At 44.7% G+C, this 72,089-nt stretch overlaps 3 protein-coding genes and 1 long non-coding RNA gene across 4 annotated transcripts in view; 1 reads left to right on the plus strand and 3 right to left on the minus strand.

Annotated features, from left to right (window-relative positions):
• The window catches only part of LOC110432616 (translation initiation factor IF-2-like), a 4,917-nt gene extending 4,694 nt beyond the window's left edge, over positions 1-223 (plus strand). The window contains exon 3 of the mRNA XM_021453378.1: positions 10-223. Coding sequence (XP_021309053.1) covers positions 10-223 — 214 coding nt within the window. The remainder of the gene's footprint in view (positions 1-9) is intronic.
• On the minus strand, positions 19,019-22,179 carry LOC110432617. The gene is made up of 4 exons (XM_021453379.1): positions 22,054-22,179; positions 20,516-20,743; positions 20,099-20,248; positions 19,019-20,002 (listed from the first exon to the last, which is right to left on the minus strand). Exons 1-4 carry the CDS (start codon positions 22,177-22,179, stop codon positions 19,532-19,534), a joined length of 975 nt encoding a protein of 324 aa, XP_021309054.1. The 3' UTR covers positions 19,019-19,531.
• Positions 27,031-31,638, minus strand: LOC8054465. Its single transcript, XM_021454929.1, has 2 exons — positions 31,239-31,638; positions 27,031-27,347 (listed from the first exon to the last, which is right to left on the minus strand). The coding sequence occupies exons 1-2, from the start codon at positions 31,597-31,599 to the stop codon at positions 27,193-27,195; spliced, it is 516 nt and encodes a 171-aa protein (XP_021310604.1). The 5' UTR covers positions 31,600-31,638; the 3' UTR covers positions 27,031-27,192.
• Positions 63,432-67,792, minus strand: LOC110433048. Its single transcript, XR_002450424.1, has 7 exons — positions 67,516-67,792; positions 67,351-67,422; positions 67,214-67,259; positions 65,698-67,104; positions 65,479-65,610; positions 65,229-65,402; positions 63,432-64,464 (listed from the first exon to the last, which is right to left on the minus strand). It is a non-coding gene; the product is annotated as an uncharacterized LOC110433048 (long non-coding RNA).

Consider the following 72,089-nt stretch of genomic DNA (forward strand, 5'->3'; position numbering starts at 1 on the left):
TCTGTGCAGCCACCGTCGGCAGGTTCAAACCCGACCAGGTGGCGTTCCTCCTAGGCTTATGCAGGCGGGGGCCTCCGGGTGGGGTAGCGACCCTCCGCCTGCCCAGCAGGTCGGATCTGGGTGGGTGTACAGCAGCGCGCCGCAGATTGGACCGTCTTCGTGGCCTCTGTGGCCAGCTAGGAGCTCTTCACACCACGGTGGCGACGGGTCGCAGGACGCGTGACTAGCTATGTGGTTCTTCTACTTTGCAGGATGTTGGATGTTGGTTTAGCACACCATGTTGGATGTTTGATGTTTGTTTTGCACACTTAGTATTATTTGTTGGATGATGGACTTGTTGAACTCATTTATTATGGTTTATGTGTGCTATATATGTGGATTTGTGTGATATATATGTGGATCTGTGTGATATATGTGAATTCTGATTATATAATCATATTTGTGATACAAAATAAAAAAAACAGGGCTGAAATTTTACTTATTCCAGCTTTGCCACCTGCCAAAAAAAGGCAGTCGGCAAAGAGCCCTTTACCACCTGCCAAAAAATGCAGTCGGCAAAGAGCCTTTGCCACCTGCCAAAAAAAGCAGTCGGCAAAGAGCCCTTTGCCACCTGCCAAAAAAAGCAGTCGGCAAAGAGCCCTTTGCCACAGCCAAAAAATGCAGTCGGCAAAGAGCCCTTTGCCACCTGCCAAAAAAAGCAGTCGGCAAAGAAATTCTATTATAAAAAAAAATAAGAAAAGCCTTCGGCAAAGGGGATGCGCTCCGTCATCTCACGACGACGTACGTTTTCTTTGCCGACTGCCATATTGGCAGGTGGCAAAGGCTTTGCCGACTGCTTTTCTCTTGGCAGGTGGCAAAGGTTTCTTTGCCGACGGATTCTTTGCCACGTGTTCTTTGTCGACTGCCACGTGTAAAACAGTCGGCAAAGCCTTTGCCACCTGTTTTAGGGCCTTTGCCGACTGCTTTTGGCAGTCGGCAACGAACAGAATTCCAGTAGTGTCCCCTGATTAATTATTTTTTGGGGTTTTTTGAATTTTTATTTTGATGAGTGCTTTTCTTTGCCGAGTGTCTTTTTAGCACTCAAAAAAGCCTTTACTGGGTGTCGAAAAAAAGACAATCAGCAAAGGCTCTTTGCTGACGCTTCTTTGCCGAGTGTTACACTCGGCAAAGGGTTTGCCTAATGTTTTGGGGGCTTTGCCGAGTGCCTCAGACACTCGGTAAAGCCGCCGTTTCCAATAGTGTTGGGCTCATAAATGCTGAAGTGAAAAGCCATCTTCAGGTGAGCCATCCAGCTAATCCCCTTATATTCATTCATAACGTGAAGATTGATTGCCCTTGTTTGTTCTGAGGATTTCTGACATGGATTCTCTGATTCTGGTGTTTCATCAGAAATACCGGCTGCACAACTGGAGGTGCCTAGATCCAGCATGGTGAGCCAGCCGATCGTGATTGTGCGATGGCCCCGGAATTCCCTAGGACAGGAGCAAAGCAGCTCGTAGTCTGGATCTCTCCATGGCCCCCTCCACTTCTCCACCTCGGGCATCGTCATCTCGTCGGCAGCCATATTCCGCTGCGAGGAGAAAGATCGGGCGTGCAAGGCCCGATCTCATCTCATCTCCCTTGCACGCCCGAGATCAAACTAATGCTGCGCCTTTGTTGGGTATGTACATAGCTTCTGTTTTGCTGCTTGCTAATCCATGTCTCGGGCAGAGCTACAGTTTTCACCTCTAGAGTATCTTTACCCATATAAGGTGAGCAACACAATCCAGGTGCTCAATTCTGGCAGCGGCAAGGGCCATGTGATACAATTGCCGTGCCATATGTGTGGCCTCACCAAACCTAGAAAAATGTATCCCACACTTCTAATCTGGTGTATATATAGAATAATAATAATAATATTTTACATGAAATTGTTTTACCGAGCAGGGTCCATCGGTGCACCACGCCCCCCACTGACACTGACCATGTTCTCTGCCATGCGCTGCTGCTGGTGTCATTCTTTGTTTGTTGTTTCCTGCCCTAACACCTTCGGTAGTGGATTCGATGTCCTCCATTTCTTCACCGGTGGTTCTTGTTTGCTGCTATTAGACCTGTGGGCAACATTAGCGCTACTATGGTAAGTAGCGATGTTGCAGCGCTAGAAGAAAAATAATTTTAGGAGATACATTCTCAAATTAACAATGATGGGCTTGCATTTTTCTTCTAGTGAGCAAAGAAACTAGAAGTTCACAGCGGAGAGATGTGCACCATCGGAGTGAGCAACACAATGGAGCTACTGCCACCATCGGCAGAGAAAGACACCTCCACCTCCAGCGTGCTCACCAACAGAGATCTCCTTGACAATATCCTTCTCTGCCTCGGATGCCAGAGCAGCCTCGTTAGTGCCGCGCTCAGCAGCAAGTGCTATCTTCACGGCGCCTTCATCCCTGACTTCTACGCATGCCACTCGCCGAGCCCACTCAGGTATACGTTTCCAGCGGCGGCGTCTCTGGCTTGGAGTTCACCACGCTACATGGTGCCTCTAGCACGATTGTGAGTGCTGACTTCAGTTTCAGTAACTTGGTCCCCTTTGAGTTTGGTGGCAAGACCTTCCTATGTGTTGACCTCGCTGTGTGCTCCCCACTGCTGTAACCTAACATGGAAAAGGCCGTGGTGGTCCCACTATCGCTGCAGCCTCCACCGTCTCAGAGTACCGCCATGAGATGCTCCTCCCAGCCAAGCACGGTGATGACGCCTTGTGCTACCGCGTCAACATCTGCACCATGGAGTCAGACAATAAGGTCGCAGTGCAGGTGCGTGTCCTGTGTGGTCCGGATCCTGGGCCATCCACTGCATAGCCAAGGGTCTTCTTGCTAAGTCACCGGTCGAGATCCTGCCAACTAGCAAGATCTACATGGCGATGCAAGTATATATGATACATCCTGAGACAGGCCCTCACTCTGGAGAGATTCTTCATATAAATTATGTCGTACCAAACCTAGGAAAATGTATCCCACACTTTTAGTCAGCTGCATACATAAAAAGTAATAATTTACCACATACTTTTTTTACCATCCAATGCCCATGTCACTGCAAATTGTGTTGGACGTGTTGTTGCCATGCTGCTGGGCCCTGCATCGTCATGCATCTGCCATGTGGTGGCACGTGCCCTCAACCACTTCTCCCTCATCGTTAACAATGAAAAGATAAGTTCAAGCACTAACAGATTTTTTGTTGTGTGTGAACATGCCAGGATGTCGTGTCATTTTGTCAATGCTGGCAAGGTCAGGTAACATCGCCGATGTCATGGCCGCTGCACACTGGGTATTGTCGCGAGCTCAATTCATGAACTCTGAGCGCACGGTGCCCACAAAGATTGGAGCTTTGTGATCGCAGAAGCAAAAGAAGGGGGAGGAGCTCCCTATCCCACAGTGGAAGCGGCACTCTCTTGCCATTCAAGGTTGATTTGGGCTCCGGCACACCGGAGTTCGCGCCACTTTGCTTAAGAATGGATGACAAGGCAGCACATGCTGGGATGCCAGATCTGTTCTTGCTGTCACTGGTGGCTGCTGACACCGCTGCCAAGGATAGCCATCGCCAGGTGGTCGGTTTGCGCAAGTAGAGGCCAGGGCCACCGCCATGGTGCCAGCTGCCCCTGCGCTTGGCCTCCAGTCCCAATCGCAGCAAAGGCGGCTGCAGCAGCAGGCAAGGAAGGTTCAGGACTGCTGGTCATTCATTGCGGCCTTCAATCAACTGAATGGCCACCAATGATGAGCCTTCTTTAGGTACCAAATTCAAAATTTTTCTTGCCAATTTTGGTCCACCAAGATGTCAGAATTATCTAATTCTGCCATGTTAGACACACAGACTTCGAATTTATGAGTTCATTTGTGGCATGCCATGTCTGCAGTTAAGAGTTATGGCAGTCCGCTGCACGTTCCTGAACAAATGGATGCCTTTTGTAGTGAACGACCAAGGCTGGGCAATCAACAGAGTAATATCTTTTGGAAGATACAATAACTCGGCACATATATTTTTATCACTCATGTTCATGAATAACACATCTGCACACAAATCGAGGTACTATGCTTCTTACCTAACATAATTCATTTCTAAAATTACGCGGTGTGGGCTGCATCTAATTTAAGGGCTGGTCAACAGTCCTGATTGCACATCTACACAGTGGGTAGGGCGGTCGGTAGAAAGTAAGTGATGTACAAGAATGTCAGGTGTTGTGGAACTGAGTGGTGACTATCTGTGCAAGTGTGACCAAAATGGTTACATTTACGGTGTCATTCGGTTTGCTTGCGTGAAAAACGATTACACTGCCAGCCAGTCGTGTTGGTTTTAGTTTGTTGGACATTGGATATAGCTGATGCCACGGCCACAGGATGCCACCACTTCAGAAATCTGCTGCTCTTAATTTCAGCTGTAAAGCATCCGTACAACTATTTGGTTTACATTGGCTACTCCAAATCATACTACTACTCAAATGTTCCATTCCCATTACCGATGTTTATCCATTCCCTTTGCATTGCTTTTTTTTTCGAAAACGTGCCGTAGGCTCGTATTGCTTTAAGAAGAAAAGGTTCAAAACACTCCTGAGGAACCGAGAGCGAGATGCACTGGGTTATAACAGGCCACACGAACACAAATCACCGGCTAGAACGGTGCAGCTACAATTGAGTGGCAGAAAGTAGCGGCCAAATTAACACAATGGAGAAAGATCTATAATTTTCAAAACCAAATCTTATTTCTTTGGTCAATAAAGGTTTTCGTTGTATTGAGATATACTCCCACAAAAATAAAATCCAAAACCCCTAAAAACCATTGAATGTCCCAGCATAAAGGAAATTAGTAATTCAGCAAAAAAAAATAAATATACACAAAATTATGACATACCAAACCTAGGGAAATTAATGTATCCCACACTTTTAATCAGGTGGACACACAAAAAAATCATAATCCACAAATTGCTTTTTACCAACCGATGCTCATGTCACTGGAAATTGTGCTGGACATGCATGCTGTGGCTATGTTGCTGGGGCCTGTATTGTTGTCAGCCACGAGGTGGCACACGTCCTTGACCACTTCTCCCTCGTCATTGACAACAAGAAGCAATCTTCTAGCACTAACAAATGTTTTTGTCATGTGTGAACTTGTTAGGATGTCATTGTTGTCGTTGTCGGCGCCGTCGGCGCTGAAGAACATCGTGGATCGCCATGGCTGCCACAAGCAACATATTCCACGTGCTCAACTGTAGCAGCAGGGTTGGAGGGCTTGGCCATGATATCACCGAAGAGTATGTGTGTCCTGCTCAAGCCGCCGCATTTCCTCCTCCTCAGACGGCGCATGCCATACATGGAAACAGCTACACAAGAAGCACTGACGTTGTCTCCACAAACACCATGGCACCATGTGTTCCTGGTGGAGAACAAGGGACGAATGCTCTGCAGCTGATCAAGCACTTACCTGGATAAATAACCGCTTGCCCTGGGCACAGTGCTATGCGGGCATGTCTTCACGAGGCCAGCTGCTGGTGCTCTCTCCAACCATGAGGTCCCCCAGGGGGACAATCTTTGCCACGTAATTGTTCACACCCGTGGCACCAGCGGGAGCAAGTGGTGGCAGTAGCAGCAATGTTGGGGTCCAGAAAGCTCTCACCCTCCAAACCGGTGCTGCAATCGCACATTGGTACAATCTTGGTCTTGGCAATAATCACTACTGGCGAAGGCCACTTTACACTTGGCGAAGGCTTCGCCGAGTGCCGCACTCGGCGAAGAGCACTCGGCGAAGATCTTGTCGGTGAAGAGCTCTTCGCCGAGTGCCAAATTTCGGCACTTGGCGAAGAAATGTTTTATTTTTTTTAAAAAAATATTCTTCGCCAAGTGCCACATGGCAGGAACTTGGCGAAGCCTCTGCCTTCACCAAGTGCCAGCCACGTGGCACTTGGCGAAGCCCCTCAGCCCGTGACTTTTACACTTGGCTTTCCCAGCTTCGCCAAGTGCGGCACTTGGCGAAGAGGCCTTCGCCAAGTGCAGCACTTGGCGAAGCTGGGAAATTTTTTTTTAAAAAAAATGTCCGGGCTATTTCCGCGCAATCCGCTATTAGGACAACGTATCCATCGACAATTACTCATCACATATATCACAATATAGCACATATATCACATATATCGCAATACAACCATCGACATGTCCACAACCACATATCATCCATCACAATCACATAAACACATCGTCCATCCTCGACGAACACCACGTCCAACACATAGTCCATCACATAGTCCATCACAATCCATCAACTAAGTCCAACACATAAACAAGTAAAGGGACGTGCGAGGTACCTACGGCTCCCCCTGGTGAGCAGAGTGTGAATCAGCCCACTGGTCCCACACAGGGTCACCCTGCTGCGGCTGAGTAGAGCCACCCGGCGGCGGACGAGGGAGAGTCGGCCACCCGGCCTGCGGAAGAGGGCCACCGTAGACCCCGGCCTGTGGAGGAGGGCGAGTCGAGTACCCTGGCCAAGTGAACTGCAGAGGGCACCGAGGGGGCCACGTGTACTGCGGAGCAGCGCCAGGGTACACGTACTGTGGAGGAGGGGCACCGTGCAACCCTCCCTGTGGAGAAGGCCCCTGTGGAGAAGGCCCCTCTGGTGGAGTCGGGTTCGAACCCGCTGACTGTGGCTGCACAACGAAGTAGGGAATCCGTTAGTAACTGTGAGATGATCGCAAAAGCTAAAGAAATCAATGACTTTGAAGGTACTCACCGGGGTCCCGAAATACACCACTGGCCCACCACCTGGCGCCTGCGAAGCTGCCTGGGCCTGCGCTGCCTGCGTGGCTGCATGCGCTGCCTCTAGTTGCTGTAGTAACGAGGGAGGGATGGGAGGTATTACCGCACCTGGTATCTGAATCGCCCCAAAGTAGCCAACCATCTCCTCCAAGACCTTTGCAGTGGCAGCTTGTACCTGGGCCTGGATCTGTTCCTGCATGTCACTCTGCATCTGATTCATCTGAGCCTGCAATATCCGACACACAAGGTTTAGACAATGCAAAGGAAATGATCGAATACATAAAGCAATGGACAACGAAAGAAAGTGAAGTCACCTGAAAGGCCGCCACCATCTGCGCCGAGCTCTGCTGCCGAGGTCGTATGGGCACGGAGCTGCTCGTGCTCCTCGACCGAATCGTGGCGAGGTTGTCCACGGAGGACGAGGAGATGGCGCTGTTGGCCATCCAGTACCGGGCGTGCTGCTTCCCTCCTCCCAGCCTCATCACGAGGTCTGTGTCGAGGGGCTAGGCGGTCGGGTCGAAGTCGGCCCCATGGCGCTCGCGAGCCGCCGCCGTGTACTCCGTGAGCTTGGTGTAGGCGTTCTCGTTGGTGTACGCCTCGGGCCCGTGAGCTGGGTCGTACACGTTGTCCGGAGCTGTCGCCTTGCCCCTGTGTGCCAGGGCGTACGCCAAGTACTCGTTGCACTCTCGGTTCTCGTGCGACCGTGACTGCGAGGAAAACACATAGACGATCACAAGTAATGAAAATTGAGCGTTAGAATTAAAAAATGAATAACACAAGTAATATACCCATCTCTCGGCGTACTGGGCGAGGGGCTGTGGGCCCTGGTGGTGTGGCAACCCAGGCATCTTCAAGCGGCACTCCCGACGCTCCATGTGCTTCGCATAGGCCTCCTTTGAGAGCCACTTGTCCACAATGTCCTCCCAGCAGTTGTGGTATGCACCGCACCAGTCCGGACACACCTGCATGCCATCAAAAGTGTTTGATACATCATAAGGTGAATTCAAGTCAACCAATTTGGAATGAAAGAAAACATAACAAATGATTTGTGCTTACGTTAAGGTACTGCTCCTTGGTGAGGTCGGTCCTCTGACACACCATCTCCCTAGCCTCTTGCTTGTCGACCCGTCGATTTTCCACGTCCCCGTAGTGCTTGATGATGCAAGAGAGCCGCGTCTCGTGGTAGAATTCCGAGAGGCGGTTTTTGGCGACCACGTCCAGTACCGCATTCGCCTGGTCCATGTACCCCTCGTCGCACTTGTAGTAGTTCTGCATGCAAACGCGATGTAACCTTTCATTATTTGAAGAAGTATCGACAAGTGCGTAGTATTGACCAAGGCGGTACGATGAAGACTCACCCAGAAGTCTTGCTTGATCTTCTCAGCAACGCTTATGCCGAGCGACTGGTCCTGAGCGGTGTAGAAGGCCTCCCACGAGTACGGCAGCCCGTCCACCCCGGCATGGAAGACTTTGCCAGGGTAGTGTTTCCGAATGAGCAGAGTCATCGTGCCATTGATTTGGCGACCTCGCTCTCCAGACACAACGATCCAGTTCCTGCACAAGTAATTAAGAATAATTGCTAGTATGAGGTTTGAGTTTAAAAATGTCGTACGAACCAATAGTACAAATATACATGGTTACTTACTTGTTGCCGTTGGGTCTGATCACCGGGCGCTGGTGCGGGAGGGGCATAGCCTGGAGCCTAGAGGGCCCGCGCAGGTAGACTTTGCGGGTACCAGAGGAACTGGAACCCCCTCCACCTGTCGTCTCACCGTCGTCCTCGCCCCCCTGCTGGTGGTCGTCGTCCTCGCCCCCCTGCTGGTGGTCGTCGTCCTCGCCCCCTCGCTGGTGGTCGTCGTCCTCGCCCCCCCGCTGGTGGTCGTCGTCCTCGTCCCCCCGCTGGTGGTCGTCGTCCTCGTCACCCGGGGGTGTCATATGAGTAGATGTTGGGTTTCCGAACGTCTGACGTGCAAACTTGCTCCAAACTTTTTCAAATTTTTACCATAGTCTTCCAATACCATATCAAGGCATGTGGAGAAGTTTCGTGGATTTCGGAGTTCATTTGATTTTTTTATAATTAAAAAACCCCGCGTACGCAAGTTGGAAGCGTTGCCCCGCGAGCACGCTCATCGAGATTTGGTGCCAGGACATGGATTTCACCTAATTCCACCCACACAAGCAAGAATAGCAATGTTGTAACCATAGGACACTATTATTCCATGCACCTGCAGTTCAAATCGATTTCGTCGGAAAAAATGGAACGAGTCGCAACTAAATGAAAAAATATAGAAAAAAAACTTCAAAATGCACCAAACCTTGACAAGTTACTAAAGATAGGGTACTAAACCTCCACAAAAAATTTGGGAGCAAAACTCAAAAAAATTTTTTTTTGACTTCGCCAAGTGCTAGGGTTGGCACTTGGCGAAGAGGTCTTCGCCAAGTGCCAGGAACGTGGCACTTGGCGAAGAGGGCTTCCAGGCAATTTCCCAGGGTCCTCTCTTCGCCAAGTGCCACGTGTATGGCACTCGGCGAAGCCTCGTCTTCGCCAAGTGCCGGACGGAGACACTTGGCGAAGCCGACGGCAAGGGATGGGGATGGATGCCGTCAGGCTTCGCCAAGTGCCTTTCTTCGCCGAGTGCTTGGCACTTGGCGAAGAGGCCATTTCGCCAAGTGCGTTTCTTCGCCGAGTGCTTGGCACTTGGCGAAGAAGGAGCACTTGGCGAAGCCTTCTTCGCCAAGTGCTGGCTTCGCCAAGAGCCAGGCACTTGGCGAAGCCTTCTTCACCAAGTGCCCGATTTTTGGCACTCGGCGAACTCTGGGGCACTTGGCGAAGCCTGGGTTTCCTGTAGTGAATGGTACAGGGCGTGAGAAAACACCAAATGCGTGAGGTCGCTTCAGATTACTGTGACCACAACACCTGCCACCTATTCGACTCTTTTACCAGTGGTGTGAGATTCAACAAAGTTTTTCATCCAAGTCCTTGCCTCCGTATTTCTGATATGTGCTCCTGCTACTGTTGAGTCACCATTACCAAATGCTACCGGGAGATAAGACTGCAAACTGTCCGAGAGCCTACAAGGCTCCCTGAGGAGCGCAACTTCCTTGGTGGCCATGAGGTGGCGCACGACCTCAATGCGGATGGCTTCCCTGCGGGCGAGGTGGTCGAAGACGAGCGTAGCACAGAATGTCACCATAATTTTCCACATACACAAAACTTGTTAATAATGTGCTGAGTACATGGGTTTGTAGTTTGGGGGTTAAGTAGGCAACACACAAGACATCAGGGGTTATTTAGACATTCCATTATTTTTGAAACCAAATGAGATTTTCTTGGGTAATAATTTTTTTTCTTGTATTGAGATATACACCCACAATAATACAATCCAAAGCACCTAAAACTCATTTAATGTCCCCCCAAAAAAGAAGTTACTAATAAAACAAAAAGATAAATATATGCGGGGATTTCACATATTATGACATACCAAACCTAGGGAAATGTATCTCAATCAAGTGCACAAATAAGAAAATCATATTCTACCACAAAGTTTTTTACTAACCGATGCTCATGTTGCTGCAAATTGTGCTGGACATGTTGTGGCCATGATGCTGGGCCAGCATTGTTGTCCGCCACGAGGTGGCACATGCCCTAGACTGCTTCTCTCTCATCGTTGACAATAAGAAGCAAAGTTCTGGCACTAACAAATTTATTTGTCATGTATGAACTTGCCAGGATGCCATCTTTATCGTCGTCAATGTCAGCAACACCGGAGAACGTCGCTCACACGACAGCCGCCGCGACCAACACATTCCACATGCTCAATTCTGGCAGCGGCTCTGGGCACCATGGCCATACGATCACCGGGACATATGTGCGGCCTCCCCACTACAGCTCTTTGGTCTTAGCAACCACTTGCACTTCATCATCATCTTCAACAACCATGGAGGCCTCCCTTCGTTGTGGCATCTGAGTGTGAATTGCAGGCTTCTGAAGTTGTTGACAGCAAGGGGGATACAACCTTGCCTGGTGTCCCTTCTTGTTGCAAGCTGGAAACCATGGTCACCTCATTGGTGTATACATCCAACACATCTGTGGTGGCTGACACTCAAGCAGCAGGCAGAATCCAACAAAGCCTGTAGCCATTTTCTGGTCGACGGCGCACCTTACTCAGTGGAACAATTTCCTATAAACTGAAAAGACTTTTGATTAGAATGCAACAATGTAGCCAGCTAATTAATTACAACAGTATTATTTCCGAGTGAATCAACTAAAAGTGAGGTAATTATATCCTGAGACCAGATAATGTATAAGGTATTCAGGAACTTAGATTTGTTGTATGTAATTGAAATAATGGTACAGCTTCATGAACCTATAGTGCAATTTAATACTAAAACTATTTTTTCATTCCTTCAAGAAATAATAATTTAGGACATCAATGCCAAACAAAAGATGGGAAGCAACCATACATGCCCATAACAATGAAAGAAAAATTAATTATATCAGAAAAACGGACAGCGCATTGCCTTTGCCAACAGTGTGTGCCATCCCTGACAATGTCTACCGAGCCAGAACCGGCTTTGCCTCCACGAACGGCATGGTGGCACATGTTACCATTGGAGAACAAGGGACGAACACGCTGCATCTGCTCATGCACTTGGCAGCACCTAGCGGGCCAATCTGACACAGGTCATCTTCTGGCTAGCTTGTGAGCCACCAGAAACAACATCCTGCACCACCCGAGCAAAGTCACTATCGCTGAATGATATGGGGAGATAAGTATGCGCACGTGAGTTCCTACTAGGCTCCACGAGGAGCGTGGCATCGTCGTTGGCCACAAGGCGGCACATGCCATAGAGGCAGATGACTTCCCTGCAGAGATGCGCAAGGTGGTCGAGACCGAGCGCGTGCCATAGTCCAGCGAACCAAGGTGAGCATGGCAAAGAATGAGATCGTAGCTATCCAAGTACACAAAAATTGTATGCGAAACCAGCTCGCTAGGGCACAATGACTAGAATTGGAATATTTAATGTGTTAAATACATTGTTTTGTAGGTTGGGCGTTAAGTAGCCAACACACAATATGTCAGTGGTTATTTCGAGTTTGTCCATTTTGAAAACAAAATCTGATTTCTTTGGGCAATAAATGTTTTGCTTTTATTGGTATACCCCCAAAAAAATACAATAAAAAACCCCTAAAATCATTTAACGCCCTCCTAAAAGATGATACTAATTTAGCAATAAAATAGATATATAAAAGGAATTCATATAAATAATGACATACTAAACCCTAGGAAAATGTATCCCACACTTTTTTTACCGAACAGGGCTCCTATTGTTGCAACACACCCCCACCGATTTCTGCTCGTGCCATTATTCATCTGCTGTTTAGTGTCCTGCCACCCTCTGTTGTGGCCTAGATATCCTTCATTTCTTCACCCATGGCTATTGCTTGCTGCCGTTGGATCCGTGGGTGACGTTATCGCTACTATAGCAAGTGGCGATGTCACAACACTTGAAGAAAAAAAACATTCTAGGAGACACCCTGATTAGCAAATATGGGCTGCCAATTTTCTTCATGTGCAACCAACCAGCAAATTCACAGAAGAGCGATGTGCTCCAACACGATGGAGCTACCGCAGCTGCCAGCAGAGAAAGACAGTCTGCCTCCACCTTGTGCACCATGGAGATCTCCTTTGTCTAGTGCCACACCCACTAGCAAGTGCTGGCTTCATGGTTCCTCCAGGCACTTCTTCCCTAACTTCTGCATACGCCACATACCGAGCGTACTCAGTGTCTTCGTCTCCAATGGCAGCATCACTGGCTCGAAGTTCATCCCACCCACTTAGCGCCCCTGCCATCAGTACAACAGTAAGATGACGAGGGTTTGCAGTGGGGCTGAGGAAGGAAGCTGATGGGATCAATTTTAAGAGTGTTTTGTCATTTTGTCTTCAACAAATTGCCTATATATCAGTGTGTGCAGCTTGAAATTGGGATGTTGTTGCAACTAGAAAAAGCCAACGTAGAGTGCTAGGGCTGTTTTATGGTTCAGCAGACTAGCAATTTTGTTGAAAAAGTATTATACATATAAGGTATTTAAGGGTATATATACTTGGTATTTTTCAAGAATTTTTGGTGGTACAGCTGTACCCCCACGCACCTATATATTATGGATCCGCCCACCTATTGTGGATCCGCCCCTGTACCACTACCTGATGCCTCTAGCCCTAAGTGCTGACTTTGGTTTTAGTGACTTGCTGGCTCGGAACGTTGGGGACTGCAGAAACAGCTTGGTCTTCTTCGAGTCACTCATTTCCTCCTTCTCAGATGACCTCCATGCCACGCTCCTCCCAGCCGACCAGGGTAATGACGCCTTGTGCTACCGTGTCAATGCATGTCCATACCCTGGGAGTCGGACAATAAGCAGGTTGCAGCACTGGTATGTGTCCTGCGGTTCGGCTCCTCGGCCATCCACTACATAGCCACAGGTCTTCTCACAAAGTTTCCTGTCCAGATCCTACTGACTACTGTGCTCGCCGGCAGCAAGGTTTTCTTGGCGACCCAAGCAGGGTAAATCCTAGGATTGGACGTCACCACGGTATGGATAGTCTAATGGGGTTACGTTTGACTTGTGTTGTATGACACTATAGGGTTAGGTGAGCTAAATCCTGATTCTTGTTTATCCCGACCCTCTACAAAAGGAGGTGGCTGCCCTTGTAACTTAGTCACTGAGAGTGGGAGGCAAGACAAAGTAAAAGGCTCAGTGGGGTGTTGGCGGCTTTGGCTGGCACCTTAGGAGGAAGGTTTCATGGTTTCGGGGATGAAACCCCATAACCATGCCTTGGGGATGTAGGCTTAAGCCAAACATCATTACAAAACGTCGAGTCTCTATGCGTTATGTGCGATCTCTCGTGGCCATTTCGCTTAGGTAGATCCAGCCAATCGCTTTTGTGTTTGGTGCTATGTATCACAATAATTTGCGCATAGGGGGAGCTCGTTTTGCGGAGGAGGTGAGCTCAATCGATCCGACCACGATCCTCTCATCTTGTCATCAACGGAGAGGTTGGACAATTGCATCTACGTGTGGTCGCAACAAGATGCTACTACTGGCATTAATGGTTGGGTGAAAAACAAGGTTATGGACCTCTGGATTCCCCACTAGTACCAGATCTATGCTTGTGGTCACGAAAAGTGATTGGCTTTGCAGAGGGTACGGGCATTATTTTCATTAGCACATGTGTAGGAATATTCACCTCAACCTCAAGCCAAGGCAAGTGGCGAAGGTATGTGAAAGAGAGACCTACCATATGATCATACCTTGTATGAGTTTTTATACTCCAAGGTAGTAGTGTTGTACACATCATACTTATAATTGTGTTATATCATAGTGATCCCCCAAAAAAGTTGGACCACACATAAAAAATAGGCATTCACGGAGTGGTGTTTAGAGCAATAAGCTGTTACAATTAGCTAGATGATCGCGACTAAGTATGTAGAAAATTACTGTCAACTATATGTAGCAATAATCCTACGTGATTTCTATATGTTTTCTAGCAATGATTGGTAAATAATCAGTTATGATGTAAGGCCAACCGGAAACTATTATGATGTATAAATTACTCTCAACTATCTTTTTTTGCGAAAGTCACCACAACCACCTTGCCATCAATGGGAACACGTCTACCATTGAAGGCACGACACTGTCAAATCCTGAAATAAATGAAGAAAAATACGAGATTTAAACAAGAAACCTAGATAACTGAGCTAAGGCTTAGTTCATACTCTCAACTATCTTTAATTAATAATTTAATTTTCTTAATGATGGCTTCCTCGCTACCGGATTCTGAGGCACTCGGCAAAGGCTTGCCGAGTGTAACACTCTATAAAAATAGTGTCGGCAAAGTTGTCTTTGCCAAGTGTTTTTCGTTGGGCAAAGGTTGAAATGAAAAAAACACAAAAAATATAGAATTTTTTTTATTTGAGGGAGGGCCCCACCAGCCAGTGCCTGCTCGACTCCCGTGCGTGGCCCATGTCTCAGTATTTTTTGCGCAAAAATTGCCAGCCACGCTAGGCCCAAGTCTTAGTATTTTTCATGCAAAATTTGCGGCTATGCGGCCGGCATGATTCGAACCCGTGACCTCTCACTCGCGCGGTATCTCCTCTAACTAGTGCACCACACAAGTCTTAGTATTTTTCATGCAAAATTTGCGGCTATGCGGCCGGCATGATTCGAACCCGTGACCTCTCACTCGCGCGGTATCTCCTCTAACTAGTGCACCACACAAGTCTTAGTATTTTTCATGCAAAATTTGCGGCTATGCGGCCGGCATGATTCGAACCCGTGACCTCTCACTCGCGCGGTATCTCCTCTAACTAGTGCACCACACAAGTCTTAGTATTTTTCATGCAAAATTTGCGGCTATGCGGCCGGCATGATTCGAACCCGTGACCTCTCACTCGCACGGTATCTCCTCTAACTACTGCACCACACACTCACGTGTGTCTATAAATCATTTGGGTTTCTCACATATTATACTAAACTAAGTGTAAATTGCTTATTAAGGTCTTAAGCGAATACAAATAAAAAGTTGTCTACTATAAAGTTTCATAACTTTTCGAGATCTACACTTTTTTGTTTACAAAATTTAAATTTTAAATTTGAGAAATTCAAACGTAACTTGGCATGACAAGATGATTTCGAATCAAAAAATTAACAACTACAAAGTTTCATAACTTTTCAAGATCTACAAAGTTTATTTTGATTGTGTTCCATCCGATGTTGTTTGAAAAATTCAAAATTTAAAAATTTCAAATTCAAACACAGTTTTGCACGACAAGATGAATTCAAATGAAAAAGTTGCCTACTACAAATTTCTATAACTTCTCAAGACTACAAAGTTTGTTTGGTCACTTGTTCATCCGACATGGTGGTTCTAACATTATTCACAAAATCATATATATATATATATATATAGGAGAGTATACTCTGTAGCTAGCTACAAAATATGTTATTCTGTAGCCACCTCCATTGATGATAATTTTATATACTAATTTACGATAATATGTATACATATTTATGATAGTTGGGTTACTGTAACATATGGGGATATTTATACCGTAATATTATAGTAAACCACTTAGTAGGTTGTTACTATAATCTTGGAAATTAATATAGTAATTATCGTAACTCAAAGTGGCTACAAAATAAGTTATTTTGTAGCCAGCTACAGAGTAATATATATATATATATATACTAGGTATGTAAGATTTGTGAACAAATTTACTTTGACTTTATCATATGAAGAAATAACCAAAATAAACTTTGTAGGTCTTGAGAAGTGTTACAACTTTGTAGTTGAAAAACTTTTTTATTTGAAGTCATTTTGTGATTCAAAATGTGATTTTAAATAACTATTTGCCTAGCGACAAAGAAAAACACTCGGCAAAATATGTCTTTGCCATATGTTTTTTTCCTAGGACTCGGCTGAGACATTCTTTGCGAAGTGTTTTTTTGACACTCGACAAAGAAGCGGCTTTGCTGAGTGTTCTTTTTTTGCACTCAGCAAACCACTTTGCACTCGGCAAAGAGCTGGTTTCCGGTAGTGCCAAGATGCAAATTAACTTGAGGCTCCTTCTTGTTAGCATGTATGTTGCAAAAAGGGTTGTTAACATCTTTCATTTTTGTTGGGCAGCAAAACCCAATTGAAATCAATAGCTCCAATTCATGTGGGTTAAGGTGGATTATTGTGTAGCTAAACAAAGCCTAAGAATTAAAAGAACCAGCTCCCAAAGGATCGATTATATAGCGCGTAATTTCACAATCTCCACACTAGCAATGGAATTAGATCCAATTCGTATGGAATTGAATCGGATCTGGATCTCAACTTTATCACGTTTTAATTCAAATTCAAGGGCGTGTCAAGCATTCTCCATGGCACGCTTGGTCTCCGCCTCTAGCTAGTTGACGGCAGCCACACATTCCAACTCCGTCGTTGTTGTCGCAGCATTAGCGTCCTCTTTGGTGCGTGCTTGTTGTATGGTAGTCAAGCAGGTGTTGGATCTTGATAAGGTATTCCTCTATCTCAATGAAGCGCCTACTGAGTTCAACATTGATGATGTCCTCAAGCTGCTCCTTAGCTACGTGGTGGTGTCGGCATTGCCCATGGATCCAATCTGGTCTATGGATACATGTTCTCACGGTCCTGCTTGATGGGTGGGTTTCTGGTTGTGGCTGTTCTGCCAGCGGCAGCTAGGGTAGGGATGACGGTGTTCTAGTGCAGTAGCAGGGGCTGGGGCGTGTAGCACAGGCGGGAGGGGAGCGGTGGTGGCACGGCAGGAGAGGGTGAGACAGGTGTACAAGAAGAGGAGGGAGAGGAAGATCTGATGCTTTGTTTAGAGGACTTGTTCTTCAAGCAAACTAGAGAAGTCCTAGTAGATTTTGGACATCTTTTTTCCAATAAAACACATCTTATTTAAGCCAGATCATGGCTGGCCTGGCCCCCCTCCTAGGTCTCGTTTGGTGTGACATGCCGGCCCATATTTAGGCCTGTCACACTTGGTAGTACGAACTACTAAGAATATCAGTTTCTGAATACTGTTGGATTGGTGCCGTTCTGATGGTGCAGCAGCATGTCTTAAATTTGTGAAGTGTCACTTTCATGCAATAGGAAATACACTTTTCAAGGAATCATTAGAAACATCGTTGATGAATAAGTTTATTCCTTTTGCATCAAAGTGAACATGTATCTGCTCTTCACTGCTGAATTTTTGTAAGATGCTATGTCATAGCTTATAGTAAATTCGTTGGGAACTTAATTAATAATTTGTCATTTATCCTCCACCTTGGTTTGTGAAATACCTAATTGTTCCTAGGGTCAACATATCACTAGTTGACATTTGTGACCTTGACAATTAGAAGAGAGATGCGTCTAGCTAGTCAGATTTGGGATATATATATATAGGCTCTTACGTACTTTTGAACAAATTAATTGTAATTGGCTCCCATTCACCCCTCCACTGGTCACTGTTTCAGATCTACTGAAGAGAGTCTAGCTGTTACTGTTTCGTCAAAGAGAGAAAAAATTACAGGTTCAATCTGGGAATTGCTTACCCTTAAATAAAATAATACATACGGCTGTTATGTGGGCACCTCCCCCTCTGTTGCTTGGTCAAAATTATAAATAAATGTGATGGAGGTGGCGATGAGTGCGCTTAACAGCATGATTACCAGCAAAACGTTGAGGCAGGTAGCATGGACAGTGAGCATCACAGTTCTCACCGTTGCCACTGTCATCAAAAAGATGCTAAGAATGATGGTGGAGGTGAAGAATAACCCTGCAGTGCTCAATGCTATGTAGGAGTATTTGTTTAGCCCTGACGGGATGTTTTTATTGAGGGTGGTTATCATGGTGATGATGGTGTTGCTGTCCCAGTTGAGGGTAAGAGCCGACAACTTGAACATGAAGTCGAGACGATCTTGATTGACTGAGGCGTCGTCCGTGCTTTGTTGCTGCATCCCAGGCCATAGCTTATGTTGCAGGAGGATTGCCGCAGCAATGGTTACCGGCACAAAGAGAATATAGTATGCATAGACCTTGTCGACTGAGATGAATACGAGCACTGTCAACAGTAGCAGATTGCAGGACGAGACATATACCAAGGCTGTGCTCCACTTTGGTTTCATCCTCCATGAAAACAAGTCGGAAAAAATGGCGACGAAGAAGGCTGCACTACTGGAAAACAGGACTTCGCCAAGTGCCTGGGGCACTTGGCGAAGGCCACTTTACACTTGTGCCGCACTCGGCGAAGGGCACTTGGCGAAGATCTTGTCGGTGAAGCCATCTTCGCCGAGTGCCAAATTTCGGGCACTTGGCGAAGCCCCTGCCTTCGCCAAGTGCCAGCCACGTGGCACTTGGCGAAGTCCCTCAGCCCGTGGCTTTTACACTTGGCTTTCCCAGCTTCGCCAACTTGGCAACGCTTCCAACTTGCCTGCGCGTGGTTTTTTAATTATAAAAAACTCAAATGAACTCGAAAATCCACGAAACTTCTCCACCTGCCTTGATATGGTATGGGAAGGCTATGGTAAAAATTTGAAAAAATTTAGAGTAAGTTTGCACGTCGGACATTCACAAACCCAACATCTCCACGTACGATATGAGGAGATGTTGGGTTTCTAAACTTCCGACGTGCAAACTTGCTCCAAACTTTTTCAAATTTTTATCATAGCCTTCCCATACCATATCAAGGCATGTGGAGAAGTTTCGTGGTTTTCTGAGTTCATTTGATTTTTTTATAATTAAAAAACCCCGTGCACACAAGTTGGAAGCGTTGCCCCGCAAGCACGCTCATCAAGATTTGGTGCCAGGACTTGGATTTGACCTAATTCCACCCACACAAGCAAGAAGAGCAATGTTGTAACCATAGGACACTATTATTGCATGCACCTACAGTTCAAAACGAATTCGTCGGAAAAAATACAACGAGTCGCAACTAAATGAAAAAATATAGAAAAAAAAACTTCAAAATGCACCAAACGTTGACAAGTTACTAAATATATGGTACTAAACCTCCACAAAAAATTTGGGAGCAAAACTCAAAAAAAAAAGTTTTTCACTTCGCCAAGTGCTAGGGATGGCACTTGGCGAAGAGGTCTTCGCCAAGTGCCAGCAACGTGGCACTTGGCGAAGAGGGCTTCCAGGCAATTTCCCATGGTCCTCTCTTCGCCAAGTGCCACGTGTATGGCACTCGGCGAAGCCTCGTCTTCGTCAAGTGCCAGACGGAGGCACTTGGCGAAGCCGATGGCAAGGGATGGGAATGGATGCCGTCAGGCTTCGCCAAGTGCCTTTCTTCGCCGAGTGCTTGGCACTTGGCGAAGAGGCGATTTCGCCAAGTGCGTTTCTTCGCCGAGTGCTTAGCACTTGGCGAAGCCTTCTTCGCCAAATGCTGGCTTCGCCAAGTGCCAGGCACTTGGCGAAGCCTTCTTCGCCAAGTGCCCGATTTTTGGCACTCGGCGAACTCTGGGGCACTTGGCGAAGCCTGGGTTTCCGTAGTGCTGCCACAGCGACGACCTTGACTGCTGTGTTTGCACTGGAGGATGATTCAGAAATGACGAATCCGCTGAATGTTGCAATGGCGAAGCTGATAGCATGTTGTGAGTATTTGGAGAAACGCTTCTGCTGCTCTTCGATCTCATTCTCATCAGCTGGAGTCCAGTTGTCAACAAACGCCTGTCCACTCTGGAAATTAAAACAAAGATCAGCTAGGCAGAGAGTGTGAACAGAAGCTAGCTAGTTGATGCTGATCAAGCACATATATGGGGAACGAGGTCCCACCGTGCAGATGTCATGAACTGCGTTGAAAGCGGCACGAGCTGTTGGTGTTTGCTGCAAACGATTTGCCTCAACACCAATCTCAACTGTAGGAAGTGAGTTATCACTTCCAGACTCATCGCACCATTGCTGATACAGCTCATGCTCCAATACCTGCGTCCAAAACACTTAATGCGTAAGCATCAAAATTTGAGTTCAAAATTTTTTTATTGTATGCACTACCAAAATGATGGAGTTCTCCTATTATTTTTAATTACTAATAAAACACTACCACTAGTCATCGCACCAGAGAATCCTCACTAGGAGATATTTCGTAGAAAAAGTTTATACTAAATTGTGAATACTAAAACACCAGGAGAATCCCACATCATTAGAAAAAAATGAAAATTCTGGTTGTGGTGCTCGTAGAGAAAATTGTACCTCTATATATAGACAACTTGTCCTCCTCCGGCGTCCATGTTCCCTTCCATTCTCAAACTCTAACCTGGTAAGTAGTGCCATTTGCAGGCCCGTCGACTTCGAGCTGTGAACTTCCGAGTCGCGATGCCATGTCTCCTTGTGTTCGGTGGCGCCGTCCTTGATGGGTACGGTTCTGCTCTGGTCTGCCGTTGAACGCACGACTAAAGCTGCTGATGCAGTGAATTGACACTGGGAACTTGCGATCACGAGAAATAAGAGATGGGGCACTTGTATTTATATACGTACAAGCTGATCGAAATGGCAGGGAGTGGGGGTGGGGGGCAGTGATTTGAATTTTTTGTAGAACGACGGTAACAAGCCAAGAAATTGTGGCCCCAAATGAGCTAGAAAGCTCAAGGATATGCACTGGCTCCATGGGATGTCATCTTGCTACACTAAACTACAATATATCCTACTCCGTCTCAAAATACTAATCATTTTAAGATTTCAAATTCTGTCCCACGAATTATTTTACTGTAGAAAATAGACACTCAATGGAGATATGGATGCGTGGGCGCTTGTAAATGTACGAACTTTGGTCTGATGCTCCTTTGAACAAGTCTGACGTTGATTTTTTCTATTATCTAGAAAAATAACAAGTCACAAAAGTCTACCACTAATCTTGCGTCACTATTGTGTTAGGTGGTTGGTTGATGGGGTCAACTTATATATCAACATCCACCACTCCGTCACCGTACTAGCCGGCAAGAATACGACTAATAAAAACATTGTACATCCCTTCTCAATGACTAATATAAAGCTACCGTACGTAAGCAGTTGCAAATGGGACTGAGTGAGGGCATTCTATGCATTGACTTTGCCTTGGCCAAACGTATGTCTTTGCATTGGCTAGAGCGTTCGTCAACTTCATGAGATAACAATATTGCCAATGTCAACTACTCCATTATTATTGACTTTACTCTGTATTATTAGCTACTCAATTGGTGAGGTTACATTTTTCAACCACTCCGTTCTGTTTTCAAATGGAGCTTAACTATAATGCATGTCATCACCGGTTGGGTAATAATACAACTATAAAACGGTTTACATCTTTCTCAGAGGGCTGCTAGCCCTTGCACAGGAATGATGACAGCTGCAACAGCAAACCTCCATATTGGCTTAGACGCGAAGCTAGGTGCCTTGTCTGATTGTTGCTCCACTTTCTGTCGACTACTGCAAAGCATCCTTTTGTAAGCATGTTCTCTCAGCAACCTCGGCACTAACAATTTTTCTTACAAGGGAATGGCAAGGGCAAGCATGCTCCCTTTGTATTAAATATTGAGTTAAATACACTGGCGGCTCTTTAACTTGTGCGGCTATGAAACTTAGGTGCATGAACCTGCAAACTCGAAATCTACCTCTCTGAACTTGTTTAATAGTGCACCGGAGGTCCATATCCTTTCATGTACCTGTTGACTAGGATAAATTTTTATAAAAAAACACCCTAGCATAGTTATCTCCTCACCTGCACCCAACGCTCGCCCACATGTGTCCAGTACCCCTCCGCTAGTGTCGTCCATCTCCCCATCCTCTGAGGACGCCGCAGCACTGGGTGTCAAGTCGCTCCACTTCACGTCTTCTCCACAATCACGGGCACCTATCTCTTCGTCGAAGAAGAGCGGCATTGTCAGAGAAGCACGCCAGAGAGGAACTGCACATTGTACATGCTGAGTGTGCGGTACAACTTCTTGGTGCCCGCGTCCGTGAATGCTAGCGGCTAAAGGATGCAGCCGTTGACGACATTGACAAAGCATGCACTCGTGGTCAAGGTCCTCGAGTCCACGCCGTCATCGATAGGCCATCTTTGCCATGTCGTTCAACCAGCAGGCCACGCTGTCTGGACCACCATGGCATATCTGTCTTTCACCGACGACCACGGCACCACCATCCACATGGCCACGACTTCACCGAGCTCCACCCTTGTCGCGCGAATCGACATGACGGGATGGTATCTGTGTGTGGCAGTAGCGCAGCAGGCCAGCCATGGAGCAACGCGTGGACACTAGATGTGGGTAGAGGAGTGCTGGAGGTAGTAAGATACCATGCATGGTAGTTTTTGTAACATTTTATCCTAGTCAACATCCTTTGAAGGGGTATGGACCTCTGGTGCACAACTAAACAAGTTCAAGGCGACAGATTTTGTGTTTGCAAGTTCATGGACCTAAATGGCAGAGATGAACAAGTTAAAGGGCCGCCAGTGTATTTAACTCTTAAATATTGGATCTGCTGGCTGTTGGGGGTGGTAGAGGTGCTCGTCCATGCGCTGGACGTTTTGTTTGGAAGAACACAGTGCCACCTAGGGTACAAATGTTCATGTGGTTGGTTGTCAAAGGAAAATTTCAGTGCAGAGCAAATCTTTTCAGGAAACATGGGACAGCCCAGGATGCACAATCTGTGGTTCAAACGACGGAACATCTGTTGTTTCACTGCACGAAGGCTGCAAAATTTTGCACAATCTGTGGTTCAAACGACGGAACATCTCTTAGGTGTTCCTGTTCCACAGAATGGTTTTGCTGCATATGACATCAACTCCAGCATCAAGGTCAGCACGGTTCCTCAACAGCAGCATAACATGTTAATTGCACCATGCTGATGGCAATTATGGAAGAGAAGAAATGGGGCTGTTTTCCAAAACGAGATGACTTCTCTAAGACAGTTACTCATTGCCTGTTCAACTGAAGCAAAGCTGTGGAAACCAACGCTGCCGAGGAGGCAAAAATCTGTCACTGATATCTGGTGTGTGTTCGCTCTCACTGATATCCAACTGATGTAGGCTGCTAATGTCAATTGCAATGATATGGAAATAAAATCAGGTTGGGATTTTCCCCCGTTGAATTTTCAGAAAAAAAACTGAACATACCAAACTATTTTACATGTAGAATTAATTATTTAAGTTCAGTTAATTTGGACAAGTAAAATTTTGAGTGCTCTTATTAAACTCATCATTATAGTGATATAAGAACCGTTTTTCATTATTATATTCAGCTTGGTTGGGTAATCATTTATTATTTCTGTCCCACACGACCAATGGTCTTGAAAAGGAAAATAGTACGTCCATATGTTTATTTTCACTATCTGTCTCATCTTTTTTAAGTAAAATTGACTAACAAACATTATGATTAATAAGAATTGTTACACATGATCTTTACTATGTGTAGGCGGCCTTATAACTAGCAGAGTTAGCAATACTATAGCCAGCTTTTGTGTCTCGTTTTGGTTTTTCCTCTTCCCGTATCCCTCTCTTTGCTCTTTTGTGGGATATCATGAAACCAAGCATCACGGGTCGATTCAACTGGATGGATGTACATTCTGGGACTACTAAAGAACATATCTACTGACCAGTTTTGGCACATTCATTGCGAGCACAAAAATTTGGGGTTTTGAGAAAAGTTTGGAAAACCGTATGTAGAAATTATGTAATTCTACAGGCGGTTCTATTAGAAAAACCGCCAGTAAAAATCATATTTCTACAGGCTGTTGTTTAAGAAAACCATCTATAGAAATAATTTGAAATTGAATTTTTTAAGCTTTTCAAATGACTTTGTTTGAAAAAACTTCCAAAATAAAAGTTGTAGATCTCAAAAAGTTATGAAACTTTGTAGTTGATAATTTTTTTTGAGATCATCTTGTCCTTGAAAACCACGTTTGAATCTCATAAATTTGAAATTCAAATTTTGTAAATGACCTCGGATGGAGAAATTACCAATATAGAAGTTATAGATCTTGAAAAGTTATCAAACTTTGTAGTTGACAACTTTTCAATTTGAATCCGTTTAGGGCCTCAAATAATCAATGTATGCTCGGTTTAGAATAATATGTGGGAAACTAAACTCTAATATAGACACAAGTGAGTGATGAGTGGAGTGATAGAGGAGGCTATGCGCGAGGGTGAGTTCTTGAGTTTAAACCCCACCGGCCACGAAGCACGCAATTTTACACGAAAAATTACGCGACTTGCGACTTCGACAGGCGGGTGATTAGCCAATGGCCCTTCCCTAGGATTAAATCTTTTGTTAATCTATTTTCCACAGGCGGTTCTCAGTTACCCGTCTGTACGGGCGGGTGATTAGCCAATGAGCCTTCCCTAGGATTAAATCTTTTTTTAATCTATTTTCTACAGGCGGTTATCAGTTACCCATATGTAGAAAAATTTATTTCCACAGGCCACCAGCGTAGGCGGTTCGCCAAACTGCCTGTACAAATGGGTTGTGAACCGCTTGTATAGTACCTCTGTGTACTAGTGCACAACACAAAGTAACTAAGCGACTATTTTTTATTTTCAATGAAATATAAGCACTGGCATTATATATTTTGTGTACAAGGAAAATAGCGGATATGGCAGCAAGAAAAAGTAATTTTATTTTTCATGCAGTAGGCAAGTGCATGTTGCAAATAATTAATTAGTAAAATATAATTTTAGAAATGATCCAACCAAATACTGGACACCACACTAACTAGCTCACATATCTGCTTGTGCTGGTTTTATCAGTCGTACTTTTTCTGCCAATCAACAGTATTTTCTCTTACAGTAAATCAGCCAATAATAATTTCAGTTATGACTTTTCAGACCAGCGAACTATTTTGTACTTCCTCGTGTATTGTACCTCCTAGTTTTAGGCGCAGCTGCTCTTTCTGTGCTGGCTCTTTCTGATAGCTGTAGGAATAAAGAAACATTTCTCAGCCATTGTGCCATCCTCATAATTAATTGTATCCTAGCACTGCCTCCACTGCTCCACACCACTCTCATCAGAATACAACGCGCCATTTGTAGAGATCTTGTATCAGGTTTCCTTGCTTCAAACTCTACACAAGAGGGTTTTACCTTCCAGGCGATGCCTGACAATAGGGTTGCAAACGGTATAGTGATGAAGTGAACAGCCTGACTCCACATCCCTCACAAACCTGCCGGCACAATCCACATATAGTGCAATGACTTGTGTCAGCTTGTAGTATTCCATTACAGGTCGCTTTAACTATACGTCACACTGTGTTTGCCTGGTGTTCATTCTCAACTTCATTCGTGAGGTAAGCATATTATAAACTACGCAATTCATTCTTATCCGATACAATGCTCATTGCCACCAGCTGCAAATTCACCTATGCTAAATTTAGCTCAAGCTAAGATTCAGCATCAAAACTTGAATTTTAAAATCTAAAATTTTAAAGCATTTCAGATTCTAAATGATCTTAAATAAAAAATTTCACTAGTACACAGAGGTACGTGGTTTACAATCCCTTTCTACAGGCGGTTTGGCACATAACTGAACCGCCTATAGAAATACATTTCTCTACAGGCGGCTCACATAAACAAACTGCCTGTGCTCAGATTTTCAAATTTCCCACCAATTTCTAATTTTCCCCACCAGACCCTATTTTAAATATATATATTAATATATATACATACAATATATATATACATAATATTGAAACTATGTAAGCCTAGTCGCTCATGTCAACCAATGCAACATGCAATTTATTTATATATACCATTACTTTGTACATAAATTTACATTAATTACAAACATCATACATCAAGTTTTTCCTGTTTACATACATTAGAGGTTTCACATCTGAAATCTATGCTCCAATAACCCGATCGAGTTAGCTTTAGCCTACTAATATCTCTTAGCGCTCTAAACTCAGGCTTTGCTATGGTGCTGGTCCGATCGTGATATTTCCCTTCGGTGGAAATGACTTCTCTCAAGAGAAAAGCGCTCTAAACTATGTTGTATAGAACAGCTTGAGTCACGCTCTTCGCCTTTTCCAACTTATGTTGCTGCAAAGGAAGTTAGAAACATCATATATTTATAGTTCATAACACATGCTTAGCAACTAAAAATGACACAACTATATAAATGACTATTAGAGCATTACTTTATATAGAAGGGTTAGTAACATATCTTCCGGTCTCTCTCATGAACACGCAGACGTAGAATCCACAGTGGACTGATTGGACTGGTTGTTTATGGTATTGTATGACGAAAAAGTGGTTACTTTTATTTCCGGTTGCTCCAGCCTCGTGCAGAGATCCAACTGCAGATCAAAGAACAACCTAGCTGTAACTAGTTACAGGTTTCTTTCACGAACAGATGACAAAAGGAATAGAAGGCCATCTGGAACCAGTAGATGGAGTTAATTAATGAGCTGCGTGCAAGTGCGAGTTAACTATATAGCTGGTGGGATATACATATATCGACAAAATGGTTTGCACAGTGCTCAGTTTTCAAGGGTCTGTCCTTTTTTTAGACGCACTTTGCTTGTATTTCAATAAGAGAAGCTCTGGATTTTTTTACATACGCCAACCGTTCTGAACCAGCTGTACATCACTGGACAAGCGTTAGAGCTCCAACTACAAACAAAAACAAAAACAGGTTGCTCTTGCCCAGTAATGACAAATATGGATAGTATAAGCTTCGTATAGGTGTCCACGAAGCTTCGTTAATTGTCTGATTGTTCCTTCACATAGTCCACTTTTGTCAATTACTGGAATGTCGTATTTCCTTGTACAGTAGTTACTTTTTTTTAGATAATGGATAAAAACTATCCGGCCTCTACATCCAGGGGATGTACACAGCCAATTGTTACATAGTTTGGAAAAAAGGAAAGAGAAGCCTTAGTCTTATAGATCGACCAGGACGCTACATCAAACAATAAAAATGTTTCCATCCTTTATTGGACAACTCTAAAGCAATAACTTCTAATTTCTTGCTCATTGTTGAGAGTGCGTCCGCGGCTGTCTCATCATGCTGCAACGGGGCCAGGTTCGTAGCCAGTATGCTTCTCTGAAAATTACCTGCATAATGGAGTTAGATTTCATTTGATTAAAAATAACATCATTACGACATCTCCATATTGCCCAGTATATGGCAGCCAGCCCCACCCAGATCAGATTTCTAATCCTTTTATTTTGATTAGAAAGCCAGCCACCGAACATGTGGTTGATTGACCTAGGTTGGGTCAAACTAGTAGCAAAGAAAATAATCCTCCAAATCGTCTTGGTGAGGGGACAGTCCAGGAATATGTGTTGGATAGTTTCATTCCCATTACAGCAAATGCACTTCTGACTCTCCTTCCAATTATTCCTGGCGAGATTGTCTTTGGTTAAAACGACACCTCTTTGCAAAAACCAGAAAAAATCTTAATTTTTAGAGGAAATTTCATCTTCCAGATCTTCTTATGCCGAAAAGGTGTTTGTGTATCCATATTATAGAAATACAAAGAGCGGACAGAGAATAAACCAGAATTGGTTAGACTCCATCTAAAATAGTCCGAACCTTCCACCAATTCTACATTTGAGATCCGTGCTACTAAACTAAGCCACTCTGTAAGTTTATTACCCACCAGTGCCCTTGTAAAAGAGATGTTTAGGGGTCTAGTAGACAACACTTTTGAGACTGTTGCATGAGGATCCCGCACTATATTATATAAGGATGGATATTTCACTTTAAGTGGCTTATCTCCTACCCATGTATCATCCCAAAACCTAGTGTTGGTTCCATCCTTAAATCGAAAGAACCATTATGCAGCACCTCATTTTTGATATGCATGAGACCCCTCCAAAAATGAGAGTCGTTGGGTTTTGCTGCCACCTGAGTTAGGGTTTTGGATGTTAGGTATTTATTCCTCAAAAGAGATTGCCAAATACCTTCTTTGTTAAGTAAGTTAACCAACCATTTGGCTAGAAGGCATTTATTTTACAATTCTAAATTTAGAATACCTAATCCCCCTTGGTCCTTAGGACGACATAATATGTCCCACTTGGCAAGTCGATATCTATGTTTGTTTGACGAACCTTGCCAGAAGAAACTTGATCTGTAATGATCTATGTTTTTAATGACCCCCTTAGGGATCTCAAAGAAGGACATCATAAAAATGGGTAGGCTGCTTAAGATGGAATTAAGCAGAACTAGTCTTCCCCCATATGACAGGTATTTCGCTTTCCAACAGGACAATTTATGTTTAAAGCGATCTTCCACCTTTCTCCATTCAGAGTTCAGGAGTTTTCTATGGTGCATTGGGATCCCTAAGTATCTGAAGGGATATTCCCCTGCGTTGCATCCAAACAGACTAGTATAATATGATTCTGTCTCTTTAGCTGCAACATAACAGAAGATTTCGCTCTTATGGAAGTTGATCTTCAGCCCAGATAGCTGTTCAAAAGCGCAAAGCAACAGTTTCAGATTCTGTGCTTGTTCTGGGTTGTGATCAATAAAGATAATGGTGTCATCTGCATATTGTAATATAGACAAACCATCATCTATAAGGTGGGGAACAACACCTCTTATCTGACCATCGGCCTTTGCTCTATTAATAATCAGGGCAAGCATATCAGCAACAATGTTAAATAAGATATGTGACATGGGGTCTCCCTGTCTGAGTCCCCGTTTGGTTTGAAAGTATGGTCCAACGTCATCATTGACTTTGATTCCCACGCTTCCACTAGAGACCATAGATTGAACCCACCGACACCATTTGGGGGAGAAACCTTTCATCCGTAGCGTTTGTTGCAAGAAGGACCATCTAACCTTGTCGTATGCCTTTTCAAAGTCAATTTTGAAAATGACACCGTCTCTCTTTTTGGTGTGAAGCTCATGGATGGTTTCATGTAAGACAACGACTCCTTGCATTATGTTCCTACCCGGCATAAAGGCAGTCTGTGTTGGTCTGACCACAGTTTTAGCTACCCTAATAAGCCTATTTGTACCCACTTTAGTGAAAATTTTAAAACTCACATTAAGGACACAAATTGGCCTATACTACTGAATTTTTATGGCATTACTCACTTTTGGAATTAAGGTAATAATACCAAAATTCAGGCTGTAGAGATCCAGAGCCTCCCTATGCAGCTCAGCAAATAGGAGAAGAAGATCATCTTTGATAACTCCCCAAAAAACCTGGTAGAATTCCACAGGAAAACCATCAGGGCCTGGAGCTTTATTATGCTCCATCTGGAAGACTGCTTCCCTCACTTCAGACTCTGAGAAGGGGCTAACAAGGATCTCGTTTTCTTCTAGTGATACCTGTGGGATATCCAAATTTTGGTCTTCCCTAAGGGAGATATCGCAATTTTCTAGCTGGCCAAAAAGGTCTTTATAATAAGTCGTTATGTGGTTTTTAAGTTGCTCATCACCGATCACAACACCACCCTGATCATTTTCAAGTTTGTAGATATGTTGCTTGTGGTGTTTGCCATTGGCAACTAGATGAAATAACCTAGTGTTAGCATCCCCTTCTAAAAGGGTTTTAACCTTGGCTCTCTCATACCACTTTAATTCTTCTTCCCTGAGAAGGTTAACTAAGCGTTCTTTTAGATAATGCTTTAGGTTAATCTCTTGATCAGATAAGAGAGAATTTTCTGCCTTTTTGTCTAGGTTATCCAACAGGACTAGCAGAGTCTTTTTTTCTTTTTGATATGACCCTGCAGTGTGTTTCGCCCAACCCCTTAGATACTGTCGTAGTATGCGGATCTTGAACTGCCAACGTTCTAGTGGGGTGGATCCAGAGCATGGAGATTGCCAAATGTTTGCAACCATATCATAGAAACCATCTCTTATCAGCCATCCCCTCTCAAATTTGGAAGGACGGGTGTGGCTTTGGTGGGTCGAAGCACCTGTATTTAATACTAGGGGAGTGTGGTCTGAAATATTCCCATCCCTAGTTTGTACTGTTGTCAAGGGGAACATGATTTCCCATTCAGTGCTAACGAGGACTTTGTCTATCTTTTCAAGAGTTGGATTATCTCCTGGCTCCGCCCAAGTGAATTGGCGACCTGTCATAGCAATCTCCTTAAGATCTAGAGATTCTATGACAGCATTAAAAAGATTAGGCCATTTAGGATCAAAATCCCCAGAACTCTTCTCTTCTGGCCCTTGCATTATGTTGAAATCCCCTCCTATTATATATGGCAGGGTTTCTTTAGAGCACGTGTTGGCGAGTTCTACTAAGAAAGCACTCTTATTTTGTGGTTGTGCTGGTCCATACACTGTATATAGTACAAATTTAAAGTCATTCAATTTGAGTCGTATGGTGAATTTTACATAAAAATCTCCCTCATCAATGGCTCCAATGTCGAATATATTCAAATCCACACCAAGCAGGATACCCCCGGATCTACCGCGGGGTGCCATGGTGTGCCAAAGAAAATCATGTCCTCCGCAAAGATTTTTGAGGACATGATCTGGGAAAAAATCCCGCCCAGTCTCAGAGAGAGCGATAAAATTAATTTGCTCCTCCTTAACTAATTCTGCCAAAAATCTATGTTTAGCCAAGTCTGCAAGACCTCTGCTATTCCAAAACAGCCCCTTCATTATATAATAATTTTAGAGGGGTCCTTTGGCTTCTTGGGAAGTTTTCCCTTGCGAAGAATTTTGGCATTGATATATTTTTTTCTTGCGACGGAGAGGAGAGAGATCTATAATTTGATCACCCTCCGTCTCTAGCAAATTCTCATTTTGATCTCCACAAGCATGGCTGAGAATTGCATCAAGTTGGTTTTCCCGCTCCTAATCACTTTCTAAGTTATATCTAGTGTGTTTAGGGGAACTCTTGGTTTGATTAGCATGAAGAACTAATCTGTCTACCTCTAAATTTTTAATAGCTACAACATCCGAAGAGCCTATGTTGATGCCTACCCTACCAAGGTTTGAAACAACTTTTAAAACTGGGAAGTTAATAAAAGAATTACCTGGAACTTCGAGGTTCTTCTTTGCCGTCACCCGCTCGGCCTTGTGAAGGGTATGCACATCCGCCATTGCTGCGATTCTGTTGCTCCGGCGTAGTTCTTTGATAGGTGCAGCAACTTGAGCGAGTTTGATGAGTCCCGCATTTGGTGGTGAAGCAGCAGGAGGGGCAGCGCTTGCCACCGCGGCCTCCCTGGCCGAGGGGGTTGGTGATTCCCCCAGGCTGTTGGACGGTGGGACAGCAGCCCCCATCTGCTTCACGGATGGTGCAGCGGGTGTAGACGTAGACTGCCCGTCCTCCAACAGCGAGCCAAGGAGGGGAGCAGATGCCGCAGCCAGCAGCATCGACGAGGAGACACCCTGCATGGAGTGGGTGGCTAGCGGTGGCGTAGGGGTCCCGACAGTAATCGGTGCAGCAAACTCCGCTGGTGCAGCAAACTCCGCTGGTGCAGCAATCTCCGTTGTGAAGGCCAAGTTTTGTGCAGCAGTGTTGTCGTTGCTGCCCCCGAGCAGCAGGGAACAGTCGTGATCCGAAGGATGGGGGGTGAGGAGTGATGTCGAACCCCCCATCTCTGCCTCGGTCACAGTGGGGGCAGCGGTACTCCCGCCCCCGTCTCCTGGCAGCAAGACAGAGCCGCCCACAGTCGGCGTTGGAGGAGCCGTGCCCTCTCCTGCAGGCCGGACAGGTTCACTGTCCACTGCCTGAGTTGGTGACAGGGTGGAGCTCCCCAAGTTGACCTCCGCTGCGTCGTCGAAAATGTCGTGAGAACCAAACCTGTTTAAGGTCTTCTTTGATTGTGACACAAAAGAAGAATGATGAGAGTTGTTAGAGGCCTTTTTTAAAATATTATAAGCTGCTAGTTCTTCTTCTGTCAATGGAGAGTAAGTCTTCCTATCAGCTCCATCATCTGCTGCAAGCATAACTTTCCAGCTAATCTCGTTTAGAAGATCATCAACAGCCAAGTCCAGGCATTCGTTCACCAAGGCTGCCTGCTGCTGAGGGGGAAATTTCTGAGGAGGTTCTGAAGACTTCTTAGAGGAGTTATTGGCCTGCGGGTTTGAAGGGTTTTGGTCCTCCGCATCCTTCATCACACGGTCTCCATCAGCTTGCTTATCCTCATCCCCCAGTAAGTCATCATCCTCCTCCGGATCAGACTCATCCTCCTGTGGAGCTTCATCAGGCTTGAAATAAAGGCGGTAAATGCCACATCCGGCACAGACGTCAGCATACTTAGGGATCTTCTTAGCATCAATCACCGCAATAAGTATGCGCACCTGCCCCATAGCCCGAAGATGTACCATATCCACCTTTTGGGTGGCCCCAACGATGGAACCCACTGCCCACAGAGGGTGAAAAGCTCTAAGAACCCTGGGAACCCTTGTCACTGTGATCCAGACTTGCTCCAAAACCTTGATGGGTTGCACATCTTCCACAAATTTTTCAAACACAATAGTGCCTTCTTTGTTTTTTGTAGTGATTGTACGGATAGCAACCATACGTTCTAGCTCGTCCATGGATGGAAACGGAACAACAAAAGAGTCACCTTGCTGCTGAACCTCCCACTCCCATCGCACGGGAATAATCCGCGCCAGCTCTGCCTGAAGCAACGGAGCAGAAACCTCACCCGCTTCCACTGTAATGAGAGCTGCGGTTGACGACTGAATATTGTCCACGATTTGATTGTTCCTTGCGGCCTGGATCTGGAAGAAACCTGTCCCATCCTCAGCGGCGCCACAGAATGCGACCGCCGGTTTGGGACCCCGCAGTAGAGGGCACTGATTGGTGAAGTGTTCTTCGCAGCAGATAGCACACTCCCTCTTCGAAGCTTGGTTGCGCTTTCTCTTCTTGTCTTGATTGTCCACGTCCCCCTTGCCGGTGTCCACCTGAGCTTCACGAGCGTGGCCATCTCCATGGGGGTTCTGAACGCTGGCATCGCGGGGTGAAGCTCCAGAGACTCCCCCGGCATCATCCTTGGCGTCCTGCATCGACGACGGCATGGCGTTACCCCGGCCATGCCCCCGTGAACCCACGGCGGAGGACGCTGCAAGTCCGTCTGGATCATCAACCGTAGCATATCCACCCCGTCCACCGCGACCGCGATCACGGCCACGGTCTCGGCCAGGTTGTTCGCGACCTCGTCCGCGTCCGTGGCTTTCAAAGCCCCGTCCCCGACCAGAGCGGCGATCGGGCGGCGCTCCGCAGCTGATCGATCCCCGGCTCCACCTCTTCCCCATGTCTCCTCTTGCCATTAGGGCGTCTCTGTATGATCTGGCGGCTGAGAGGGGCAGCGTAGGGTTTACAAGTCGCCGTGAAGGACGACAAATCTCGATCGGTGATGGAGATTGGTTCTGCAGCTGCTTGACCGGTGTGGGCCTAGGCGTTAGATTGGCCCGAGCCTGCACAGACCGGTCTAGGCGAACCGGTCGCGGAGGGCGGCCAGTTGGGTGGTTCGGGATTTGAAATTTTTCTTCCGAAACAGAGGGCCGCCGCCTTGGTTCCTGGAACCCCGTTGGGTTGCTGGGCGGAGATAATCGCCCAAGGTTGACGGCAGCGTAACTCACGGTGGAGGCAGTGGTCCCTTCCAAACGTTCCTCCATGGTGGCTGGATTGGCGTTGGTTGAGTTCCAGGCAGCGGAGTAGCCCCAGTCGCGATCACCGGCACCGCCGTAGCTTCCACCGATGGGGTCGCGGGAGAGGCCACCAACGGCGGATGGACGCGCAGCGCGATGGAATCCGCGTCACCAAGATCTTCGCATTCAGAATCAGAGTCGGGCGCCCAAAACTTGCCCACACGTAGAGCACGATCAGCCCCAATTGTTTCTTTCGCCGTGACTCTCCGTATGGCCTGTCGGATCGCCGGTGCAATTTTCACAGGGGGCATCTTCCATTGGCCAAACAGATCTAGCGAGGGGCGACTGGGTCACCGCCGGCGGCTGCCGGCGGCCACCTGGAAAAGCGGATCGGGTGTAGATGGTTGAGCACTTCCTGCGGTCAATCTCCTAGCGTGTGCTTGGTGAAACCCGTGTCGTTGGACTTGAGACTCTTCAACTGTTGAGATATGCGTCTTTGTTTATATTTTGTCATTTGCATTCCCTCTATGACTTCATTTGTTTTGTGTGCAGTTGCAACGTCGGTATTTTTCTATTTATCCATGAGAATATATCTTATTATTACTAATATATAGACCAGAAACAACGCCTCCATAGTAACCTTCAGAATCGCACTAGAGAAAAGATAAATATAAGAAACTCCTATAAAAACGGAGTGTGCGTTGCTTTACAAAGTGTGTACATGAAATTTAGTTTGCACTTGCTAGTTCATTAATTTGTAAATACATTAGTTCATTTAATAGTCTTAACTCTGAAGATTGGCGCGGCGTATTCCAGTCCTTTGCCGAGAGCTTCGAGCGCTCGGCAAAGGGGCAAACACGCTCGGCAAACATTTTGCTGAGAGTGGCTCTCGGCAAAGAACCGCCGGCAAACAAGCTGCCGGCAAAGGAGAGTTTGCCGAGAGCTGCTATCCGAGCACATGGAGTCCACCTCTCGGCAAACTATAGCTCTCGGCGAACGTGAGCGCTAGTAATGGCAAAATGACCGTTAACGGTCAGTTCTAACAAGTATTCAAACTCCTTTGCCGAGAGCGCCGCTCGGCAAAGATTTTTTTAAAAAAAAATGAAAAAGAATTGCAGCCGAGCTCGTTTGAAAAAAATATTTTTTACTCACGATTGCCGAGAGCCTAGCTCGGCAAAGACTTTTTTTAAAATAAAAGGTTTCTGCCATTTTTTACTAGTCTTTGCCGAGAGCCCAGCGCTCGGCAAAGTGACTCTTTGCCGAGGGCCTGCCTTCTAGGTGCTCGGCAAAGGTCACAACTTTGTCGAGAGCCGCGCAGTCCCGGCTCTCGGCAAAACTTTAGCTCTCAGCAAAGGATCTAGAGAGCTTTTTTAAATTCTGTTTTTGCTTCCAACTGTTATTCACAGATAAAACAGATATTAACAATTAACAGATATAACACAGCCAACTCAAAGGGCAAAACCAACATGACCATCACATATATTCACAAAGTAACACAATATCCACACCAACATGTCCATCATATTATCTTAAAATATGACAAAGTATCTTAAAGTATCACAAAGTATCTCAACGTATCACAACATCCACAAGTTCACTGCTGCCAAGCATCCCAATTTGCCCCTCCTGGAGGCGGCTGCTGCGACAGAGGCGTCTGCTGCGACGGAGGCGGACGTGGTGGATACCCATACCCCGACCCACTCGACGGCGGCTGAAGCGGTAGAAGTGGTGGACTCGCTACCCCTCCGGACGGAGGCACCTCATTTGAACCCACCGATTGAACTTGCAGAAAGGAGAAGAAAAATTAGTACTTATACTAAGGCATAAAATTGTAATCTAGCTTAGTAAAGTCAAAAGTTTGCAGAACTAGTTATAAAATTGTAATCTAAGCCTAGACACAAAAAAATCGGCAGCACCTCCCCTGTACCTGGGGTTTACAAAACCTGCAAGAAAACTAATGGCACGATGGCCATCCACCACATCTCAATGGCACGATGGCCGAGACACATATATATCAATGGCACGAAGGCCTCCTATCACATATGAACGGCACGATATCCGACATACACAGTAAAGAGGTTTTATTAGAGAAGTTGAACTCAGGTAAGGTGGCTGTGGGTAAGGTGGAGGAGCGAACAACTCTGGTGGCGCTGGACGACCCATTGTGAGGCCAAGGCTTGCCACGTACTGAGCCAAGGCGTCGTACCTCTATGTTTGGAACTCTCGCTCCCTCCGTTGCGCTTCCTCCATCATAGCCTTATGCTCCTCGAGCGCTTGCACCTGGGCCTATAATTTTTCACCACATTGTTACAAGCAATTTCGAGGAAAGTAAAAACCAATGAACGACGAATGAAACAGAAATAATCTGTAGTGTGGCAACACGATGCATCGAAGTGTCCACCCTTGGCGTATGGGCACGCTATCGCTCCTGCTGCTTGCCCGAACCTGTGAGAGAGTTGGAGTAGTTTGCGGGTCAAGCGTGTTGTTGCCAATGAGGTACCGCCCATGCTTCTTGCTTCCTCCCACCCTCATGGTGATGTCACCGTCAAGGTCCGCGGTGTGCGGATCGAACCGCTCCCCATGGACCGTCCTTGCCGCCTCGGTGTACTGACTAACGATCTCGGGGATGCTGGTATTGGTGTACGACTCAGCTAGGTCATTGTCTGGGTTCCAATCAATGTTTGACGTCGCCTTGTCCTTGTGGGACAGAACCCATACCTTGAGCCGTCAACTTGGCTGGTTTTGATGTGCAGCCGACTACGAGAAAAACAGCAAGACAATTAATAATAGGAATGCAAGAATAAGCGTTTGAAATAATAAATGAAGCTACACCAAGTCACCTACCCATATAGCCCCGTATTCGTCAATGTTAAGGTTGCCCTGGTGGTGGCATACACCTTGCGTCATCATACGCCAGTCTCGGAGGATGGTGTGGCTATTCGCCCGTTGTTCACTCAGCCACTCGTCGACCATCTTCTCCCAGGCTAGCATTTTATTGGCGCACCAGCTAGGAGGCACCTACACGTCATCAAGTACATTGACAGATATAAGAAGAATTGAAGCCTACCAAATATTAGAAGAAATCAATATTGATGTATATTTACCTTTAGGTACTGCTCTCGGGTTAGATGCATTAGTCTAGCATCTTGTTTTTTTACCTTCCGAAGCTCGTAGATGGCGCAGTAATCAATGATCGCCTGGAGCCGCACCTCGTAACGCATGTCTGTGATGCGCTTTCTACATGATTTGGCCAACACCTGGAGCGCCCTCGTCTCGTAGCCCTCCTCTACTTTGAAGTAGTCCTGCATATAGAAAAGATGTATTAGTACACTGGTTCGAGAAAGCCTAGCGAATGCAATGTATTGAGCAAAGTAGTGCGAGGAAGACTTACATAAAACTCATGCATAATCCGCTCCGCCACGCTATCATATGAGTGGCCCGTCACGTCCAGAGCATCATTGTGGCAGAACCTCCTAAGTGTTTGGGCCCACCGACACCTGTCATTGTCCTAAGGACCTCTGACGGTGATGCCGGGGATCCTCCCACTCTAGAAGTCCGATGAGCATCGCTAGATGCTCATTCCACCGCTACCTGTGGCGTATCAAGCAAGCTCGTCTTGACCACTAGCCATGGTCAATTAACGAAAATTTCTTCTCCTCGCCCTTACAGGATAGCAAGTGGCCACCTTAACACCAGGATCACTCGTTGCGAAGACATTGCAGTATCACACACGACGTAAGACCAAAGTAATGTTTCAGAGTAAAACAGCGGAAGTGTTACATAACTTAATTTACAAAAGGAGTTCTTCCAAATAGTAGAGTGTTATTACAAACCAGGTCCAGCGGAGCAACTTAAACTTTAGAACACCGATTACAAATTTACAGACCCTACCCATGGGTCACGTTCACTCTTCCTCGTCGTCAACCTCGACGACGGACATACAACAGGGTCCGAAACATGTCGGCTCCTGAGCTTCACCTGCAACAGGGGTTATAAAACCCTGAGTACTGGAGTACTCAACAAGACTTACCCGGCGGAAAAAGAGGAGAAATTAGGGATGCAGGCTTGGGGTAGACAAGGAGTGGGTGAGCAAGGAGCCAAAGTGTTTTGCTAAAAAGCTTACTAATAGTGCATCCTTACTTTCAAGTTTTACCCGCGAATTCCTCTCCTTAAGAGGTCGAGGAGTTCGAGGACAGTCTATCTATTTGCCTCTCACAGACAAGTCTGTGAGTTCCTAGTCCTTAATCAAAGTATTATCTATCCAACGGCCATAGCTTCATGTCACTCTGAGTTCGGAAATTGGGATCCGAACCTCATGAGACATTTCTCTCTTTCTCATTTTATCACTTAGTTGCATAGTTAACTACGATGAGGGTCAGTTGATTGAGTCTCCCAATCGGAGAGCAATGACGATTCGAACCGCTTAGCAATCCAGCTGTAGTTCCTAACCACCCGACATATGTAGAACCAAATCTTGCATATGTCAACCCAAATCAAGCTCTCTCCAAATTTGACTAGATTCGCGGCACCCGAGAGCACAGTACCCCACCATCCTACAGCCGATCTAGATGTTTCCCGGTCATCTCAGATCCGTAAGGTGGGTACACACTACTCTCGCCTCGCTCCACGCCCAGTGCGCGAGTAGCTGTTCGCATCGAGGGATCACAAGACAAGCTTACCGAGGGCAAGTGGCTAGTACTATAAATTCTCAACCCATCAGGCCACCAACGGACCGGTCCTTAACCGACACAGTTGGAGACACTACTTTAAGACTCCATTCTTAAAGCAAGTCCACCGACCGGTCTCAAATTGAAACATCATTGACCATAAGTGTATTCCACAACAACCGTTCAAACTTTCTTGTTTGAAAACCTATCTAGTGGCAGGGCTAAGCATTACTATGCGATTTTAAAATAAAACAGGTGTCAAGGACAGGATAACAAATATCAAGGTAGTAAATGCAGCAAGTAGGTTAACCCAATTCTCGACTACCTAATGCAGCATTTTCAATTCATAAGTGATAAAATATTTAAAACATCCAAGGAGGGGTTAATGCATCGGGGCTTGCCTTGGTTGCAGAGCTGAGAGGGACCCTCGGAGACTTCCCAAGTCTCGGATCCTACTTCCTCAAACGGAGCACCGACCTCGGGGTTCGGTTCAACGGTCGCTCCTTCGGTCACGTGCACTACACGTAAAATGATGTATGCTCATGATATGCGTATGACAAATATTTGAGAAGGACCGAGTTAAGTACAACGGGCCTTCTCGGTGCAATACAGACTAAACAATAATTAAAGTTGTTTACCATTTTAGTGTCTTTACCCAAGAGGTTGCATCTGTAAATTAAGATTTCTCTTAATTCATAATTATCCTTAATCAACTAATCATTATTCCCTTTTATCTTAATTAATTCTTAATTAAGTATTAATGACAGTAATTAAACATTAATGCCAAACAATAATTAAATGCCAAGGGTCATTAAGGTTAATGACCTCAGGTCATCACATAATCCCAAAATCACTCAAACCCTAATTTTTAGGATTTAAACTAATTATTATAGAATTATTATTTAATTACTAATTAAGGGTTTAATAATATTTTATTCAAATATTATCCAAATGCCACCAAATTTTGTGTGAAGCCAGGGAATAATACTCAGAAAATGAACTTTAGAATTTTTCAAAAGGCTTCTCACAATTTTTGGTAATTTTTGGATATACCCAAAAATTATGAAAATTCATGGAAGGTTTATTTACTAAATAAAAGACAGACTTTTTATACATGTTCACCATATCAGAAAATGAACTTTAGAATTTTTCTTATGTTCTACTCATATTATGGAAACTATACAAAAATTTTCATAATTTTTGGATCAGCACATAATTTATTACACAAAATCAAACATAAATCACAATCTTGCATAAAAGAAAAAGGAAAAGGTTACTGCACCTACGGCCGGCCCGCTCGGCTTTGGCCCAAGCCGGCCCACGCGCTGAACCCGTCCCCTCCCCTCTCTCTGCAAGACGCTGACGGGGAGACCCCACCCGTCAGCTTCGTCTTCATCGCGTACGGCGGCTCGGCCACGGCTCCGGCCGCCGTTAGCGAGGTTCTCGGCCCACGCGCGCGTGCGCACCAGCCTCGCCTCGCCTTCGCGACTCCACTGTCATCCCCTACTTACGCTCTACTCTCTCCCTTCCACCTCGTCCATGCGAATGGCGGGCGGCCACCATGACCGACCGCGGTCCGGCCACTAGGGCTCGGTATAGCGCAATTGAACGTTCTCGAGAGCTTCCAAGAAGGTCAGAGAGTGTGGTGCTCACGTTGCGAGGCTCGAGGAGGTAGCCGAGATTGCTGGGGATGGAGGCGGTGTCGTCGGGCGGGCGTTCTAGCTTTGGCGAGGTCGTTTCGGTGGACCTGTTCACGTCCAGGGAGAAAGAGCAAGCGCATGAGCATCGGGGAAACGAGAAGAACTCAAAACGACCGCCAGCAAGGAGTGATACCGACTGGAGCAGCGTGACCACGGGAAGGGCTCCACGGCGGCGGTCCCGGCCGGAGTTGGGGGAGAAGACGAAGTCCCGGCGATTGGGCGGGTTAGAGGGCGTGCTAGGGAGCGCAATCGGTGGCGGAGTTCCTGGCGGAGGTGTTGATGTGCTCGGGTGGCTTGGAAAGGGATCAAGGGAGGCGAATTTGGGGGCGCGGTGAGTTCGTCGGCGTCGGGTGTAAAGGAGAAAAAGGGACGCGGCGGCCGGTGGAGTGGCTTAAATCGCGAACGGAGGGGACGCCCAGCTTCCACGTCGCCTGGCGACACTGGCAGGCAAGCAGCTGCGTGCTCGCACGCATGCACGCGGCGCTGCACGCGCGGCGGCCGTGCTGGACAGCGGCGCCGTGATCCCTATCAGATCACTGTAGCAAGCTTTATCCAACCAGTTTTGTGGTTTTGCATAATTCGCCCAAATTTTAAACTGAAGACAAAATTCCACCAAAACAAAAGTTATTCAGAATTTCAAAAGCTACAAAACTCCTTTTGGTGACCAAAGCTAAATCTGAGTGGAAATTGGTGAATTTGCCAAAACAGTTTGAAATTCAAATCTCAATTTAGGGAAATTCAAATTTTTGAATTGGGGCAGATCAGAATTTCCAAAATTACTTTTGATTTTCAATAACAACTCGAAAAACTCCCAACATGAAAGTTGTTCAACTTTTTGAGCTCTACAACTTTCATGTTGGTCACTTTTCAAAATTCCAAATAGATTTTGAATTGGGGATTCAACTTGGAAAAGGGGACACTTTTTGGAAATCTGTATTTTCAAAATTACTTTGAATTTTGTATTGAAACTTCAAAAACTCAAAACACCAAAGTTGCACATCTTGACAAGATCTACAACTTTGCTTTTGAACTCAACCTCAAATTTTGCTTGGTTTTGAAATTGCACAAAAGGGGGCAAATCCAGGGTTTTTAAATCAGGGTTCCCCCCCCATTTTCTCGGAAATCTTCCACCCTAGGAATTATGCAACCAACACAAGCATCACTTCACAACATAAGCACTCTTTAGTTCCCTAAGCACAAACAATCAAAATAAACTTGTTTTAGGTTGATGCATAACAATGTGCTTAACAGATATGCGATGCAATGCTCATGATGACATGATCCAGTTTTAGTAACCGTAACATCAGGGATGTTACAGCCCTTCCCCCTTAAAGAAATCTCGTCCCCGAGATTTAAAGCCTTAGGGTATGTAATGGAAAAGGAAATTTGTCAAACTATTTCATCTTCAACCTTTTCATAATACAAGAAGCTAGGGAAGACTACTTAATCATGAACACATATGTACATTAAGTACATGGTTTTGGCTACTCTTTCCTTCATTAGAGTACACTTCCTATTTATCGGATGTTGTCTTGAAGAGAAGCATGGAACTCAGGAAAATTCTCCATTAGATAATCTTCAGATTCCCATGTGGCTTCCTCTTCAAAGTGCTGGCTCCATTGTACCTTGTACCATTTGGTAGTTGTCCTTCGAGTAACTCTATCTCTTTGGTCCAATACTCGGACATGATATTCCGCATAAGTTAGATCTGGTTCAAGTTCCACATTTTCAATATCTTGAACCTGGTCCGGTACCCGAAGACACTTTTTCAGTTGAGATACATGGAATACATTGTATATCCCGGATAATCGTTCGGGCAGTTTAAGGCGGTAAGCTACCTGTCCACATCGGTCAAGAATTGGAAATGGACCAATGTAACGAGGTGCTAATTTGCCTTTACCGCCAAAACGATTTACTCCTTTCATTGGGGATACCTTCAAATACACATGGTCGCCTTTGGCGAATCTTAAGGGTCGACGTCTTTTATCGGCATAGCTTTTCTGTCGGGACTGAGCAACTTTCAAGTTATTTTGGATTTGTCTAACTTTGTTCTCCGTCTCTTTTACTAAGTCAACCCCAAAGAACCACCTTTCTCCAGGTTCTGACCAATGTAGTGGAGTTCGACATCGACGGCCATATAGTGCCTCGAAGGGAGCCATCTTAATACTTTCTTGGTAGCTATTGTTGTAGGAAAACTCTGCTAGAGGCAAGCAGTCATCCCACTTATCCAGAAAATTCAGGGCACAAGATCTTAATAGATCTTCTAGAGTTTGATTCACCGTTTCAGTTTGCCCACCTGTTTGAGGGTGGTAGGCCGTGCTATATAAAAGCTTGGTGCCCAAGGATTCATGTAAACATTTCCAGAACTGGGAGACAAATTGTGTGCCTCTATATGACACTATTGTCTTTGGCACCCCATGCAGACTTAGTATACGATCAAAATAAATCTTAGCATAGGTAGAGGTATAGTACGATTTCTTTACAGGTAAAAAGTGCGCTGTTTTGGTGAGACGAACCACAATGACCCAAATAGAATCAAAGCCTTTGGCCGTCTTGGGCAATCCTACTATGAAATCCATACTTATGTCATCCCATTTCCATGCTGGTATAGGCAAGGGTTGCAACTCTCTAGTAGATTTGAGATGAATAGCTTTGACCTTTCGGCAGGTATCGCATTGGGCCACATAGCGGGCTATTTCTATCTTCATTTTTGTCCACCAAAACCTTTGCTTTAGGTCCTAATACATCTTATTGCTTCCTGGATGAATAGAATACCTCGTGGTATGAGCTTCATTCAGGATTTGCCGACGTAGCTCAGGTACCTTTGGAACCACTAACCGGTTCTTGAACCAGATTACTCCTGCATCATCCACTTTAAAGTCTGTGGGTGCTCTGTTAGAAATTTTCTCTTTAAGATATTTCATGCCTTTGTCTCCTTTTTGTGCCTCTATGATTTGAGCTTCGAGATTGAAATCAATCGTTAGATTGGCAAGGCTTCCTTGGGAAATCATTTCTATCCCCAGGTTCTCTAGCTCTTGACACAAAGTTATGTCTTTAGGCGTCACTGTTAGGCAATTACAGTGAGCCTTACGACTGAGGGCATCAGCTACTACATTCGCCTTGCCAGGGTGATAATGCACCTCAAGGTCGTAATCTTTGATCAACTCTAGCCACCTTTGCTGGCGCATGTTAAGTTCAGCTTGAGTAAAGATGTACTTCAGGCTCTTGTGATCTGTGTATAGATGACACGTGTTCCCCAACAGATAATGACGCCAGATCTTTAATGCATGAACTACGGCGGCTAGTTCAAGATCATGGGTCGGGTAATTCTCTTCATGTGGTTTAAGCTGTCTGGAAGCATATGCAATTACTCGACCCTCCTGCATTAGCACACAGCCTATCCCAATCCCCGATGCGTCACAATACACATCAAAGGGTTTTTCAATATCTGGCTGGGCTAAGACAGGTGCAGTTGTCAATAACCTTTTCAGAGTCTGAAAAGCTTGCTCACATTGAGGTGACCAAACAAATTTTGTTTGATTCTTGAGCAAGGTCGTGATTGGTTTGGTGACTCTTGAAAAGTCCGGGATAAAACGACGGTAATATCCCGCCATACCCAGAAAACTACGGACCTCATGTACCGTAGTCGGGGGTTTCCAATTCAACACATCTTCTACTTTACCTGGGTCTACAGCGACTCCCTCCGCTGATAGTACATGACCCAGGAAATGGACTTTGTTTAGCCAGAACTCACATTTGCTGAACTTGGCATATAGTTGATGCTCCCTGAGGCGGGTCAGCACAATTCTCAGATGTTCAGCATGTTCTTTCTTAGTCTTGGATTAGATCAAAATGTCATCAATGAAGATGACCAGAAATTTGTCCAGCTCTGGCATGAAGACAGAGTTCATCAAGTACATGAAATGGGCCGGTGCAATGGTCAACCCAAAAGACATTACCAAGTATTCATACAGCCCGTAACGGGTTGTAAAAGCTGTCTTGGGTACATCTTCCGGCCTAATTTTAATTTGGTGGTACCCTGATCTCAAATCAATTTTTGAGAATACTTTGGCCCCGGCTAACTGGTCAAATAGTAAGTCAATAGGGGGCAATGGGTACTTGTTTTTAATCGTCACCTCATTTAGGGGACGATAATCGACACACAACCTTAATGTTTGATCTTTCTTTTTCACGAATAAGGCTGGGCAACCCCATGGAGAGGAACTGGGCTAAATAAAACATTTTTGCATCAACTCTTGTAGTTGGGTTTTTAATTCGGCCAGTTCTTTCGGTGCCATTCTGTAGGCCCTTCGAGATATTGGGGTTGTCCCTGGTTTCAATTCTATACGAACTGGACATCCCGGTCCGGTGGCAGACCTGGTAGGTCTTCAGGAAATACATCCGGAAAATCCCGAACTACCAGGATATTTTTGACTGCAGACACATTAGTGGCATGAACCTGCCCAATTGCCCGTTTGGGAGTAGCTAACTGAATTAGAAGGTAAGAATTCTCATTGGGCAATGGCATCTTAATGGTTCGATGCAAAGTGTCTAGCACAACCCCTCGTTGTGCCATCCAGTTCATGCCTAGTATGACATCAATCTCCTGGTCTTTCAGAACAATCATGCTAGTGGGAAAGCTATGCCCACCAAATTCGATGGGTATCTGGTGAACCATTTCTTTAGAACTCAGCCATCCCCCTGGCGACTGTATATAAAAATGATCTTTTGTTTCCCCAATGGGTATGCCATGCTTTATCACAAAGGTGCGGATGATAAATGTATGAGATGCACCAGAATCAAAAAGCATTAAAGCAGGATGTTTCGCAACAGAAAACGTACCCATCATTACTGGTTCTCGCTCCGATATCGTCTCCACCTCTGTATGGAAGACTTGTCCCACTTTCTTTGCTGGTTTACCCTTTTGCACATTTTGTCCTTTCGGAGCACCAATTTTGAATTGGCTCGGTTGGGGTTGGCCAATGGGTGGCCTTTGGAAAGTGGGGTTGGTTTGGCGGGGGTAGGGGCACTCTTTAGAAAAATGCCCAGGCTTACCACAATTGAAACAAGGATAATTGTGGTTGGGCGGAGCAGTGGGGCGAACACCTGGGGCGTTCGGCTGGCGTGGTGCAGTGGCGATGGCAGTAGGTCGAGGATATACCTGCTGCCCTGGTCTATATTGTGGAGGGGAAAAAGGACCACGATAAGGTGGCGGCGCTGAAAAGCGTCCGTGGCCTTGTGGATGATAAATAATTCTCTGGCGCTTTTGACCGCGACCAGAGAAGGAGGAAGAAGCAGCCTTCTTCTTGGCTTCTTTGTGCTTTCTATTCTTTTCTTCCCGCCTCGTAGAAAGTAGCATTTTGACACGTGGTCATCATTGTCTGAAGTTTGGTATTGAGACCACGCATGAAACAGGCCTTCTTCTTTCTATCCGTGTTCACATGGTCTGTGGCATATTGAGAAAGATGATTAAATTTTACCACGTACTCCATGACACTTTTATCGCCTTGCTGCAAGGCGAGAAATTCTTCGGCCTTCATGGCCATAAGCCCTTCAGGGATGTAATGGGCGCGGAACGCATCCTTAAACTCTGTCCACGTGACCAGGTGTCTTGGAGCTTGGATAGCCAGAAAATTCTCCCACCAGGCACCCGCAGCTCCCCGAAGCTGTTGAGCTGCGAACAGGGGCTTCTAAGTTTCCGAACACCGGATCAAACTGAACTTGTGCTCCATTGTTCGGAGCCAGTCATCAGCCTCTAACGGCTCATCAGCCTTGATGAATACCGGGGGCCTTGTCTCGGTAAAGTCCACGTACCGAGTTTCTCCCTCCCCATTGTGCTGTGCTCTGAAGTTTGGGGCGGGGTGTGGTTGGCGTTGTGCTAACTCGCGCAACAAGCGAGCGTTGTCGGTAGTGGCACTCAAAAGAACAGCAATGGCATCAGCCAGAGAAGGTGGAGCAGGTGGAGGGTTGGGGATGTCCTCCCCTCCCTGAGAGGACCCGGCTCCATCAGATCCACGGGTGCGCATCGGCATCTGCCACAGAATCATATGTACTTGTTACCACATGGAATCCATAACTTAAAACATATCTTACATTCTTCCATTTATTTATTAAACATCAGTTCAACACACTGGAAATAAACGAGTACAACTTTTTTTTAAAAGAAAAGACACTATACTACAAACCCGACCCCACTACGGTAGACTAGGAATCCTACAACGACGTTGCCCGCGACTTCACCGAACTAGTCGGTGTGGCCAGAGCTGTAGCCCGGGTCGTCATTGCCATCGTCATGATTACCCCCCGGGTTGTCATCGCCGGAGTCGGACTCCTCCTCGTCACTAAGGCCTTGGTCGGGCTCCCCATCATCCGCCAACTCTCCGTCCGTGTCCATCTCCCCTTCGCCTGGAGGTGGATGGAGCTGATGGTACAGGTCGAATGCAATATCACGGTACTGCATTGCCAAGTTGTTGACGGTGTCTAGATGGTGTGCCAGCTCAAGCCTCTCCAGCTGTAGCTGGTCCTCCCGCTGCCACGCGACATCTCTCTGCGCGGTGACCGTGGCCGTCATCTTCACGTACAGATCCTTAAGGTACTTGGTTTTGTCCAGCTTTGCCTTCATCCTGATCAGCTCATGCCTGTGTGCACTCCTGGTCTCCTCTTCTCGGGCAGCCGCGGCATTCCTTTCTTCCACCATACGGGACAGCATTGCCTCACAGTTCTCGGTGGCTTGTTTTTGTTTTGAGAGTTGAGCTTTAAGTTCGCCAATCTCCATGACGTTGTACATCCTTTCTCTCGTCACTTCGGTCAGCTTGGCGGACATCCTTTCCACCTCCTGCTGAGATGGAGAATGGCTACTGCTTGCTTGGTCGCTTCGCGGGGCCAACTGATGTCTGGGGACCCCCTTTGGACCAGTCCTCTTGCGCGGGGTATGCTTCCAACGGCCCATCCTGTAGAGGGTAAGTTTGGATTAGTAAGGGAGACCTTGAGGGTTAGCAAGAATGGGATTGATTCTATACAACCCAACCCAATTAAAGAGGAAGGAATTTAACTAAGTGATATATCATGATGCATGCACGAACTTACGAGTCGTACTAGAAATTCGTAACAATATTACTTAAAAACTTTACAACATAGGGCAATACTTCATGTTGCTCCTCCACATGACCTCAAAAATTCTAGCAAAGCCTACAGACAAGGGTAAGATAGGACTAAAGCATTTGGACTCAAAGTAGGCAAGTTTATAGTATTGGATCCAAATAGTTTTGAAATTTTGTAAAAGATACAGCAGTCATCTTAGCAACGAATGCTCTGATACCAGCTGTGGCAGAACCTCCTAAGTGTTTGGGCCCACCGACACCTGTCATTGTCCTAAGGACCTCTGACGGTGATGCCGGGGATCCTCCCACTCTAGAAGTCCGATGAGCATCGCTAGATGCTCATTCCACCGCTACCTGTGGCGTATCAAGCAAGCTCGTCTTGACCACTAGCCATGGTCAATTAACAAAAATTTCTTCTCCTCGCCCATACAAGATAGCAAGTGGCCACCTTAACACCAGGATCACTCGTTGCGAAGACATTGCAGTATCACACACGACGTAAGACCAAAGTAATGTTTCAGAGTAAAACAGCGGAAGTGTTACATAACTTAATTTACAAAAGGAGTTCTTCCAAATAGTAGAGTGTTATTACAAGCCAGGTCCAGCGTTGCAACTTAAACTTTAGAACACCGATTACAAATTTACAGACCCTGCCCATGGGTCACGTTCACTCTTCCTCGTCGTCAACCTCGACGACGGACATACAACAGGGTCCGAAACATGTCGGCTCCTGAGCTTCACCTGCAACAGGGGTTATAAAACCCTAAGTACGGGAGTATTCAACAAGACTTACCCGGCGGAAAAAGAGGAGAAATTAGGGATGCAGGCTTGGGGTAGACAAGGAGTGGCTGAGCAAGGAGCCAAAGTCTTTTGCTAAAAAGCTTACTAATAGTGCATCCTTACTTTCAAGTTTTACCCGCGAATTCCTCTCCTTAAGAGGTCGAGGAGTTCGAGGACAGTCTATCTAGTTGCCTCTCACAGACAAGTCTGTGAGTTCCTAATCATTAATCAAAGTATTATCTATCCAACGACCATTGCTTCATGTCACTCTGAGTTCGGGAATTGGGATCCGAACCTCATGAGACATTTCTCCCTTTCTCATTTTATCACTTAGTTGCATAGTTAACTACGATGAGGGTCAGTTGATTGAGTCTCCCAATCGGGGAGCAACGACGATTCGAACCGCTTAGCAATCCAGCTGGAGTTCCTAACCACCCGACATATGTAGAACCAAATCTTGCATATGTCATCCCAAATCAAGCTCTCCCCAAATTTGACTAGGTTCGCGGCACCCGAGAGCACAGTACCCCACCATCCTACAGCCGATCTAGATGTTTCCCGGTCATCTCAGATCCGTAAGGTGGGTACACACTACTCTCGCCATCGCTCCACGCCCAGTGCGCGAGTACCTATTCGCATCGAGGGATCACAAGACTTGGCTTACCGAGGGCAAGTGGCTAGTACTATAAATTCTCAACCCATCAGGCCACCAACGGACCGGTACTTAACCGACACAGTTGGAGACACTACTTTAAGACTCCATTATTAAAGCAAGTCCACCGACCGGTCTCAAATTTAAACATCATTGACCATAAGTGTATTCCACAACAACCGTTCAAACTTTCTTGTTTGAAAACCTATCTAGTAGCAGGGCTAAGCATTACTATGCGATTTTAAAATAAAACAGGTGTCAAGGACAGGATAACAAATATCAAGGTAGTAAATGCAGCAAGTAGGTTAACCCAATTCTTGACTACCTAATGCAGCATTTTCAATTCATAAGTGATAAAATATTTAAAACATCCAAGGAGGGGTTAATGCATCGGGGCTTGCCTTGGTTGCAGAGCTGAGAGGGACCCTCGGAGACTTCCCAAGTCTCGGATCCTACTTCCTCAAACGGAGCACCGACCTCGGGGTTCGGTTCAACGGTCACTCCTTCGGTCACGTGCACTACACGTAAAATGATGTATGCTCATGATATGTGTATGACAAATATTTGAGAAGGACCGAGTTAAGTACAACGGGCCTTCTCGGTGCAATACAGACTAAACAATAATTAAAGTTGTTTACCATTTTAGTGTCTTTACCCAAGAGGTTGCATCTGTAAATTAAGATTTCTCTTAATTCATAATTATCCTTAATCAACTAATCAATAATCCCTTTTATCTTAATTAATTCTTAATTAAGTATTAATGACAGTAATTAAACATTAATGCCAAACAATAATTAAATGCCAAGGGTCATTAAGGTTAATGACCTCAGGTCATCACATAATCCCAAAATCACTCAAACCCTAATTTTTAGGATTTAAACTAATTATTCTAGAATTATTATTTAATTACTAATTAAGGGTTTAATTATATTTTATTTAAACATTATCCAAATGCCACCAAATTTTGTGTGAAGCCAGGGAATAATATTCAGAGGCTTCTCACAATTTTTGGTAATTTTTGGATATACCCAAAAATTATGAAAATTCATGGAAGGTTTATTTACTATATAAAAGACAAACTTTTTATACATGTTCACCATATCAGAAAATGAACTTTAGCATTTTTCTTATGTTCTACTCATTTTATGGAAACTATACAAAAATTTTCATAATTTTTGGATCAGCACATAATTTATTACACAAAATCAAACATAAATCACAATCTTGCATAAAAGAAAAAGGAAAAGGTTACTGCTCCTACGGCCGGCTCGCTCGGCTTTGGCCCAAGCCGGCCCACGCGCTGAACCCGTCCCCTCCCCTCTCTCTGCAAGTCGCTGACGGGGAGACCCCACCCGTCAGCTTCGTCTTCACCGCGTACGGCGGCTCGGCCATGGCTCCGGCCGCCGTTAGCGAGGTTCTCGGCCCACGCGCGCGTGCGCACCAGCCTCGCCTCGCCTTCGCGACTCCACTGCCATCCCCTACTTACGCTCTACTCTCTCCCTTCCACCTCGGCCACGCGAATGGCGGGCGGCCACCATGACCGACCGCGGTCCGGCCACTAGGGCTCGGTAGAGCGCAATTGAACGTGCTCGAGAGCTTCCAAGAAGGTCTGAGAGTGTGGTGCTCACGTTGCGAGGCTCGAGGAGGTAGCCGAGATTGCTGGGGATGGAGGCGGTGTCGTTGGGCGGGCGTTCTAGCTTTGGCGAGGTCATTCCGGTGGACCTGTTCACGTCTAGGGAGAAAGAGCAAGCGCATGAGCATCGGGGAAACGAGAAGAACTCAAAACGACCGCCAACAAGGCGTGATACCGACTGGAGCAGCGTGACCACAGGAAGGGCTCCACGGCGGCGGTCCCGGCCGGAGTTGGGGGAGAAGACGAAGTCCCGGCGATTGGGCGAGTTAGAGGGCGTGCTAGGGAGCGCAATCGGTGGCGGAGTTCCTGGCGGAGGTGTTGATGCGCTCGGGTGGCTTGGAAAGGGATCAAGGGAGGCGAATTTGGGGGCGCGGTGAGTTCGTCGGCGTCGGGTGTAAAGGAGAAAAAGGGACGCGGCGGCCGGTGGAGTGGCTTAAATCGCGAACGGAGGGGACGCCCAGCTTCCACGTCGCCTGGCGACACTGGCAGGCAAGCAGCTGCGTGCTCGCACGCATGCACGCGGCGCTGCACGCGCGGCGGCCGCGCTGGACAGCGGCGCCGTGATCCCTATCGGATCACTGTAGCGAGCTTTATCCAACCAGTTTTGTGGTTTTGCAAAATTCGCCCAAATTTTGAACTGAAGACAAAATTCCACCAAAACAAAAGTTATTAAGAATTTCAAAAGCTACAAAACTCCTTTTGGTGACCAAAGCTAAATCTGAGTGGAAATTGGTTAATTTGCCAAAACAGTTTGAAATTCAAATCTCAATTTAGGGAAATTCAAATTTTTGAATTGGGGCAGATCATAATTTCCAAAATTACTTTTGATTTTCCATAACAACTTGAAAAACTCCCAACATGAAAGTTGTTCAACTTTTTGAGCATTACAACTTTCATATTGGTCACTTTTCAAAATTCCAAACAGATTTTGAATTGGGGATTCAACTTGGAAAAGGGGACACTTTCTGGAAATCTGTATTTTCAAAATTACTTTGAATTTTGTATTGAAACTTCAAAAACTCAAAACACCAAAGTTGCACATCTTGACAAGATCTACAACTTTGATTTTGAAATCAACCACAAATTTTGCTTGGTTTTTAAATTGCACAAAAGGGGGCAAATCCAGGGTTTTAAAATCACGGTTCCCCCCCCCCCATTTTCTCGGAAATCTTCCACCCTAGGAATTATGCAACCAACACAAGCATCACTTCACAACATAAGCACTCTTTAGTTCCCTAAGCACAAACAATCAAAATAAACTTGTTTTAGGTTGATGCATAACAATGTGCTTAACAGATATGCGATGCAATGCTCATGATGACATGATCCAGTTTTAGTAACCGTAACATCAGGGCAGTGTTCGCCTAAACGGCCGATTAAACGGTCATTAAACGGTAAATGGTGGCAAACTGTTTTGTTTAGGGGGTAAACGGGAAATTAAACGGTTGACCGTTTAAACGGTCAGAAAAAGGGGAAAAACGGTCTAAACGGCCTACACGGAACGGTTGTAAACGGTGTTAAACGGCTGTTTAAACGGCCGTTTAGGCAAACACCAGGTGAATCTAGTTGAATTTTATATTAACAATTTGTATACTTAAATTTATTATATTTATAAATATATAAAATTTATTTGTTATATGCATAAATATGTATATTTAATTATTGTAACATGCATAAACATATATACATAATAAAATAAATGGATTTTAGTTGCATAAATATGTATAAATGATAGAATGATTGATTTTACATTAAAAAATATGCACATCTTTGTAATATTGTGTAAAACCGTTTAGACCGTTTTAATCCGTTTAAACACCGTCTAAACAGTTTAAACGCTAAACGAAGGGTGACCGACTGTTTACCGTTTAGCGTTTAGGATAACATTGCATCAGGGATGTTACAATCATCTACAGTGAGGTAGTGCTCGTACGAGGTGGCCGGCTCGTACTTCTCATTGTAGTGAACCATGCCTGGGATGTGTTCCCTGCACAGAAGGCCTACGATGCCATTGGGCAACCTTTTGTGTGAACCTGGGACCACGACCTTCCAAGACCTACATAAGTGATTAAGAAAAAACTATTAGTTTCCATTGTGAGTCTATCATACATAGTAGCAAAAATAATGTAAAAGTTACATACTGTTGAGCCTGCTCGTCCACCACGTCCGCCTCGTCCTCCCCCTGCCAAGCCTGCTCGTCCGCCTCGTCCGCCTCGTCCCCCCCCATCGAGCTTGCGCGTGCTTGTTCCCTCCCTAGTGAGCTTGCGCGTGCTCGTCCCCTCCCAGGTGAGCCTGCTTGTCCACCTGCTCCTCCAGCCTCTTCGAGGGGTCTGGTGGAGGAGGTGGTGCCCTAGACCTCCTCCTGACCCTCCTCTGCGTCCCCCTGAGGCGGTGCCGACCCGCCAGCTGCCTGTCTTCCACTCCTCATGTCGTAAAACTCACTGAGCGACCGCAAAGCTCTGCGGCCCGGGCCCGACATCTTTGCACAATCACCTACAAGACATAAACAATAAGATCAGATTAGCGGGACCATAAACAAGATATTATAATAAAGGGATGCAAAATAAATAAAGCATAATTACAAAATAACATAGTATTACAAGTATTAGAAATAATCATCCGCATCGGGATTAGCTGGATCATAGCTCTCATCATCACTATCAGCCATGTCGAAATGTTCAACACTTTCCAAATGAGCAACGATGTCATCACTACCATTGCCACTACATAATTGTTCAAGTAACTCCAAGTCCTTCGTCGGCAACCACATGTGGGAACAATTAAATTTACCCTAAATTTACCTCACTGAACCCTAAATTTACCTCACAAGAGATTTAAACGTGAGCACATCAAAGCTGAATTGTTTTAAACATGAGCACATTTAAGTAATAGTAAAACGTAGTATTCGGATCTAATCTGAAACTAACAATGACCCCCAGAAAGACAAACTCTATATTCATTTCAGATACGTGGGTATCATGTTCTAGCTTTAGAGTTTTGCATGCTACACAATTAACACTACCAGTAAGGTCCATAAATACTACTACAAGTAAGCACAATTAGCTCGGAGAGGCAGAGAAAAAAAACAGAGACTATCACGATACTAGAGCATCAACTCCACAACACGCAAGGAAACCAAATTCCATCGGCCACCTTTTCTCTACGAAGCGAAGCTATCAGATTCAAGAGCAGGGACTCATGAGGAGCGGTGGCCGAGATCCAGCATGGCCGCAGTGGAGGCAGAGCCAAGCCAGGGCGCAAGCCTGTCGAGGAGGCGAAGGAGGTGGAGCGAGTGCGGGAACCACGGCCGGACGATCATGATGCCTCCTGCCGCGACGGGGAGGAGATCGAGAGGGAGCAGCGCATGGCGGCGAGCTGCGCGCGGGCAATGGCGGCGCGCGCGGCGGCGCAAGCGAGCCCGAGCGCACGGGGGCAGGGCACGAGCACGTCGGGGCGGGGGCGCACCAGCAGCGAGCGGCACGCCGGCGGCGAGCGGGCGGCGGTGGCAGTTAGCACGGGTGCAGGGTGAAGAATGAAGAGTGTGCGTGCAGGGAGTCGGGCCGGGCCGCGTAGCGCCTATGTCCCATGATCTATTTGCCGAGAGCCACCAGGAACAAGCGCTCGACAAAGGATTACTTTTTTTTAAATGCGCTGCAATTTGATTCAACTGCACCGAAAAAATTAAAAAGGTGTTTGCCGAGAGCAACGCTCGGCAAACGGCGGTTTCGCTGATCGCCACGTGGACCGGGCTCTCCGCAAAGGTTGCCCGTTGACAACTGCATCTCCAAATTTTATTTTTTTTTTAAATTTGCTTTGTTTAAATTACCGCACTACAAAGTAATTTATGAAAGTCTTTGCCGGGTGCCACTCTCGGCAAAGCATGATGTTTTAAAAAGTTTAATTTCCTTTTGTTTACTACCTAACTGTGATAAAAAAATAAAAAACACTCTTTTCCGAGAGCTTGCTCACGACGCTCTCGGCAAAGGCCATTCCTGTAAAAAAACAAATCTACGCCGAGAGCTGACCAAATAGCTGTCAGTAAAGGATCTTTGCCGAGATCTTTTCCAAGAAGCACTCGGCAAAGAATACCCTAAAAATAATTTATAAATAGAAAACGGTGTCGGAAAAATACAAAATTTTACCGTGTTACAGCTTATGCTCTCTAATGACTATAGAAAAAGTTTGGAACTCTAAAACTAATTAGTATGTAACAGTGTTTATAATTTCTAATGGATACTCACTAGCTCTTTGAAATTTTATTGTCCTCTTCTGCCTCTTTGCTAGACTAAAGAGAACTGAAATCTCTATTCTTGTATGTGCCAAAAGTAGAAAAGAAAAAGGGACACGATGTGGGTGATCTCATTTTCGCTTCAGACTATATTTTATGTACTGGTGCTGCCCTATAAATTGGAGGGCTCTAGTGTGCATGTCTGTGGTGGCGTGCCCTCGTGAATCATGATAATCGCTGGAGCGGGTTACCTGAGCTTGTTGGGGATTTTCTGGAGCATGATGTTGATGCACTCACCGAGGTCTGACGGCTTCCGCTTCACCCAATCATGCTCACGTTCTGTAGAGGGACGACGGCGGTGCCTCACGCTGCTCGGGCAGACGCTCGCGCGGATCCTCCGCCTTCCGTGGCTGCTGTCCGGGTCTGGCACTTCCCCGCGCCGCAGAGGACGGAGAATGCCGCCATGAGCTTGTGCGGTGGGAGGCAGTGTGGCGACACCGCGAGGACACCCTTGCGCAGGGCCAGTGGAGCCGAGGACTGCTGCATGGGGAAGCAGAAGCCGAGGCAGCCCTGCGCCTCCTAGGAGGCAAAGCAGTAGTAGAGGTAGGCGTTGGCGAGTGGGAACGGGTGCCACGCCGACGGCGCTAGGTGGTGCGTGTAGAGGTAGGGGCAAGGGAACGGCGCCACAAAGGGGTTGAGCTTCGTGGTGGCCATGGCGGCTGCGCGCGTGCCAAGGACCGACGACGGCGAGGGCTACAAGGAAGGAAGGGACGCACTCAGTCAGAGTCGGACGAGGCGAAGCGCGGCCGCGTTCACTAGAGCCGTGGTTTGTGGTCGGCCGGCCGGCTTTATAGAGCACGGCAAGGCAAAGGGGCCCGAAGTGGGTCGGGATGTTGGTGTCGGGCTTGCATGAAGCTTTTTGACTCACTGTTCATCCAAGAGTCCATCCAAGAGATATAAAAAAAGGAGGCGAGGAGAGGAGGAGGCCGGAGCCAAAGATGAGTGCTGTCGTGGACAAGTAGCATTTGAGAGAGAAAAAAGTAATTACAACATTTTTAATTGGAGAGAGTATACTATACAACACCCATTGTTCAAATTTGCAATTAATTAATTATATATAGCAAATAATTACAAAACTAGACAAAAAAAATTAATATTGAACAACATGTAGTATGTGTAGAGATAAAAAAGTTTGGAGCAAATGAAAGAAAAAATAAATAAATTTAATTGGAGAGAGTAAGGAAAAGAGAAACATATGTGTGCACATGAAATATGGATAGCCTCTTTGCCAAGAGGGGCGCTCGGCAAAGAGTTTTGTCGAGAGCCTTGACAGCGGGGCTCTCGGCAAAGATCTCACGTCGTCAGTCCAAGTAACGGCGGCAGCTCTTTCCGAGAACTGACGTTTGCCGAGAGCTCAGCTCACCGCAAAGATCCAATTTGTCGTGCGCCTTTCTTTGCCGAGAGAGGCCCTCTCGCCAAAATGGCCCAGTTCGCCGAGCGCTTTTGTTTGCCGAGATTCTGGCCCACGGCAAGTCGTTCGTTCGCCGACGGCCCTTCTTTGCGAGCGTCGCCCTCGGCAAACGTCTTATTTGCCGAGAGCCTCTGTTTTTGCTCTCGGCAAACACAGCGGCTCTCGGCAATGGCTGGTTTTCCGGTAGTGAAGACTTCAGTGCGTCCTAATGGAGGACAATAACAATGTGCCCTTGCAATCTCCAGTATGACGTATTGCAGATGTATAGCAAATAACGGAAAAAAAAACAAACATTCAAACAAGAACATTATTGTAGTCACACCTGGCAATAATAATTAATGTGGCGGAAGCTACAATGTTTTGGTTAATTGCTTGATCAGTTGTTTACAAAGTAATGGACTTTGGCTGTAGTACTCAATAACAACCGTGAGCCATTCATTTAACTACACGGGATGATTGTAATTATCTATTATTTCCTATAAGAGGTAATATGTGAAATATATATTTATTTAATTTTTTATTTTGTAAATTGGGATGAATAAAGAAAGTTTTAGCTCTAAAATCTTTCTTTTAGATCTAACTGATGCATGAGTGATTTGTTATATGTGTCAAATATTTTATTTTGGAATTTTGTATGTGGTTCATATTTTAATTAGCGTTAGGCTTTTTATTTGATCCATGCATCGCATACATATATAGTACTAGGTAGCATGCCCGTGCGTTGGTACGGGACAACTAAATTTTTATACTAAAAATATATAGATCACACGGTAAGATAGCAATACTGTAAAATTAATTAGTAATGTTAAGGTGACATTTAATAAAAAAAGTTCATGAAATTAACAGTCACATAGGGTGTAGCATCACAGGCTCACCAACTCTATTGTATAGACCTTTTCGTTCGTTGCGACATACATAAATAATGCCTTGATAATTTGAGCAATATGTAGTAAAAAATAGTAACCAGCCAAGAAACCACCCCCAGAGAAGAGATCACAAGCAAAGCCTAGATAAATGTTCATGCATTGCAACAAGAAAAAAAATAATACCTCAATAATGTATGTATGAATCCAATTCAAATCATTTCCCTATCCGTGGATTCTCTTCTGAACCAGCAAAACAACCACTTGACCACAAGAGAAGCACCCGCAACAAATTGATTAGCTGGTGGCGCCCATAATGAAACATGGATCCCAATTGTTCCAATTCCAACTATTCAACTACATCCTTACGGTGCCTACCGACATTCAGCTTACACCTGAACATTGCTTAATATAGGCCAAACTACATCACATGAAAAGGGCAAGAGAGATACAACATTCAAGTCAAAAGAAACATTGATCATAACGAAGGATAATGTGCATGACCAGGTCGACCACATGACACTGCTGCATGATCGGGCATTAGCACCGGTCGGGAAGGGCCTGTTGCCCCGGTTCCCGAGCCGGTGCTGCCCTTCCGGGACTAAAGGCCCACCCTTTAGTCCCGGTTCGGCCAACCGGGGCTAAAGGCCCCCCCTTTAACACCGGTTGGTAACACCAACCGGTGTTAAAGGGTCCTGCCAGGGCTGCCACGTTGCAGGACCCTTTAACACCGGTTGGTGTTACCAACCGGTGGTAAAGAGTTTCTTTTTCTTTTTTTTTAGTTCACTTCTTCGGTTCTGTTTATTGTTTATATATAATATATAATAATAGGTTTTTCAATACATGTTTTGCTGATACAATAATATATTTATATTACACGCATATTAAGCATATATAAATGAAAATTATAGGCTAAGCTTAATAGTTAAGCTTTGCCTATAATAAAATGAATAGACCACATCAAAAATTAAATAGATATGTAAAAAGCTTTATATATATATAGTTTTATATGTACAAAATTCGTAACACATATATACATAGAGTTTGTTCTCCCAATGTCTACAAACGATACAAATGATCATCGTTGTTTGGTATAAGAGTTTCGTTGCCGTTGAAGTGAAACTCGCCGTTTGGATTGATCACTTGGTCGCGGAGAAATCCTGCTATCGTCTCTTGGATAGCTTTGATTCGGTCTTGTTGTAGGACCTTTTCCCTCAGCCATTCCGTCTTTAATTTGAAATAAATAAAAAAGGTATTAGTTATCTAAGTTATTCAATATAATTCAGGAGATAATGAAAAGAGACATGTAACGTACTCTGAGCGTCTCTGTGGGTGTTTGATTGACTTGTGCCATCATGAATTTGCACACGTAATATGCACATAGATTGTTCCCTCCTTCTTGTCTTAAACACCACTGTACGATGTATATATATATAAAAATATTCATAACCACGACAATAAGAAGGCTAAAAGTTAGAGAAAGTTTGTTAGCTAGTAGAACTTACTTGTGGATGTATTATGTTAAGCGGCGCTTTACATCCACTGAGATGTTCACGGTCAATGAATCTTTCCCAAACCCTATACACAGCCATTGTGGATCGTGAACTAATAATTACAGAGTCATATTATGATATTTTTGTAGTTGAGATCGACATTACGTACCTTTGAATAATGTTTACCATTTGTTGATAATTTTCTTGTGGTTTTCACATTGAGTCAAAGATTATCAATCGGTTCTTGGGAATTTCAATGACCATGAGTATCCAGTGAAAGCTGTTTACACACACATATATAGGGTCAGTCCTATAATGTAAAATAAAATATGCATGCACTTAATAACTATATAACTCACTCGAAGTTGAAGGGGAAGAGTATTTTTTGTTTTTCTTTTTGGTTTACAAAGAACCTCATAAGATTGGTGCAGATTTCTGTCTCATAATCTGCTGTCCACACTGCCTGCGGAGCCTTGAAAACAATATAAGGGTCAACGAACCCAATACTATTGTCATTTCTCATTCTGAGCTCTCTCATTTGGTGCCTGCATATATACATACAAATCCTAAGTGTGTAAGGATTATATACATGTAATTAAAGAAGTTAGAAGTATAATAAAAAGGAAAAATACTTACAGACAAAAGCAGCTTTATTGAAGTAATCGTTTCCCGTACCAATATATGTTTTCTTCCCAAGTGTTCCCTTTCCGCTGAGTCTGCCCTCGTGTCGAGATTCAGGAATGCCAATTGGGTCAAGGTCTGGAATAAAGTCAACACAGAACTCTATGACCTCCTCTGTTCCGTAGCCCTTGGCAATGCTTCCTTCTGGCCGGGAACGACTATGGACATATTTCTTTAGGACACCCATGAATCTCTCGAAGGGGAACATGTTGTGTAGGAACACAGGACCGAGAATACGAATCTCTTTGACCAGATGAACTAGGAGGTGTGTCATGATATCGAAGAAGGATGGAGGGAACACCAACTCAAAGCTGACGAGACATTGAACGACATCATTCTGCAGAGTAGCTAGTTGCTCTGGATTGATTGCCTTCTGAGAAATTGCATTGAGGAATGCACATAGCTTTACGGTGGCTAGACGTACGTGTGGAGGTAGAATTCCTCTTAAAACGACCGGCAGCAATTGCGTCATTAGAACGTGACAGTCATGGGACTTCAAGTTCAGAAATTTCTTCTCTGGCACATTAATTATTCCCTTGATATTGGAGGAGAATCCAGATGGGACCTTGATGCTGCTAAGACATTCAAACATGCTTTCCTTCTCTTCTTTGCTCAGAGTGTAGCTAGCAGGGCTTAAGTAATGACGTCCATCATCTGTCTTTTCTGGATGCAGGTTGTCTCGTTCTTTCATGCGCTGCAAGTCTTGTCGTGCTTCAAGTGAATCCTTAGACTTCCCGTAGACACCCATGAATCCGAGCAAGTTCACACAAAGATTCTTTGTCAGGTGCATCACGTCGATCGCGTTGCGGACCTCTAGGACATTCCAGTAAGGTAGCTCCCAAAATATGCATTTCTTCTTCCACATGGGTACGTGTCCCTTAGCATCCTTGGGAATAGGTTCGCTGCCTCGTCCCTTTCCAAATACCACTTTTATATCCTTGACCATTTCGAGTACATCATCCCCGGTTCGATTGAGAGGTTTGGTCCGGTGGTCTGCCTTGCCTTTAAAATGCTTGCCTTTCTTTCGTACTGGGTGGTTCACAGGAAGAAACCGACGGTGGCCAAGGTACACGACCTTTCGACATTTTTTCAAAAATACACAGTCAAGGTCTTCATAACAATGTGTGCATGCATTATATCCCTTGTTTGACTGGCCTGAAAGATTACTCAGAGCTGGCCAATCATTGATTGTTACAAACAGCAATGCTCGTAGGTCAAAGTGCTCTTGTTTGTACTCATCCCACACGCGAACTCCTGGTTTGCTCCATAAAAGTTGAAGTTCCTCAACTAATGGCCTAAGGTAGACATCTATGTCATTGCCAGGTTGCTTCGGTCCTTGGATAAGCACCGGCATCATAATAAACTTCCGCTTCATGCATAGCCATGGAGGAAGGTTGTAGATACATAGAGTAACTGGCCAAGTGCTGTGACTACTGCTCTGCTCACCGAAAGGATTCATACCATCTGTACTTAAGGCGAACCGCAAGTTTCTAGCATCATTTGCAAAATCTGAGAATTCTCTGTCTATCGCTCTCCACTGGGATCCATCGGCAGGGTGTCTCAGCATATTGTCTATCTTACGGTCTTCTTTATGCCACCGCAACAACTTTGCATTGTCCTTATTTCTGAACAGACGTTTTAATCGTGGTATTATAGGAGCATACCACATAACCTTGGCTGGAATTTTCTTCCTATGACGTTCTTCACCCTCAACATCGCCAGGATCATCTCGTCTAATCTTATACTGTGATGCCTTACATACTGGACATGCATCCAAATTCTCGTATTCCTCCCCACGGTAGAGGATGCAGTCATTAGGACATGCGTGTATCTTCTGGATTTCTAATCCCAAAGGGCAGACAACCTGTTTTGCTTCATACGTAGTGGTGGGCAATTCGTTGCCTTTCGGAAGCATCTTTTTTATGATCTTCAATAACTGCCCAAATGCCTTGTCAGATGTACCATTCTTTGCCTTCCATTGCAGCAATTCTAGTGTGGTACCCAGCTTTTTTTGCCCCTCTTCAGCGGTGGGATATAGCGATTTCCTGTGGTCCTCTAGCATGCGCTCGAACTTGGCTTTCTCTTTATCACTTTCACATTCTCTTTGTGCATCACGGATGGCATCACCAAAAGCATCATCGCCCCGATCATCTTCTGCCGCCACCTCTTCTTCATTATCTCCCCCCATTGCAACATCATTGAAGCCACCATACTGAGAAATAATATTGGCATGGTCCAATTCTTCTTCTTCTTCTTCTTCTTCACCTTCATCCATTATAATCCCGCTTTCTCCATGTTTGGTCCAACAAATATAGTTTGGTACGAAACCAGACTTTAATAAGTGTGAATGAAGAGTTCTTGAGTTAGAATATTCCGTCAAATTCTTGCACACGGCACATGGACAGCACATGAAACCGTCCCTCTTATTTGACTCGGCCACACTTAAGAAATAGTGCACGCCATTAATGAACTCTTCGGAGCGCCGATCGGCATTATACATCCAATTACGTGTTACCATCTGCATTAAAGATAACATATATATTATGAAAACCATGCACACATATAGTTTCTCATCTTATTGCACAACATGTCTAAGATACATAGTTGATTAATTTAGAAAAGCTTGGCTACAACAAATACAATCGCAACTAGCATTAAAAAAACAAAACTAAAATGCACTTAAGCAACATAATTAGTTCGCGTCCGATCCCAACTATAATAGATAGATCATTCGCTTGATCAACATCATTGAACTTCTTTCGTCGGCTCACTGCCTCACCACCTTCAGCCTCAACCACCTGTGCAAAAGATTTCTTAATGTGTTCAATGTATTCTTCCTCCCAGTACCAACCTGTACATCCGCCGGTACCGTCCCACTGAAATTAAAAGAGAGAATCAAAAGTTTAATTAATATCATTTAAAAAAATATACACATATATAAGCAAATGTCTGGAAATAACTCACATTACGATCTGGACACTTGTAGAATATACGACCCTTGTTTACTCCCTCTTTCGACACTTTGTACTCCATCAAAATCTTCTGCCCACACTTGCCACAAGTAATGAGAGGGAGTTCCAGACGGTATCGCTTTTGAACCCGTTGAGAGACGGAAGACCCGGTCACGGTTGCCATCTACTATCCATACTCAATTTTAAAACAATTATAAATTCCACATTTACTAGTAAACATGTATGATACAATGGACATTATATGTAGTAATAAAAATAAATCAAGTGATATTAACAAACCAATTAATTTGAACTATCCTACTTTCTATGATCATAAAAATATACTATAATTCATTCTTGCAAAATATATTAAAACTAGGTCAACCATGAAATATGATATATATATATATGGATACTAATTCATGTGAATGATTCAAAATAACAAAGTGGATTTGAGCTAAAAAATGATGGGAACATCACAAGCCAAAAACAACATGAAAAAGACAAGAAAGGCTGAAGTTAGTCACCTCTAAGCGCGAAGAGACGATGACGGAGTCGAAGAAGATCAACGATGGGCGTTGGAGATGAAGAACAAATGAAGAACAAGCAAGAAGAAGCTCCAAGAACAACAATGGTGCTCTCGGTTTCAAATGGGCAGAGGGGAGGAGGGAGCCGGCCTATAAACCGGACCTTTAGCACCGGTTCAGAGCAAAAACCGGTGCTAAAGGGTTACCTTTTAGCACCGGTTTGTAACACAAACCGGTGCTAAAGGGTTTGCCTCGGCCCGTGGCTCTGGCCGGTGCTAAAGGGACCCCTTTAGCACCGGTTCTTGTTAAAAACCGGTGCTAAAGGGTCCCTGCCCCGACAGCACATGTCAGTAGCCGTTGGGCAGGACCCTTTAGCACCGGTTTGTAACACGAACCGGTGCTAAAGGGGTCTTTAACCCCGGGCCGCAAAAAGGCCAAGGTTTTTGGTCATTTTGGGCATCGACCAATGCCTCATTCTGTAGTAGTGTGAGAAGAAGTAACAACAAACAACATGGCATCCAACATAAATGGGGCTTCGTCGCTGGAGCCGAAACCAGAGCGGCTGAGCAGCAAATCATGGCTCCAGCTCCGTACACCAAAAAAGGGCTCTGGCGACTGTTCGTGGCACAGAAACGCTCTTCTCGCGTTGTTTGGTGCTGCCAGATCTACCGAGGAGCCGGAGCCCGCGTGCGGCCAAACACGCCCTTAGGAAGATCACCTTGCCACTGTTTTCCATATACAGTAACAGAGGGGATTATTAAAATATCGTCAGCTAGGATCAAATTTAAATGTGGAAGCACTATCACTAATCTAGACATTGACATCATAATTTGATATCTGCACCAAGCCACCAAGCGAAAACTGACTACAATAAACGTCTCTATACCAGAGAATAGCAAGACTACTAAAGTCACCAACTAGTATGCATATAGTCGTTTTACAATCCCTTCAGAAAATACGAAGAATTGACAATGGCTACTCATAAGGGCGAAGCCAGGATTTATCGCAGCTAGGGTCAAGACAAGCCCATAATATACTAACTTTAAGGTTGTGATAATATAGTACCGTACATAACATCAAAAAATATAAAATAGCATTGTAGCAGCTGATAAATTATAACAAAAGAAGTTTTAATAGTATCTCCTATAGGTTCCCTCTGCGATTATGATCCTTCATCTTGTGAAAGCGAATGATGACATCATCAATTGGAATTTTCGCTAGAAATTCTGGTTCCACAAAGCATACGATAATCATTCGTAAATCCATCTCCAATACGATTTCATAGTATTGTCTTCACAATTTTCATAGCTGAAAAGCATCTCTCAACAGATGCAGTGGCAACTAGAAGAACTAGTACTAGCTTGAGAAGCCAATACACCAAAGGAAAACCCAGATGCTTGTTTGTACACACCATCAACTTAGCATGTTCAGAAATAGTGTTTAGGTTGGCAAATCTCTCATCAGCTCGCACATTGTCAATATAAAGATTAAGCTCATCACCAAGATCCGTTAGTTGTGTTGAATTGAAATCATCAGGATATGACTTAGCCAACTCCATTAAACTATTAAATTTGAAAGTCTCAAAATTATTCTTGGGATTGAAAGCAGCAATCTGAGTGAGCAATTGAGAGTTTACGTCATTGAAACGATCATTGAATTCTGCAAGCTGCAAGTCCATAATTGGATTCAAGCAATCATATCTGTAATGTTGATAGTTTGTTCGAATGGTCTTTTTTCTTGGCCTATAGCATCAATATATTCCTCATCCATATGCAACTTGGGAATTCCATGTTGTTCACAAAATGACTGCACAACCAGCAATAAAGAATCCCAACCATCATCTCTAATTAGCTGAAATTTCTGCTTGGTTAACTTCACCTCCATCATGGCCTCCATGATATCTTTATCTTTTCTCTGCAAGGATATAAAGACAAGTTGTTTGCATGTCCTAAAATAAGCATCATCAAGTGCAAGTGGAAGACAAAGTCAAAATCCTTAAGGTAATCTAGGAGACCACGAGCTTGGCGTCTCTTTGCATCATTTGGACCTTCCTTTTCAACATATTGGAGCACTTCAATAACTTCAGGAAACAAATTGCTTATGCTCTTGAGGGTTTTATAATGAGAACCCCATCGTGTGTCTCCAGCTCTTTGAAGGGACTGCTTTTGATTCAATCCAGTTCCACTATTTAGTTGGCCACTTCCTATGGCTTTTCTAACTTTCTCTTATTGTTTTTCTCAAATCATATCTTTACGTTTACAGGAAGCTCCAGCCACACTAAGCAATAGAGATATCATGTCAAAAAAGTCACTTGCATGATCATTCTTTTTAGCCACTGCGACAATGACTAATTGTAGCTGATGAGCAAAGCAGTGGATATAATTGCCTACATGATCTCAAAGCCTATCAGATTTGTTCCAGCCATCCCAACCATCTATTACAAAGGCATCATTCCCACCTTGGCCCTTGTTGCAATCTCTAAACAAGTAACAGTATAAACAAAAACATCTATCCATCTTTTCACTATACTCTAGCCAATCATATTTAGTGAACCAATCATGCTTGCAAGGACCTCTAGTCAAATATTTTCGCCTTATGTCATTTTGCAATTTGTCACCTATGTAATCTGATATTCTTCTTCTATCTGTGGGATCATATGGAAGCTCATCAAAATTTACCTCATCTCGTGAGATCCGTGTACGTAGTGTGCTGAACATGACAATTAATGTTTGATGCAGTGCCATCTCCATCTCTTCTTATTCTTGAAGTGTTTGTGTCTCCATGATTATTCTGATTATCACTATCTGGGGGTAATTTCCTTTTGAGAAATCCATTCAAAGTGCTTTGATTGACTGTCAAATCAATAAATTAGTCACATAAAAAAAACTAAAGCAAATCTTTTGTATGTGCACATTGCTAGATAGATACCTGGCATCTTGCTGGACAGATGGAGTCTGGAGATAACATTTTAGAGTATTGAATCTTGAGTAATGCTTTCTGACTTCTAAGAATCCGGGTTCAGAACTTCAGATTGTATTGTACTATAGCTGGAAAAGAACCCTAAAAACCCAAAAATCAGACTTAATCTTGATCTCACTTACAAACTGCGTAATTGAGAATTTGAGAGTGATGAGGCCTGTGGGGTACCTTGTCTTGTCTAGATGTCTTGGAGCAGTCGACAGCCGGAGAATGAGCAGCGCTAGGGGCGATGCCGGCGGCCGGCGGCAGGCAGGCGATGCGTCATGATACGGAGCCGAACTGCCAAAGGTGAAAGGGTGTGCTAATAACACTGGATCAGAGCCTCGGAGGCAAGCTAGCAAGGACAAGTTTTGTCTTCTCGGCTTCTCCAGTTCACGTATGGATCATGTGGGCTAATTAAGTCAATAAGTAGATGGACTAATTAAGTAGATGGGCTGGACTGTTGTTGCTGGGCTGGACTCCAAAGTACAGAATGCTGCTGCTGCCTGCCGCTGGGTGCACAAGGGTCTAACGAAATTTTTAGTGGGGTCTTGTCGGTAAAAATTTGATCGCTATAATTGTTTACGGCAAAATCGTTGGTGTCGTCGGACCCCGATGGCTTAACAAGGCTTCGCCATTGACTACTCAATTGCTCAAGATATAATGGTATATTTAAAAGGCAGGAGGTTGCTCCAAGATAAGGTAGGCAGTAGTTGTTCAAGATAGGTTTGACTGAGAGACAGAAAAAACATTGCAGCATGTCAGTATCTACTTTGGTTCCGTCAAAGCACACAGGTTAGTTGGAGTTGTGTATGCACAAGCACAATTATCTTCTTTACTGCAGTCAGTTTTTGTTTGGTGTGAGGTGTTCAGACTTCACCTTAAGCTATTACTGATGATGAATGGCTTTCAACGTCAAGACTTGTAACATCTAGTATCCCATGTTGTAGATATCAAAGAGTGAAATGGCTTTACTGCAGTCAGTTTGTGGAAGCTCATTGACACCACTCTTGCTGTGCAAGCAGCTGGAGCGCCATTCCTAGTTTCATAAAGTCAGAACAAAAAAATAAGTTCAATGTTATATTTTATTAGAAAAAGAGCAGTTTAATGTTCCCAAATTTGCAAGATATAAAAATCGATAAAGTATATCAGCACATTTTAAAGTCCGGATATCACTATACATGTCGTTGCTGATCGCTCAGCTAGCAGTACCTATGGTTGACTTATTAATAAAAAATTAATTGTGATGGAGAGGACGGCGGCGATCTCACTGGGAGATTCATGGACGTGTACCTTTGCAATGCATGAAGGTTTTTTGTTCAGCAAAAAGTATCATATGTCTATAATTTTATTTTAGGCTATTCAATTAACTTGAAGTGATGCATACAAACAAAATACCTGAACTTCAAATGATGCATGCAAGTAATAGTATCATAGGAAGCAGTACCTGAACTTGCAATACCTGATGAGGTGAATATCAAGATGTCTGTGTAAAGAAAATTAGTTAACTATTACCACCTCTCCCAGCCTTGCCTCGTCTCTATCTACGAAATCGCCTGGCCTTGTCACTCCCCGTCCATCCTCACCTTGCATGAACTGTTGCTGCTACTTCATTATAGTTTCATAAATCATCGATGAACCATTCAAAGATGAAATAAATAAATGGGAATGCAGGGAAGATAAATAGGCGAGGTAGCTGACTAACCTGGAACCAAGTAAACCACTGAATCAGATTCTTGTGCTCACTTCTTCTGAAGAGGAATGAAATGAGATAAAGCTCATATTAAATATGAGGTTAAAAGCATCTTTACATATCATTGGGATTGAGATACAGTTTATTACTTTTGTTGATCACTTGTCACTTGCTCAATAAGAAGGATCATGTCAACGGTGGAGAAGGATCCTGTCAAGCACCTGGATTGAGGTGCCCGATAAGAAGGGTTATATGTGTCATCGAGAGTAGTGTGTGACAGGGAGCCCTATAGCTGTGTGGGGGCCAACCCTCACCGGCAGTGGGGCGGCGCATGAGGCATGGACCGGCACTGGCGGCGCAAGCTCCCCCTACCTTCCCATCGATGGTGGCGCTAGGGCGGCTCTCCCTCCTCCCTCTCCCTGCATGGCAGCGCTCCTCCACCGCCTCCACTAGATCCGGCTAGCACAGGTGGATCCCGCATCGGTGGCGCATGGGGAGGTAGATCCGGCCTCGACGTAGGCGGATCCGGCAACCATGGAGGCTCTCCTCCCTCACCCTAGCCGTCCCTGGTGGCAGATCTAGTGGGCTAGAGTCTGGATCCGTCAGCGGCCAGGTCCCCTCCTCCCTCTCCTCTGGCTAGGCACGTCGTTGTCGGCCGGATCTGCGACTACGTGTGGGATTGGGCTCACCGGTGTGCATGGAAATAGGCTCTCGCCAGTGGGCTTTGGATTTTTTGTTTTTAATACATTAACCATGATGGGCTTTTGCTAGGCACCTGCCATGATTAATCAAATAACTGTGACCGGCACAGGGCAACCACCACGGTTAAGCCACCATTAACGGTGACCTTGATTAATCAAATAACTGTGACGGGCACAGGCAACCACCACGGTTAAGCCACCATTAACGGTGACCTTTCAACCACGGCGGTTGCCTTTGCCCGCCTCGAAAAAGATATCTGTAGTAGTGTTTCTATTATGTTGACATCGGGAATGTAGGATTTTTTGCTTTCTTACATACTAGACATCTTTCTACCGCAGCATAAATTTTGAGTTTCCCACACTAGTACAGACGCATACTGTACAGGCGGCTGAAAACCCATTTCTACTGGCGTTTTTACAGGCGGTAACTAAGAACCGCCTGTGGAAATGCATTTCTACAGGCGGTTTAGTTATGCCAACCGCCTGTAGAAATATTTTTCCAAAAAATAGAAAATCGGTTTTAAAAATAGAAAAAAAAATTTTAATACAAGGAAGGACCATCGGCTATTCGCCCGCAAGTCGCGCTTTCTACTGGCTTTTTTTCGTGTAAAATCGCGTGTTTCAACCTGCGACCTTGCCCTTGCGCGTAGCCTCCTCTACCACTCCACCTATCACTCACTTGTGTCTATATTAGAGTTTAGTTCCCCACATATTATCCCAAACCGAGCATATATTGATTATTTGAGGCCCTAAACGGATTCCAATGAAAAAGTTGTCAACTACAAAGTTTCATAACTTTTAGGATCTACAATTTTTATATTGGAAGTTTTTCCATCTGAGGTCATTTATAAAATTTGAATTTCAAATTTAAAAAATTCAAACGTAGTTTTTGACGACAAGATGATGTCAAATGAAAAAATTATCAACTACAAAGTTTCATAACTTTTCGAGATCTACAACTTTCATGTTGACAGTTTTTTCAAACAAGATCATTTGAAAAACTCAAAAAATTTAATTTCAAATTATTTCTACAGACGGTTTTCTTAACAAACCGCCTGTAGAAATATGATTTGTACAGACGGTTTCTTAGGAGAACCGCCTGTAGAAATATATGATTTCTACAGGCGGTTTTGTTAGAAAAAACCGCCTGTAGAAATATGATTTTTAGTGGCGGTTCCTTAGGACAACCCTGTAGAAATGCATGAGTTCTACTGGCGGTTCTGTTAGGAAAACCGCCTGTGAAAATGCATCTTCACAGACGGTTCGTAGTTTTGACACCACTCTTTTTACACCACAGGCGCGTGATAACTACAACCGCCTGTAGTATAAAAAGGAGACGTCGGCGTTGTACTCTTTTCTACTAGTGCCAAATAGGTATAAAATATGAATAAATTGCGATAGCTACAAATGTGTGTCTAATGGAGGCCCCGCCCCCTTTCCAATGGGCCAGGAGAGGCTAGGAGGGCGGAAGCGCCGACTCTAGTCAGCCCTGTCATGCCCCATAAGGAGGGACAAGTGCAGCAAGGGTGCCGCCACCCCTTGAATTTTCTGTGTGGTCACAAAATTAGGAAAGAAAGAATAAAGAAAAGGATAGTTAGAATAAACAAAAGATTAGAATTGCTTAGTTACGAAAGAGATTCCATTCTATAAGGAAATATCTCTTAGTTTGCTTGAGATACAAGTCCTATAGGGACTATAAAAATAGGGAAGATGTAATTGATCAACTCAAGAAAGAAACAGAGCTTTTGCTCTTCCCTCTTGCCGCTCTCTTTTCGTTGACCTCCTGCCCCTTGCCCTAGCCACCGCCCCTTCTCCATATAGCCACCGACCTCCCCAGCTCCCACTGCGCATTACATCTGGTATCCGGAGACCCGTTCGATCCTCACCACCACTGCCATGGGGAACAACATCAACCTCACCGACCTCTAGAAATTCTGCCATGGGAAACAATTGTCACTACTTGCGGTTTATCTTGTTCTTGCTAGTGTTCTTTGATTTGTAGCAAGATTAGCATTCTTGGTGAGGTCAACCGGATTGTGATATGGTTGACAACCAGAGGACATCGTGGTGCCAAGGTTGCAGGGTTCGAGTTTATGTGATCTGAAGCTAGATCGGTGTGTTGCTCTCCGACCAAATGGATAGTTATCTTGAACCCGAAGGAAGGTCGAGAACCTAATCCCTGCACACTCCAACCACAAAAATTAGAATGATCTTGAGTGGAATCAAATATTGGATTTGTGGCACTAGTAAAAAAAATCATCCAGAGGAAGGTATATAGTAGTACTTTGTGAAGAGGAAATCGTAGTAGAAGCCAAAATCTACCACAATAATTCTGAACACTCTTTGGAAATACACTTCAGCAGGTGGCAACAATTTTTTGAAGACAAAAGGACGGCTGGTTTTGGTGGAGACTAGCCCAAAATAGCGCCGTCTCGGTAGCCGCCAGGACAAGGCATAGGATACTAAATATATGGACGAAATCTTTTACACAATCAAATGTGTTCCAGAGTGAAACATTAGAACACCAGAAATATTTAGCTTACCAGCTGTAAGGACCACCTACCCTCAATTGAAGTGCAAGGAAATGATGAGGAGTTCTCGCCAGTGTATAGAAATATATATTCTGGAGGGTAATGTGAATGTGATACCTCCTGTAGTTGTGGTTTTGGTCGTCTCTTTTGTTACGAATAGGTGCGGTTGTAACAGTATATAAACCTGAGGTGTTTATGGTGAGGTGTGAGTTTTTGTATTGACTATTTGAGCCTTCCTTTTTTCTATCTTAATGCAATGATAGGCAGCGCTCCTAGGTATTCCAGAAAGATTCTTTTAAGGAAAGAGAGAGAAGTCAACTACAGGGATTAGGTAGTGACGGATGCACAGGAACTGATTCGTTCAACCAAAACACTGATCAATGATCGTTTTTTATACTTAATTAATGCAACAGAAACATGATAATCTGACGCTCAGCTTGTGTTTGTGCATAAAATAAAATGGTGGGTGGGGTTATATTTGACAAGGACCTCAAATGAAAAAGGAATTCACCAAAGTCATGGTGTTTGGAGAGTCTGTACCAGGTTACCAGCTGCCAGATGAAGCTAGACGTCACTACTGAAGCAAAAAGATATCCAAGTTTCGTTGTAATTTTTTTCTTGGGATAATTTCTATGGCATGGTTGTGTGATGATGGATCGTTTACTTTCAATGTATTGGCCCACGATCCAAAGTTGGCGTGTTGCTTCAAACTATTGCTTCAACGTATTGCTTGAACGTATTGCTTCAAAGTTGGCGTGTTTTTTTCATAGAAAAAGTCAAATTTACCTTCTAAAACTATCGCAGTCATCCAATTTTTCTTAGTAAACTAAAAAAAACCAGTTTTTTTATATTTCTTAACTTTCAAAACTATTTTTTTTTGCATCTAGATGGTTTTGATGATGATTTTGCTGATGTGACACCATGTTAGAGAGATAAATCGAACAAGAAATTTTAAAAAATAATCCAAAATTTTAAAAATTATCTTTTCTAAAATCTATCCAAATATTTATGAAAATAATGCAATTAAAAATCCTAAAATCTGGTTTCAGATTTTTTTTTCTAAAATCATGCTCTATTTATGGTTTTTGCTTGAAATTCTTTGAATCTTGATAGACTTGATTTTGTGTGCTTATTTGCTAGTAGAAACTCTCGTTATCTTGTTTTTTTAATTAAGAAATAAAATATTCTAGTCTCCAACATTCACATGTGAATCTTATTTTTAGCAAGAAAATTGATAACTTTCATAATGTTGGATGTAGTTAATTTAAATGCAGATTTAAGAGCTTACCACATCAATAATAACAAGGCTAGGTAATTTATATGGAAATTTAGGAGGTCAGTATTCGTTATTTACAACGAAGAGGGAGCTGTGTAAAAAACACACTAAGCTTATAAAAAAGCGTGCTGGATGCTTCATAGGAGAGCATATTCTTGGAGCTTTTAGCCATGTGAAGGGAATGGCACTGAATGCTTCATGGAAATACCCTGAGAACAAATCAAAGGCATCAGAGTTCGGTCGTCGATCTTTTTGCCTGGGTGGTCAGCAGAGCACTGCGCGTCGAGCACAGAGTAATGCATTTGGTGGAGAGGAGCCGGCTGCAGTTTTGGAGACTAGACCAATGCAGTACTGCGGTTCTCTCCATTGAGAACAGTGAA

This window comes from Sorghum bicolor, chromosome 2 (genome assembly GCF_000003195.3).
Source record: "Sorghum bicolor cultivar BTx623 chromosome 2, Sorghum_bicolor_NCBIv3, whole genome shotgun sequence".
NCBI classification, from domain to species: domain Eukaryota; kingdom Viridiplantae; phylum Streptophyta; class Magnoliopsida; order Poales; family Poaceae; genus Sorghum; species Sorghum bicolor.

Excerpts from the sequence above, each read along its gene's own strand:
- LOC110432617 (XM_021453379.1), bottom strand. The coding sequence starts at position 22,179 with ATGCCGCTCTTCTTCGACGAAGAGATAGGTGCCCGTGATTGTGGAGAA. Across the intron at positions 20,744-22,053 it reads TGGACGACACTAGCGGAGGG|TGTCAATTCACTGCATCAGC; the intron begins GTACTGGACACA and ends GCAAGTTCCCAG. Across the intron at positions 20,003-20,098 it reads CAGTTCATGACATCTGCACG|AGTGGACAGGCGTTTGTTGA; the intron begins GTGGGACCTCGT and ends TTTAATTTCCAG.
- LOC8054465 (XM_021454929.1), bottom strand. The coding sequence starts at position 31,599 with ATGCAGGGTGTCTCCTCGTCGATGCTGCTGGCTGCGGCATCTGCTCCC. Across the intron at positions 27,348-31,238 it reads GAAGAACCTCGAAGTTCCAG|GTAATTTTCAGAGAAGCATA; the intron begins GTAATTCTTTTA and ends TCCATTATGCAG.